The sequence below is a fragment of the Mustela putorius genome, unplaced genomic scaffold, assembly GCF_011764305.1.
Source record: "Mustela putorius furo isolate JIRA1106 unplaced genomic scaffold, ASM1176430v1.1 tig00000508_pilon_pilon_pilon, whole genome shotgun sequence".
Taxonomy (NCBI): Eukaryota; Metazoa; Chordata; class Mammalia; order Carnivora; family Mustelidae; genus Mustela; species Mustela putorius.
The window spans coordinates 9589252-9661340 of NW_025421402.1; the positions used below are offsets into that span (position 1 = coordinate 9589252).

General features: G+C 37.8%; 1 long non-coding RNA gene across 1 annotated transcript; it reads left to right on the top strand.

Annotated features, from left to right (window-relative positions):
* Window positions 1-24357: 24357 nt before the first annotated feature.
* LOC101688933 lies at window positions 24358-54973 on the top strand. Its single transcript, XR_001179174.2, has 3 exons — window positions 24358-24540; window positions 51570-51715; window positions 52345-54973. It is a non-coding gene; the product is annotated as an uncharacterized LOC101688933 (long non-coding RNA).
* Window positions 54974-72089: the final 17116 nt, after the last annotated feature.

Genomic DNA, 72089 nt, shown 5'->3' on the forward strand with positions numbered 1-72089 from the left:
TATGATATATAAGATCGATGGGACAGAATAGAAAATCCAGAAATAAACTCACATGTTTATGGTCGATATTTGACAAAGGTGTCATGGCAGTTCAATGAGAGAAAGGATGGCGTTTTCAACAAACAGTGCTGGGACAACTGGATATTCATATAAAAAAAATAATAAACCTATACTTTAACCTTACACCAGGCATGAAAATCAACTCACGATGGATCACAGACTTAAGCATAAACTAAATCTATAAAATTTCCAGAAGAAAACATTAACAGGAAATCTTTTTGGCCTTGAGTTCAAAAAGATATCTTAGAAATGATACAAAAAGCATAACCCATAAAAGAAAAAGCTGATTTAAACTGAACTTCATCGGGCGCCTGGGTGGCTCAGTGGGTTAAGCCGCTGCCTTCGACTCAGGTCATGATCTTGGAGTCCTGGGATTGAGCCCCGCATCGGGCTCTCTGCTCAGCGGGGAGCCTGCTTCCCTCTCTCTCTCTCTCTCTCTCTCTCTCTCTGCCTGCCTCTCCATCTACTTGTGATTTCTCTCTGTCAAATAAATAAATAAAATCTTTAAAAAATAAAAATAAAAATAAATAAACTGAACTTCATCAAAATTTAAAACTCTTGCACTTCAAAAGATATAATTGAAAAAGAAAAAGAAAGGCATAATTAATAAAATGAAATATCAACACAGAGTGGGAGAATACTTCCAACGGTTGACTACAATTGAATAAAATTGTTTTGAAAAAGTCCTCCAACCAGGGCTTGTGAGCACCCAGAGGGTCAGGATTAAACAGTGCTGCTCTGAAACATTCATTTTACTCACTGATAATTTCATATATTAATGTTCAACATTATGGTCTCATGAAAACAAACATAATGTTCCTATAGAAATTGGTAATAAATGAAAACAATCCAAAGGAGAACAGAGGGTATTTATTCAGAGCTTGCTGTAATAAGGGAATCAGCACCCATCGCTTGGGTTTGGAGGGAACTTAAAGGCAGGCACAGATGTGGGAAAGCTTTGTCAAGAAAAAAGACAAGGCTTCAGGTGTGCTCTGATTGGAGGCTGTTGCTATGGTGAAGGTAGAGGGGACGCACTAAAAGCGGGTCATCATCTGCGACTGGTTTGTAGAGCATCTCTGGCTTTATCTGGTTGGTTGGTTCTGAGTTGGAAGTTGGGGCAAAAAGAGGGAACTTGACATTTCCTGACAAAGTCCTTACCATTCTGGGCTGTTTGTTGCACGGGTTGTGGTTTGGTTTCCAGTACTGGTTGCTAAAGAGATTGTGGTTTGGCATCCAGGTTTCTTACATGGGACAGAGTTCAGTTGTCATCTATGCTTTGGCAACTGTCTGTTTCTATATTCAGTTTCTCAAGAGCAAAAAGACAAACTTGGCATGAGGTCAAATAAACCAACCTTTGTTCCTTTCTTCCTCTTTTGAAAGCCCTGCATGTTTTGTGCAAAGAGACCTCCCACAATCAGCACGACTAGTTTTTCAGATAATCTAATATTGTCTTAAATTCAAGTTGATGTTACCACGTCTCCCAAATTTGACATGTATTTTTGATGGGCAGGACAACGGCTTAATTTTAGGTGAAAGCCCTTCTCATGACTCTCCATTTCCTCCCTCCAGACAACCCACGGAGAATAGTGATGGGGGTCACATTTGTATTTTGTGGCTTCTCACATTTTAGAAGCTTTATATGATTCTGCATAGCATTTTGGTTATTATTCATGATAATGGGTGTAAGAAGAGTTATCGGCAACTCTGCAAGCGGTCGTTTAATCCCATTTTAGGAGAAAATTTCTCATTATGATGCCATTTCAAAAATAGGGAAAGCAAGTCTTGGTAAGGTTAAAGAATTTATCCAAGGTCGCTAGGTGCCTGAGCAATCAGGAATTCAACCCTGGGTGCGTGTCACCGCAGAGCTCCGTCTTTAACCATAATGATGTATCTAATTGGAAGGATTCTTTCTTGATTCAAATCTAGCAAATAGTGTCTCACCTCACACCTTTGGCACATTCTGGGAATGCTCTGAAGTTCCATTGTTGTAACCTGTTTTCTGCCCTTCGAAACACTCCTGGCATCTAGTAAAACACATCTCAGGCAATTTTCCTCACACTCTGAAGCAAGATTCCTACCAAGTCCTGTGATCTCTGTTAGTAATGTTAGCAGCACCCAGTTTCTCAACCATTAATGATTTGTCTGGAACAAGTTTTGATTTATAAAGTTACAGATAAAAATGTTACTGTATCTAATTTTATTGGATTGGTTATTTGGATCTCTGCATGTGCTACTGAAAGTCGCAAAACCCAGAAAGTTTTCAGAAATGCTGGTTATGAAGGAAGGAGGTCTAGAAGCATTTTCTCTCTTGAACATTTTCACCTCTTAACTGGATCCTTTAGGGGCCCCTCCACACCTACCTCCTGCTCACCTCATTTACAACCAACCTGCTATTAAAATATAAGAAAATAAAGCACCTGGGTAGCTCCATGGGTTAAATGTCTGATTGTCTGACTCAGCTCAGCTCAGGTCTTGATCTCAGGGTCATGTGTTCAAGCCTAGCACTGGGCTCCACGAAGGGTGTGGAGTCTACTTAAATAAAAATAAAATAAAATAAAGGAAGTTGGGGTGGGGGGGGCGCCTGGGTGGCTTAATCATTAAGCCTCTGCCTTCGGCTCAGGTCATGATCTCAGGGTCCTGGGATCAAGCCCTGCATCAGGCTCTCCGCTCATCGGGAAGCCTGCTTCTCCCTCTCCCACCTACCCTGCTTGTGTTCCCTCTCTCGCTTTGTCTCTGTCAAATAAATAAATAAAATCTTTTAAAAAATAAATTAATAAAAAAAAGGAAGTTGGGTCAGGTTATTGAAAGTATCCTCTAGGTATTGTTGCTCCCTCCGTGTATTATGTCCCCAAGCCCAGCCTAGACTCGCTGCTGCCACAGCTTACCAGAACAGTTAGTGGGTGACAGTTCTAATTTAAATAAGTCACTTGTAAATCCATGACTTATTCCTGAAGAGAACATGCAAAGCCTTGGCCTATTAATTTCTAGTAATAGTACAGGTTTTTACCCTCTTGATTCTATTTCTAGCATAAATTCCCCTTTTCCTAGAGATCCAAGTCTCCTACAAAACGGTGCTTTGAGGATTGTATTACTGCAAACAAGCTGTTTGGTTTCATTTCAATTAACTTATTAATCAGGTTTCAGTCCCCCACTCTTCCTGGCTACACTGTTTAAGTGAGGTATGCCTTCTCCGTTTCACTCCAGGGCACTAAGAACTGTTTCCTTATGAGCGTCGTTCACAGAGGACCTCATGAGAGTCTCACATCAGTCCTGTGAGGCAGAATCACCATCATCCTCCAAGGATGTTTTCTCTCTTGCCAGGTAGATTATCTTCTAGCTTTTGCACAGCAAAGGAAACAGTTAACAAAATCAAAAGACAACTGACATAATGGGAGAAGATATTTGCAAACAACATATCAGATAAAGGACTAGTGTCCAGAATCTATAAAGAACTTAGCAAACTCAGCACCCAAAGAACAAATAATCCAATCAAGAAATGGGCAGAGGACATGAACAGACATTTCTGCAAAGAAGACATCCAGATGGCCAACAGACACATGAAAAAGTGCTCCTTATCACTCGGCATCAGGGAAATACAAATCAAAACCACAATGAGATATCACCTCACACCAGTCAGAATGGCTAAAATGAACAAGTCAGGAAATGACAGATGCTGGTGAGGATGCGGAGAAAGGGGAACCCTCCTACACTGTTGGTGGGAATGCAAGCTGGTGCAGCCACTCTGGAAAACAGCATTAAGGTTCCTCAAAATGTTAAAAATAGAACTGCCCTATGACCCAGCAATTGCACTATTGGGTATTTACCCTAAAGATACAAACGTAGTGATCCAAAGGGGCACGTGTACTCGAATGTTTATAGCAGCAATGTCCACAATAGCCAAACTATGGAAAGAACCTAGATGTCCATCAACAGATGAATGGATCAAGATGTGGTATATATACACAATGGAATACTATGCAGCCATCAAAAGAAATGAAATCTTGCCATTTGCGACAACATGGATGGAACTAGAGCGTATCATGCTTAGCGAAATAAGTCAAGCAGCGAAAGACAACTATCATATGATCTCCCTGATATGAGGAAGTGGTGATGCAACACGGGGGCTTAAGTGGGTAGAAGAAGAATAAATGAAACAAGATGGGATTGGGAGGGAGACAAACCATAAGTGACTCTTAATCTCACAAAACAAACTGAGGGTTGCTGGGGGGAGGGGGTTTGGGAGAAGGGGGTGGGATTATGGACATTGGGGAGGGTGTGTGCTTTGGTGAGTGCTGTGGAGTGTGTAAACCTGGTGATTCACAGACCTGTACCCCTGGGGATACAAATATATGTTTATAAAAAATAAAAAAATTTAAAAAATAATAAAAAAATAATAATAAATATAGAATAAGGGTTATTGTAACTCAAAAATCTAAGGTGTCCTCAACAGACTGTATCCCTTGCATGCAACAATTCCATATTTTAAGACTTCTTGCTCTCAGCTCCTTACCCTAGAATATCCTCAAACAGTGTGATGTCATTAGTAATGAGGGATGTTGAAATACTTTTAACAGTAATAATTAGGATGTCAATCATACAAATGATTTACTTTCTCTTTTAAATTAGAATAGATTCAAGGTTATCCCCTGAATAGTACCACTCTCTCACTCACTTGCTTTCCTATCTGCTTTCTAAAATTGGAAGAAGTAGTTGAAGTTGCAGGTACAGAGAATTAGACATAACCGGCAATTTATATTTCCTCTGCCACATCCCTTAGTGGGCTATCATTAATGATATGTCATTAATCACTACAGCAATTATGAATCATTATAGTGCTTTTGGTGATGATTTTATATGTGGTTCCATTTTTGTTTTAGTTTTACCCATGGATACATTTTTATTAAGAGAGGAGAGATAGACCATAACAAATCATTTGTAGCATAAGTATTCAAGTATCTTCTTTGTAAGGGAAAACTATTTTCAAAGGAAGACTTTAGTAGAAACCCCAAAATACAAAACAGATAAATATGAAATTGTTCTAATTCAAACCCTGGTTCGGCACAAGGTTGCCCATTTAGCCTTTAGCTTCTGCCCTTAACTGACACTTGAGGCACATCCACAGAACCCCAGGATTCCACTGACCATCGTTTTAAAACCAGTGGTCTCCACTGGCCTGATACTTGAACCACCATGATGCTGTTGACACTGAGTAACAGTCCAAATGATCAAATCAAATGAAGACCGAGTGATGATGCTGGTAATATTAGCCATGATGTTCTCCATGAGATGGGTTAAAAATCCATAAATAGTCTTAGCAAGAAGATATGTTTGATAATAGTACCTTCTTTTTTTTTCTTAAGTAGGTTCCATGCCAAGAGTAGAGCTTAAACTCTAAACCCTGAGATCAAGACCTGAGCTGAGATCAAGAGTTGGGTGCCTAACTAGCTGAGCATTCCCAGCGCCCCAAGAATAGTGCTTTCTTGAAGAAATATCTGCACTCCCACATTCACTATTTTCTCAATGTATGTGTGTAGAGGTGTGTATTGCTGTGTACACACGTACATGCACACAGACACTGGAATATTATTCAGCCTATTATTCCACCTTCAAAAAAAAAGACATTAGACTTATTATACTGTCTTCCCGGGGCAACCATATTGTTGCATATTGCTATGTGCAACAGAACGGATGACCCCAGAAGACAGTATACTAAGTAAAATAAGCCAGACACAAAAAGACAAATACAGCATGATCTCACCTATTGAGATATGAACCACATGATTCCACCATATGTGGAATGTAAAGGAGTCAAACTCATAAAAACAAATAGAAGGGTGGTTTCGGGGAGTGGGGGTTAGGAAGGAAAAAATGGGGAGACATTTGTCAAATGCAATGAATGGTACAATTGTATATAATATTTGTTTCTTTACATCTCCATAACTTTTTCAGAAAGTCAAAAATCCAGATGTGCCTAGTTGAGTGTGTTGTGGCAAGAAAAGAACATGTTGAAATAACTCTTTTCCATTGTTTGAAGTACTTATTCTTAATCTATCCTATCTTTATTATCCTCTCATTCAGGCCTTGATTCAATTGTTACAAAACTGATTCAATGAGTTAGCAAAATAGAAAGAAGTTATATTTTAGGCAATTTATAAAATTAACTACATACCAAAATGTATCAGGAAAGAGAATTTGTCAGAGAAGGATTTGTTCTAAAATAGAATCTTTTGCATTTAGAAGTCTGCAGATTAAAAAGAGAGTGTTGAATTCAGTACAGATCTACCTCAATTTATGATGGGATTACATTCCAATATCCCAATATATCCATCATAAGTCAAACATGCGTTTAATACACCTAACCTACCCATCATCATAGCTTAGCCCAGCCTACCTTAAATGAACTCAGAGCACTTACATTAACCTACACTTGGGCAAAATTGTCTAACACAAAGTCTCTTTTATAATAAAGTGATGAATATCTCATGCAGCGTATTGAATACTGAGAAAAACAGTGGAAGTAGAAAACGGAATCTTGTATGTGTACAGAACGGTCATAGTTCTATCGGTTGTTTACCCTGGTGAGCACATGGCTGACTGGGAGCTGCCCAGCGTCATAAGAGAATATTTTACCACATATGACTAGCCCAAGAAAAGATCACAATTCAAAATTCAAAGTATGGTTTCTACGGATTGTGTGTTGCTTCTGCATCATTGTAAAGTCTAAAATTTTTAAATTGAACCATCGTGAGCCAGGGACCATCTGTATTCTTAATCATTTTTTCTAAGATCATTTTTTTTCTCCAAAGTATGTGGTTAAAAATTGGAAACAGCATCATCATGCTTCTCACTATGCTTTTTTCTTCTGCAGCACATCTTTCCTGTAGCCCTACTTCACACCACTCTCTGGGATGTGGAAGTAATCCCCATAGCAAAAAAGAGATCAGCTATCCTCTATACTTTTCAATTTCAAAATACAACTTCTTCAATACACATAAGATAAAAGAAAAAGGAAAGAAAAATTTTCCCTCTGAGTTTAGACCTTGCTTGGAAAGTGGGCAGGGGTAGCAATCATAAATTATGAATAAAATTTAAAACACAGATGGTAATTCTGTTAAAATATATCAAAATCTTCCTAAAGGTTGTCTCTCTCAAACTGGGAACTTGCTATCTTTTTTCCATATTTATGTTTCAAATGGTGAAAGCAAAAGTTATCCCTAGTGTAAAGGAAAATCTTTGAGAAGTGCCTTGTATCTTAATTTCCAGTTCATCCATGTTAGGGTTTATCTTCCTGATCCCAAAGAAAAATTGCATTTCAGAAGTAAACGATGGTTAGTTAGCAAACATGTAAAAAGTAGATTCTGAATTTTGCTAGCAAAGTGATAACTGAATAGTAAGAGCTCAATATATACATTTGTTCAACTAACTAATTACTATATTAGACTCTTTCCCCCCCCCCCAACTACTGTATTAGACTCTTCAGAATTTCCCTCTCATTGGCCTTATGACAATACATTGGATGGGAAAGAAGACTCAAAACACTCAAACCTAAGTTGTTTTCTTCTTCCTCCTGAGAAGCCAAAAGGTAAAATTTCTTTATCCTTAGAGTTCCTGGAGAGATTCCTTTTTCCAAATTATTCATCTCTCACTCTCTTTGTATATTTTTGCTGGCCCCCATACACATTACCAAACTTTCAGCATGTATAGAGATAAATTTTAGATTAAGATACAAACTATTTGTCTTGCTGTAATATTGGACTCTTAGCCTTTTCAATACTGTTGCCTTAACTTACATATTTATTTATATCCCAATTCATCCCAAAAGAGTTTGAAATTTCTTACTCTCCTAAGTCCTTTGTGTACCTTGTTTAATTAATCATATCCAATACTTACCCAGGAACTGTGGGGTTGAAAGACATGACAAGTAGAGTGTTCCTGCCTTCCAAGAACTAAAAATATAGCAGAATAAAAAGACATAAACATAGGGGCGCCTGGATGGCTCAGTCATTGAGTGTCTGCCTTCAGCTTGGGTCATGATCCCAGGTACTGGGATCGAGCCCCGCATCGGGCACCCCACTTGACGGGAAGCCTGTTTCTTCCTCTCCCACTCCCCTGCCTGTGTTCCCCTCTCTCACTGTGTCTCTCTCTGTCAAATAAATAAAGTCTTAAAAAAAAAAAAGATATAAACATAAACCACTCTAAAAATTGATATACTAAGTCTAAGATAAAATGTGCACTATGAAAATACTTGGAAGAAAAGAGACATTCTACCAAGAAGTCAGCTAAAATGCATGGCCATTCTACTCTAATCCTGATGGCATTTGCCAGTACTAATTCATCTCGATGTCCCACAACTTCTACATCAGCATATATGTGTTTGAGTTTACAAGAATAATTGTGAATCATCGAGATATGGTTAAACTATTTAATTTTATTCTTTATACTAAAGTTAAGAAGTAAATAATAGTTTTCAGGATTTCAACTAAGTTGAGTTCAAATCATTTTTTAGTTGATTTTTTAACTTTACAGATGTACAAAATTGACATTTATCCAGCCTACCTAATTCCCCTAGGACTCCAGATAAACTGAAGGTGACTGTACATTCTTACTATTTTACTTTATGCTTTAATTCTTTTAAGTATCATGTCTTTAAATAAGAATTTTTAATATGATTATATACATTGCTTAATATAATTCTGGCCAAGTACTAGGCATTCAATTTTGCTGATATGTATACGATTTTAAGTATCTCAGTAAGTAGTCATTTCATGCAAAATTTAGTGCAATTCAGATAACACTGAGAAAATGCACTACATCTCATTTGTAAAGAAAACAAAGTGGAACAATCTAAATACCCTTTATAAATTACAGCACAAATACAAAATACAGTGCTTCCTCTGGCTCCTGGGTGGCTCAGTCAGTTAAGCATCTGACTTCAGCTTGGGTCATGATCCCATGGTTCTGGGATCAAGTCCTGAAATAGGCTCCCTGCTCAGGGTGGGGTCTTTACCGTCCCTGCTACTCATGATCTCTCTCTCTCTCACTCTATCTCTCAAATAAATAAGTAAAATAAAATAAAATAAAAATATAGTGCTTCCTTTAATAAAAACTGAAATATATTAATGCATTCTAATATGGAAAGGTATCTTCAAGTTTTAGCTCCTGACCAAGATGGGGTAAGAGAAACCAGATTTATATTATCTTAAACAACACTCAACAAATGGACAAAATGCATGAAACAATGATTTTCAAGACATTGAACATCAGGCAATGAGGGATAATGGTCCCTGAGGGACAGGTAACAAATCTATGACTTTACTGAAGAACATTTTCAGGCCATGGTACAGGTGGAAAGAACCCATAAATCTGATAAGAAGTTAATATCCAAAATATATAAGGAACTCGTACAACTCAATAGCAAAAATAAAAGATTAAAAAAAAAAAACAAATAACCTGTTTTAAGAATGGACAAAAGATGTGAATACACATTTTTCCAAAGAAAACACACAAATGGTGAATGGGTACAGGAAAACATGCTCAACATCACTAATCATCAGGGAAATGCAAATCAGAACCACAGTGAAGTATATCACTTTACTGTTAGGATGACTATTATCAAAAAAGACAAGACATAATAAGTGTTGGCAAGGATATGAAGAAAAACCCTTGTATACTGTTGGTGGAAATGTAAATTGGTACAGGCATTATAGAAAGTCCTCAAAAAAATAAAAACAGAACTACTGCATGATCCAACAACCCCATTTCTGGGAATATATCCAAAGGAAATGAAATCAATAACTCAAAGAGATAGCTGCACTCCGTGTTCATCTGCAACATTGGTCAAAATAGGCAAGACAATGGAAACAACCTATGTGCCCATCTATAGATAAATGGATTTTAAAAATGCTTCTCTCTTTCTCTCTCTCTCTCTCTCTCTCTCTCTCACACACACACACACACACACACACACGGGCACATATGCACACACACACAATGAAATATTATTATATAGTCATAAAAAAGAAGAAAATTCAGCCATTTGTGAGAACATGAATGAACAAAGGACATTATGCTAGTGAAATAAGCCAGATACAGAAAGACAAATACCAAATGATCTCGCTTATATTTGAAGTCTAAAAAAAACAATGGCAGATTCATTGAACCAAAGAGGAAAACTGATTACTAGCAGCTGCAGGGTGAGGGAAATGGGGATGTGTTGATCAAAAGATACAAAGTTTATGCAGTTATGAAAGTTATTAGTTAGACAAAGTTATACAGTTATTCAAAATGGATATGTCTTGGAGATACAACATATAGCATAGTGACTATGGTTTGTAATATTGTATTATATACTTATAGGTCCTAAATGTTCTCAACACACACACAGGTAACTGTGTGAGTGATGGGTATATTAACTAGATTGTAGTAATCATTTCAAAATGTTCATGTATATTAAATCCTCACATTGTACTTCTGTAATATTTTTTTACAACCTTAATATGTACTGTTTTTGTCAATCATACCTCAATAAAGTTGGGGCAAAGAAAGAAAAAATCAATTAATATAATTTATCACAACAACGGGCTAAAGAAGAACAATTACATGATCATATCAATAGATGGAGAAAAAATTGACAAATTCGATACTCATCTGTCATACTATCCCTCATCTAACTATCAATAGAGAGGAACTTCCTCAACCTGTTAAAGAGCATTTACCAAAAACCTATAGCTAACATCAGACTTAATGTTAAGAACCTAGAAACCTTCCCAATAAGATTGGGAATAAAACAAGGATTTTCTCTCTCACTATTCCTTTTCAACATCATACTGGAAGTCCTGGCTAATGCAGTAAGACAAGAAAAAGAAATAAAAAATATACAAATTGGAAAGGAAGAAATAAAACTGTCTTTGTTTATAGATGACATGATTATCTATGTAGAAAATCCACAGAATTCAAAAAAAAAATTTCCTGGAAATAATAAATGATCATAGTAAAGTTTTAGGACACAAAGTTAATACATAAGAGTCAATTAGTTTCTTATATACCAGCAATGAACAAATGAAATCAGAAATTAAGCCATTTACATTGGCACCCCCCAAAGTGAACTGCATAGGTATAAATGTAACAAAATATGAACAAGATCTATACAATGAAAACAGAAATCTCTGATGAAGGAAATCAAAGGAGAACTAAATGGAGAAATATTCCATGTTCATGGGTAGGAGGACTTGATATTGTCAGGTGCTTGTCCTTCCTAACTTGATCCATGGACTTACTGCAACTCCAGTCTAAATCTCAGCAAGATATCATGGGATTTCAGTTTATGGAGAAGTAAAGTTTATGGAGAAGCAGAAGATCCAAAATAACCAACAAAACACTGAAGGGAAGAACAATGTCAGAGAACAGACACCACCTCATTTCAAGACTCACTATAAAACTACAGTAATCAAAACAATGTGGTATTGGCAAAAGAAAAGACAAATAGATCAATGAAACAAAACAGAGTCAGAAATAGACCCACGCAAATACAGTCAAATAATTTTTGACAAGGGAGTAAAGGCCATTCAGTGGGAAAAAGATAGTCTTTGCAACAAATGGTGCTGGAACAATTGGATATCCATTTTCACGAAAGGAACATAGATATAGAACTTCCACCCTTTACAACAGTTAACTCAAAATGATTCATAGATTTAAATGTAAAACACAAAAGTCTAAAACTCCTAGAAGATAAGGTAGGAGAAAATCTAACGGTCCTTGGATTTGGTAATGACTTCTTTAGATAAATCACTAAAGGCATCATCCATGAAAGGAAGAATTAATAAGCTGGATTTTATTATAATTAAAAACTTAGGCTCTGCAAAAGATACTGTCAAGAGAATGAGAAGACCAGACACAGACTGGGAGAGTTGTTTGCAAAAACACATATTTAATAAGGGACTGTTATATAATACATACAAAGAACTCTTAAAACTCAAAAATGGGGGCGCCTGGGTGGCTCAGTGGGTTAAGCTGCTGCCTTCAGCTCAGGTCATGATCTCGGGGTCCTGGGATCGAGTCCCGCATTGGGCTCTCTGCTCAGCGGGGAGCCTGCTTCCTCCTCTCTCTCTGCCTACTTGTGATCTCTGTCAAATAAATAAATAAAATCTTTAAAAAAAAAAAAACTCAAAAATGGAAAGGACACCTGGGTGGTTCAGTGGGTTAAAGCCTCTGCCTTCGGCTCAGTCATGATCCTGGGGTCCTGGGATAGAGCCCCACATCAGGCTCTCTGCTCCGCGGGGAGCCTGCTTCCTCCTCTCTCTCTGCCTGCCTCTCTGCCTACTTGTGATCTTTCTCTCTGTCAAATAAATAAATAAAATCTTTAAAAAAAAAAAAAACCTCAAAAATGGAAAACTAAATACCCAATTGAACAATGGACAAAAGATGTGAATAGACACTTCACCAAAGAAAATATGCAGGAGAAAATTAGCATATGAAAAGAGGGCCCACATGATACATTTTTAGGGAATTGCAAATTAAAACAACAAGATAACATTGCACATCTATTAGAACAGCAAAACACTTTGTGTTTTTTAAGAACACATAAGAACACTGACAACACCAAAAGCTGGAGAACTTCTGGACAAACAGGAGCTCTCATTCACTGCTGTTGGAATACAAAATGGTATGGTCACTTTGGAAAACAGTTTGTAGTTTCTTACAGAGCTAAACATACTCTTACCATATGATCCTATGCTCTATCATACCCTATCATATTTATCCAAAGATCCTGAAAACTTATGTTCACACCAAAACCTTCATCAGGATGTTTATAGCAGCTTTATTTATAATTTTCAAAACTTAGAAGCAACCAAGAAAGACATCCTTCAGTGAGTGAATGGATAAACAAACTGTGGCACATCCAGACAATAAAGTTATTAGTTAACACTAAAGAGAAATGAGCTATCAAGGCATGAAAAGATATGGAGGAACCTTAACTGTGTATTACTAAGGGAACAAAGCCAATCTGGAAAGACTACAGACTATGTGATTCCAATATATATGACATTCTCGAAAAGGCAAAACTTATAAACAGTAAAAAGTTCAATGTTTGCCAGGCATTAATGGGGAAGGAGAAATGAATCACAGGGAATTTGTAGGGTAGTGAAACTTTCTGTATAATGCTATAATGGTGAATAAATGCCATTATATATTTGCTAAAATCCATAGGATGTACAAGATGTTCAACATCATTAATGAACTCCAGTATGAACTATGAACTGTAGGTGATTATGATGTGTCTGTATGGGCTTCTCAGTTATAACAAATGTACCACTTGGTGTGGGGTATTGACAATGAGAAAGACTGTGTATTTGCAAGGATAGGGAGTGTATAGGAACCCCTGTAACTTTCTGCTCAATTTTGCTGTGAACCTAAAATTGTTCATAAAAATAAAAACAAAAAAGAAAAAACTCTTCTGCTTTTTAAAGATGGAATCAAAAAAATATGAAATGCTGAAGGATAAACCAACCTACCAAAACGTGGAAAAGACTGGCATCCTTAAAACTACAAAACACCGTGGAGAGGAATTGAAGATCTAAGTAAACACAGAGCTATACCACGTAATAAGGTGGAACATTCAATATTGTTAATATTTCATTTCTCCCAAATTGATGTATAGCCTATCACAATCAAAAAGAAATCTCAGCATGAGTTTTTGTAGCTCCTGAAAGAGTGTTTCCAGAATTTATATGAAAATGCAAAGGACCTAGAAATTGCCAAAATAACTTCTAAAAAGGCCAAATTGGACCATTAACATGATCTGATATCAAGACCTATTATAAGACTACAGTCATCAAGGTGGTGTGATAATGACATACAGACAAAGTAATGAAAGGAACTGATTGTAAAATCCAGAAATAGATCCACATGTATGTGGACAACTGAGTTTCAACAGATGGGCAAAGGCAATTAAGTCCAGTGTAGGAGTTCTGACAACAGTGACTGCATTCTTGGCCCTCTGTCTTGGAGAGGCTATTGAACCATTGGATGGCTTCTCCTGGGGCTACATGTTCCAGGCCCCTTGGAGAATTAATGTGTACACCTTAAAAATGCTCACCAAGTCTGGAATATAGAGCGGCTTGCTTTGGCCTCCCCTAAATCTGTTAGAGACAACATAGTCTTTCCTCTTCCTAATGCACAATTGGCACCATGTGATCTAATCAAATGCTAGCTGTCAACTAAGAGCACGCAAACCCTTTGAAGTGCATGGGAACCCTCTGATGTCACTACAGTGCCCTCCTCGCATCCCCTTACTCTATAAAATCTGTAGACTACAGTTGGAACTTTGCAGAGCATAGCTGCACAGCTCCGGATTGACGTCCACCCAATCTTCCCCATCAGTGAGTGTCTCTGAATGAAACTCTGTGTAAACTGTATGGAGTTGCCTGTTTTTGCTTTTTCACCTCAAAATGCCTTCTCAGTCTGGGGGATACTTTACAGTCCCTCTCCTCTTGCACCTTCTACCAGCTGTTGAGCCGGGCAAGAGATGGAAAAAGAAAGAAGCATGGGTAAAGGGGTCATGAGGGCAAAGCCCACATTCTGTGGGGGAATCCCGAGCTGCCCAGCACCCTCCCCAAGCCCAGCTCTGTACATGACAACACTCCACAGAAAAGGAATTATGAGTAAAGAGGTGGTGCTTTGAGAGCTATCTCCTGTCTCCCCGCTTGTAACAAGTGATAAAAAAAAGTTCTTTGCTTTCAACACTCCTTTGGGTTATGTTGAATTTGATGTACCCCAAACGATGAACCCTTTACATTTGGTTATAAATCTTGCCCAGCTAGGTGGGGATGTCAGTGGTGTGTGTGCCTGGGTGGTCTGGGAGCAGGAGCAAAGCAGCGGGCGGCAGCAGCACACATGGGGCTCACTTACTCTGGACAACTGGTCACCTTGAGTTTTCCGTAAGCACCATCCCACTTGAGTCCCTGGTGACTGAACTCACCCATCCCATGGCCAGAGAGGTAAAGTGGCCACCTAAACATCCTTTGTTCAGCACCTGAAGGGATTGGCAGATAAGTGAGCTTTGACTCCACCACAACAAAATCTCCATTTTGTTAATTGCAAAGACTAAAGGAATGTATGGCGGGGATATTTTAAAAGAAAGATCCCTTTGGTAAATGCCCTAGGGGATTAAATGCCTGTTCAAGTTGAGCCTTGAAATCCCTGGGTGAAGGATGTCAGAAGAAAGATTTTCAAAGGATTGTGCTATGGATGGTTTTACCTCTCAAATGTCGTACATGAGGATCCTTTAAAATACCTAATTACTGTATTTGCAGACCCAATTTGAGAAAGCTGGCTATTGAACTAAACAATCAGAGTGGAATGCATATTTTGATTGGTATTTCCGAAGTTTCTAAAAACACTGACAGGATACTATCCTTGCAGGAAACTAACAAAATGTACCCAGAGAGGAAGAAGCAAATTGAGGAAAATGGAATCAGATGAGATCAACCCATAATGTCACTTCACCTGCAGCCCAGTTCTTTGAAGTTTTGAAAGCAGCTTTCCTTATCTTACAAAACTTTACAAAGCTAGAAATGCAACTCTAGAGGCAATCCAAAGGTCACCTATTCCTTTACTGATCCCAAATCTTCCCCTATTTATCTTGAAGGCTTGTGAATTATGGACTTCAGGAAACCAAAGTCATTTTTGGGAAAAGTTGTGTTCTTTCTCCACCTCTTCCAAGTTACACAACTTGTCCTGTCCTTGAAATGTAAACCTAGCCTACAATCACCTAACACTTAAGGGGAAAAAAAGGTGGAGTAGAGGCGGGAAGAAGACTTTTTAAAATACAAACTGCTAAGATGGCTCTTAGTAACCTCAAGACTAATTTCAGGGACAAATACAAATCTTGAAGTTTTTCTCCATAAATATCAGTACCTATCAGGTCTTTACATCTGTCTCTGTGTGTGTCCACCTACGTGATTGTAAATGTGAAATACTTTTTGACTTCCAAATCATATTGCTCAAATTATTTTGTAAAAGAGCTCTATTTAATTGGTTTAAAGGCAAGTGCTTGCACGAATTGGGCATTCTAAAGCTCAGAAAGAAGGAAAGCAACCCAGATGTGTTTCCAAGTTCATGTGATCTGGAAAAATACTTAGTATTAAAGCTAATTTAAGGTTGTTGTTTTAAAAAATATGTGTTCAGAGTTATCAACATTAAAATTATTTTTTTAAATGTTTCTGGAAGTTACAAAATATATATTCATAAACTTGCCAATCCAAAGAATTCTGGTGTAACAGACAGTTCACAATTGCCTACTACTCAGTTTTCACTGGAAAGTTTCTAAGCATTAAGAATTCTAATAAATGTAATTAAGACTACTAGAAATAAGTGAAACCATATGATAATTGACTTTCTCTGCTTGACTTATTTCACTCAGTATAATCTCTTCCAGTCCCGTCCATGATGCTACAAAAGTTGGGTATTCATCCTTTCTGAAGGAGAAGGGAGTTGAGGGAAATTGGAAGGGGAGGTGAAGCATGAGAGACTATGGACTCTGAAAAACAATCTGAGGGTTTTGAAGGGGTGAGGGGTGAGAGGTTGGAAGAACCAGGTGGTGGGTATTAGAGAGGGCACAGATTGCATGGAGTACTGCGTGTGGTGCAAAAACAATGAATACGTTTTGCTGAAAAGAAATAAAAAATTTTAAAAAAAAAAGACTACTAGAAATAAGAAGGGAGACAACTGGATGCAAGCAAAGTAAGGCATGTGGGATGCTGACTCTTGATCTCAGCTCAAGTCTTAATATCAGGGTCATGAGTTCAGACCCTATGTTGGGTTCCATGTTGGGCCTGGCACCTACTTTAAAAAAAAGAAGAAGAAGAAGAAGATGAAGAAGTAAGGTATGTATTGTTAGTAAAAAAAGGTATGAAAAGGGGAAATACATTTTTGTTGAGGGAAAAGAAAGTAAGTTTTTCCTAAAATGAGACTGGATGTTTAGAGGGAAATCTTAGGACAAAATCTAAATAAAAAAGAAAGTTGTAGGAAGTTTGTGAAATAGGAATCTTTGAAAAAGAAGTTTGTGCATGGTCAGGACAAAGACTGGAATGAAAGATATTTAAAAGTATGGGTAAGAGATTAGAATTTGTTTTTTCTCTGTTAAGATAAAGTTCTTGCAGATTATTGGTCTACTCTTGATAAGAAATTGTAAATAAACATTTTTTTCTCTTTGCCCAGAAAAAACAAAACAGTTTCTATATTTTAACATTATCAGGTCTTCAATTGCTTGAGAAAATGGAATTTTACCAATATTAAAAGAACTAAGTTTTGCTAACAACTGTGTCACCTTCTATATTTGCCTTAAGAACCTCTTATTGCCACCTTGGTTAATTAGGTAATAAAGTTTTATAATGATCTGTGCTCTATTTAGGCATGTGCTTAAAGCCTTCTGATATTTTTAACAAACTTCCCCAAATTTAAATTCTAAATGAAGCTCTTGATTAATTAGTCTTGGTATGTCAAGTTACATGGAAGTAATGTCAAATAAGTGAGGATAACCTTCTTAGGTTATATTATCTGGAAGAATTCTATAACTATTCTAGAAATCATATAAAGTTCCTAAGATCTTGATATGTCCTGGTATAATGTCATCACTTGGAATTCTAATTATTGAAGTGTATGTCACAGAAAAAAAAAAACAAATTTTCTTGTCAGTTGCATTAGAGTGAACTTTATCAGATCTTTAACTGTGGCTATTTTTGAGTCTTTTGTTGCTTACAGTTATTATTCTGATGCTTTTGCTAAATGTGTTTCATCTTCAAGAAGATTCATGGAGAGAACTTTTGACAAATACAGATTTCTTATACCGTTAGGATCATAAAACCAAGCTGAATAAGAATTTCTGGAACTAATGGAAAAACTGCATTCATACAGAGCAAGAATTATTAACATGAGACTGAATGAACTGAGGAAAATTACAGTTTTTTGACTCTTGTTTAAAACATTGCTGGTTCTCTAATGTTTACTCTTCCAGATTTAAGGAAACAGTTATCTTTTTCTCCCTACCTGGTCTCTCCAAAATTCGGAAACTCTCAGTGAGTATTCTTTTTTATTTTTTAAAAGTTTTTTTTATTTATTTGACAGAGAGAAAGAGACAGCGAGAGAGGGAACCCAAGCAGAGGGAGTGGGAAAGGGAGAAGCAGGCTTCCTGCTGAGCAGGAGCCCTATGTAGGGCTGGATCCCAGGACTCTGGGATCATGATGTGAGCCGAAGGCAGATGCTTAATGACTAAGCCACCCGGATGCCCCCTCAATGAGTATTCTTATTTCCTTTCCTTTTTTTTTTTTTTTTAAGATCTGTTTATTTATTTAAGGAGAGGGAGAGGCTGATGGAGCAAGAGAGGAGTATTCTTACTTTCATGGAAATGATAATTATTTGCTTAAGTTCAATAAGAATCTGTGCTCCTATAACAGGACACCATCAAGGCTTTGACTAGAATGTCATATTTGAGGGAGGCATATATGACCAAATAGCATTAAGGAGCTAAGCTTGACTTTATGGCGCTAATGAAGCCCCTCGGAAAAATTCGCCTGGTACCTAGTTTACAGGATTCCTAGGGGCCGTACCAGATGCGTAAGGAACATCACTTCCTGGCAGACTCAGGAATCTCAGAATATTTGGGGGACCTGGAGAAGAAAAGAAGTAACCCAAATGTACAGTATCATAGGCAAGTCTAATGGCAAGTATTTCACTTTGTTCTTAGCCGCAAAATGCTGTTCTTAGCCGCAAAATGCTGTTAAATGCTTAATCTGAAATTCCTTATGGAAAGTACCAGCAAAGCTGATTTAAAAGAACCTACATGGCCAGCCACTGTTCTTGCTGTACTAATGTAAATAATTAGGTCAAGTTTGTTAAAACTGGACTTGTTTCACAAGCAGATTAGTTTGGCTAGCTTTGAGGGAAATAAGATAACTTTAGAGAGAAAAAAATTGTGTTTCAGTAATGCACTTTTATAGATTTTAGAGTCTGGTTCTGATTAATTGTCCTTGACTGTTTCTTATTTACCTATAAAACTGGGCTGCATCCTGAATCCTGGTTTCCTTGCATATGTGTCTAATTTTCTACCAATAGTAGGACAATGAGTATAAGCACTCACCTATGGAACTGCCTCCTGAAATGAGACAACTGTTCAGCTGAAGTGACCTCAGATCACAAAATGTGAAATGAGGTTCCACCTAAGTCTATGCATGAGAGTTCTGAAACAATGGCTCTGTGAAGGATGGGGGCTCAGCCTCGTGCTAGGGAAAAACTAGATGCAAGGCCCTTTCATTCCTTAAATCCTAATCTATGCCCCTTTCTAACAGGAAGTACCTAGAATGGCTGTCAGCCTGTCCCTCAAGAACGAGTAATGGTGAGAAGCTAGAGATGGTAGTGGTTCATGGGGACCAAACAGCTACTTTAGTTGTTACTAAATGAAGATTTACCACATTTATTTCCTTTAAAACATTTGTCATGGGGCACCTGGATGGCTCAGTGGGTTACGCCTCTGCCTTTGGCTCAGGTCATGATCTCAGGGTCCTGGGTTCGAGCCCCGCATTGGGCTCTCTGCTCAGCAAGGAGACTGCTTCCCACTATTTCTCTGTCTGCCTCTCTGCTTACTTGTGATCTCTCTCCCTCTCTGTCAAATAAATAAATAAAATCTTAAGAAAAATTAAAACATTTGTCTTGATGTCCCCCCCTGTTGCCTCAGGTAACATCTCCGTGTCATGGGCCACCATTATGTTGAAATTCACAAAATCATTCTGACTGCTGGATCTACAGAATGCTGGACTTAGTGTCCCATACACAAAAGTTATTGATCGTGTAAAGATCTCTTTTGCTAATGCTTTCACCAGATGGCTCATCTCTTTACAAGGTCAATGGGAAAGCCTAATTCCAAGTATTTTGACAGACAGGTATATTAATCTCACATTGCTATCTATATTATTCCTGTGACATAGGGATGCAAGTCACCTCCTGACATCTGGCTGTATGGTCATTGCAGAAGAATGGCATGTAAAAGATTGCACCGGCCATAAGACATCAGGGGTGGAGGTAGGAATGCTGACAATACCAACTCCGTCCTTAGTCTTCCATCTTGTTCTCGTCCACTAGATGACCTCTCTTGAGGCTGTATGTTCCAGGCCCCTTGGAGACTAATAGACATACCTTAAAAATAACCACCAGGTCTAGAATGTAGAGAGACTTGCTTTGGCCTCCCATGAATTTGTTAGAGATAACCCAGTCTTTCCCTTTCCTGATGCACACGTGGGACACCACAACATCTAACTAAATGTTAGCTGTCAGTTAGATGCATACAAACACTCTGATCTCACTACAGTGCCCTCCCGGGCATCTCTTCACTCTATAAATTCTGTAGACTAAGGTCTGGACTATGTGGAGAATAGCTGCAGAGTTCTGGATTGTCATCGGCCTGAGCCTCGCTGTCAGTAAGTTACCCTGAATAAAACTCTGTGTAAGCTGTAGGAAGTTGCCTCCTTCCTTTTCAGTCTCCAAGCGCCTTCTCAGTTTGGAGGATACTTTACAGTCTGTCCCCTCCTTTACCTTCTGTCATGGAGAAAGGATGGTCTTTTCCAATAAATAGGGCTAAAAACAATTGGATATCTAATGGGAAAAAAAATCTAATGCATACCTTGACAAATACAAAATTTAATTCAAAATGAATCACAAACCTAAATTTAAAACCTAAGCCTATACAACTTTTAGAAGACAATGGAAGAGAAAACTCCTGTGATCTTGGCTTAGGTAAAGCTTTTTTACATACACAAAAAGCATAATCCCTAAAAAAACAAATTTGCAGCAGCTATGGAAAATAGTTTGACGATTCCTCCAAAACTTCTTTATCCAGCAATTCCACTTCTGGGTATACATCCAATATAAGTGAAATCAGTATCTTTAAAAAAAAAAAAAATATTTTGTTTATTTGTCAAGGAGAGAGAGAGCACACATGCAGAGAGAGTGGCAGGCAGAGAGAAGCAGGCTTCCTGCTGAGCAAGGAGCCCGATGTGGGACTTGATCCCAAGACCCCAGGGCCATGACCTGAGCTGAAGGCAGATGCTTAACCAACTGAGCCACCCAGGTGTCCCTGAAATCAGCATCTTGAAAAGATACATGCATTCCCATGTTCACTGAAACATTATTCACTACAGCTTCCAGATATGGAAGTGACCTAAATGTTCATTGATGGATGAAAGGATAGAAAAATATAACCTATACATATAACGGTATATTATTCAGCCTTAAGAATGAAGGAAATCCTACCATTTGTGAAAACAAGGATAAACATGAAGGACGTAGATTAGTGAAATAAGCCAGTCACAGAAGATATCTGCATAATACCATCTAAAACTGTCAAGCTCTTGGAAGCAGAGAATATAATTGTGGTTACCAGGGCACCAAAAGAGGGCAAATGGGGAGCTCTTATTCAATGGGTATAAAGTTTCAATTCTGCTACATGAATAAGTTATGGAGATCTGCTGTACAACACAGTGCTTATACTCAATAATACAGCATTTTAAGCTTCAAAATTTTGGAATAGGATAGATCTCATACCAAGTGTTCTTAACACAAACACACACACACACACCCATAAAGCAAAGGGACCCACAGAAACTTCAGGAGTATTAAATATGTCTACCACCTAGATTTTGGGAATGGTATCACAGACTTTTTCATGTGTCCAAACTCATTAAATTGTACTATTAAATATGGGCAACTTTTTATGTCATTTATAGATGAATAAAGCTGTTTCAAAAAAGAACAAACTGATAAATTCAACTTGATTAAAATTTAAAACTTCTGCTCTTTGAAAGACATTGTTAAGACAATTAAAAGTCATTACCCAAGAAAAACTATTTGCAAATCATATGTCTGATAAAAGACCCAGAAAATATAAAGACCTCTTAAAGCCCAATAATAAAAAATAGTCTAATATTCTTAATGGGCAAATGATCTGAACAGACACATCAACAAAGAAGATATATGAATGGCTATAAGTAATGAAAAGATGTTCAATATCACTAGTCATTAGGAAAATGCAAAATAGAACCACAATGAGATACCACTACATATCTATTAGAATAGATGAAACTTTTAATAAGACAAACTAGAACAAGTTTTGGCAAGGATACAGAGGAACTAAACGTCTCATACAATGCTAGTGGGAATATAAAAAGGTACAACCACTTAGGAACACCTGGGTGGCTCAGTTGTGAAACGTCTGCCTTTGGCTCAGGTCATGATCCCAGGGTCCTAGAACTGAGCCCCTGCATCAGGCTCCCTGCTCAGTGGGAAGTCTGCTTCTCCCGTTCCCACTGCCCCTGCTTGTGTTCCCTCTCTTGTTGTCTTTCTCTCTGTGTGTCAAATAAATAAATAAAATATTTTTTAAAAAATTGAGCCTATAGGGGCACCTTGGTAGCTCAGTGGGTTAAGCCTCTGCCTTCTGATCAGGTCATGATCTCAGGGTCCTGGAATCGAGCCCCGTATTGGGCTCTTTGCTCAGCCTCTCTCTCTGCCTGCCTCTCTGCCTACTTGTGATCTCTCTCTCTGTGTCTAATAAATAAATAAAATCTCTTTAAAAAAAATAATTGAGCCTATATAGGGGTGACTCGTGGCTCAGTTATTAAGTCTCTGTCTTCGGCTCAGGTCATGATCTCAGGGTCCTGGGATGGAACCCCACATTGGGCTCTCTGCTCAGCAGGGAGCCTGCTTCTCCCTCTCCCTCTGCCTGCCTCTCTGCCTACTTGTGCTCTCCATCTCTCTCTGTCAAGTAAATAAATAAAATCTTTAAAAAAAATTAAGCCTATATATACCTTTGATCTTGTCAATTCCTCCCAGGCATTTACCCAAGAGACATGAGAGTGTATGCCCTTATAAAGCTTGTATAGGAATACTCACAACTTCAGATTCAGTAGCCAAAGACTGGAAACCACCCACATGTCTGTCAACAGGTAAATGGAAAAGCAAAAGCAGGCATATCCACACAGTGAAACACTACTAAGCAAAAAAAGAAAAAAAGAAAAAGAAAGTAAAGAAATGATATATTGATACACATAATGACATGGGTGAATATCTCAATAATTATGGTGAGTGAAAGAAGCCAGATGAAAAATGAGCACGCCGTGTACGGTTCTCTCTGTATGAACCTTCAGAAAATGCAAACTAATCCCAAGTGACAGAAAGCAGATCGGTGGTTCCTTGAGAAGGGGAGAGAAAAGGGACAGAAGGGAAGGCTTACCGAGGGACCCAAGGAAGCATGTGGGGTAGTGGGCACGTTCGTTATCTTAATCCTGGTGGTTATTTGACAAGTACAGAAATATGTCAAAATGTAGCTAGATATGTACAGTTTATTATATGTCACTCTTGCTTCAATCAAGCTGCAAAGAAAAATAAATAAAAGATTAAATTCCCAAAACAAAATAAAAAGTCGTTCTGGTCGCACCGCCCTTCTGGGTTCCCCCCACTTAGGTTGTTTGCAGTAGCTGTCAGCTTGTTAAAAACCTCTGGTCTGGCAAGCAGCCTGCGACACGCCACCATTTATTCTCACAGCTGACCTCTGGCCCCCTCTGCTCCCCTGCAAGGCTTCTTCTGCAACTACTAGATTGTATACACAATCCATCATAACGTTCGCCATTCTGCATTACAATTATTTTCCTATATGCCAAAGTTCATTTAAAACGATGAAATGCTGGGCGCCTGGGTGGCTCTGTCGGTCAAGCATCTGTTTGCCTTTGGCTCAGGTCCTGATCTCTGGGATGCAGCCCCATATCGGGCTCCCTGCTCAATGGAGAGTCTGCTTCTCTGTCTCTCTCTGCCCCTCCCCCAGCACAGTCTCTCTCTTTTTAAATCTTTAAAAAAATAATAAATAAATGAAAAAGAACAATATACTGCCTTGTTCATCTTTATCTCCCCATGTCTAGAACGATACCTGCTTGAGGAATAAATCTTTAAATCAGAAAATAAACTGTTAAAAATCTTTGTGAAGTTTTTCCTTCTAAGGTGTTTCGATTCTTGTTGAGGATCCACAATTCTTGGAAAATGTCTTTTTTCCTTGGCCCCACATAGCCTATGCTGTGCCAAAAATAAATTAAAGAGCTGAAGAATAAACTCAATCAGACTTTAAGGGGTTGTATTTAAAGTTCAGACTCCAGAAGATCTTTCACAGTCTGCATACTCAAAATAAAAAAAAAAAAAAAATCTAACTTTTGACTCTGTTGATACTACAGTGTTCCAAACACAACACGATTTGAAAAAGCCGTATTTGACACTAGGTTTCTAAACAGTCTTTTTTTTTTCTCCTTGTATAAATGGGCCTTAAGTGGTTACCGTTTTACCTCGATGAAAACAAAGAGCAGGCAATTTTTCCAGACAGAAAATTGCTGTGAGATCCGGTGAAAGTGTGTGAGATGAAGAACACAGACCTGACAGGCCGCACAGCAGTTGGTAAGTAATGAAAACAAGAACCGAGGCCGAATGTCCAGAGAGCCGGGGAAGGGCTCTCAGCCTGTAAACGGGAGGACTGATTTGCCTTGTAATCTAAAAGTGTATTTGCCCTGTTAGAGCAGTTCAGTTCCATAAACACTTCTCTACGAGTGCCCTTTATAAGCAGCCAAAGGACATTGTCATTGCACCCCCTATAAAGGTAAGCACCTTGGACACAGAGAGACCATCTTCTGAAAAGATTTATACTTATTTTATAGGATAGCATACCTTATAGCTTTTAAGGTGTTTTTACTGGCTTTGCCTCACCCCAGTGTCATGGAGAGGGGAGAAGGAGGGTATTATTAGCATCTCCTTTTCACAGGGACTCGGAGGGGCTAAGGGTGGTGCTCAACACTGAGTGAGTGAGAAAGCCTGATTTGGAAACGCACCCGATTCTTTTATCCATACTCCTTCTACTCTTCCTCTTTATTCTTGCTGATATCAAGAAATTTAAGGATGTCATCTCCTCCCAATGTGGGGGGGTGGGGGGGGGGAATCCCTTGCCTAAACCCTTCAGGCTTCTACCCTATTTCCTTCTCTTCTTCTCCGCCAGGCTTCTAGATCGAATTCCTTGTTGATACTCACAGCCCTGAAATCTGGCCTCCAACCTCACCACTCACGAAATTGCTCTTAAAAATCATCAATTGCTAAATCCTCTTTCTACCCTCCTTCAGCATCTGGCCCTCATAACGACAGTTTGCTTTTTCTAAAAATGCCAAACCTGTTGGATCACCAGCCTAAAGAGGTTTTGGAAAATTAAATGATTCCAAGGCATTTTAGACTTCAAATAACAATAGTAAATTATTTTTGAAGAACCCTTATTACAGGCTCCTGTTTTGTAAGTGAGTATTAGATGATTTCATGTATCGGGTCTCGTTTGATTTCATGATAATCCTGGGAAGCCGACTGCCCCATCTTTATTTTACATCTGAGAAAAGCTGGATTCGGGGAAATTTAAAAGTTGGATCCAATATAACAAAGTTGCACAAGTAGTCCCAGTTTCCTGATCATAGAGTTTTTTCCTTCAGATCATAGTTAATCTCCCTTCCATGGTCTGGCGCTGTTAGAGAATGAGATGCTTTGTATAAATTAATTTTCCAGATAACAGGAGTTTACCAACAAAACAAAAATTTTTAACAAATGGTTTTTTAAATCATTTTTTACAGATACCTTGCCAAAAATGTGTTCGTCTACAAAGATCATAAACATGATTTAACTTTTCCTTAATGCCACAGTTATACTATGAACATCTGTTACATTCTATGCAAAATTAAGTTCTATAAAATTAAGTTCTATATCCATTCATGTATTTCTGCTTTCTCATTCAGCATTAGTCTTATTAAGATCTGCTGATATTTTGGTTTTTTATAATTATTTCCAATTATATTCTACATTGCTCTTTTAAAAACTATTAACTAGGTAATAAAATAGCCAATGTACTATGAACTACATAAGTCAAATTCTTTCTGTGTGAGATCAACAGTCCAGTGTTTGCCTTGGTTTAAGGGCTATTTTGAAACATGTTTTTTTTGGTGGGGGGGGTTACCTGTTTGCTTGTTTGTTAGGATTTTTTTTTCTTTTTTTTGCTGTTTAGTGTTTCCTGTGGCATTAAAGAGTATTTCACTAAGAAAGATTTGCATGGGTAAATATATTTGGAAAATGCTGCAAATTCCTTAACCTTGGATACTGTAAAGATATTCTAGCTTCTTTTTTCTTTGACTGTGGAAAGCACTCCAGTATTTCCCAAGTATACTTGACTACAGGACCCTTTCATCTCTCACAAGAACCACGTAAAAAATGCTCTTCTAGGGGCACCTGGGTGGCTCAGTGGGTTAAGCTTCTGCCTTCCGCTCACATCATGATCTCAGGGTCTTGGTATCAAGCCCAGCATTGGGCTCTCGGCTCAGCAGGGAGCCTGTTTCCCCCTTGCTCTCTCTGCTTGCCTCTCTGCCTACTTGTGATCTCTGTCAAATAAATAAATAAAAATCTTAAAAAAAAAAAAAAAAAGAAAGAAAGAAAGAGAAACTCATTACCCAAAAAAATGCTCTCCTACAAGTATGAAGTTTTACAAGAACAACCTCTGGATATAAAGGCTATAAAATTTTCAAGTAGTAATTAAATGGTTTTTTTAAGATTTACTTGAGAGAGAGAGAGATTGAGACCATGAGCAGGGGAAGGGGCAGAGGAAAAGGGAGAGACAGAATCCTCAAACAGACTCCCCATTGAGTAAGGAGTCCAACATGGGGCTTGATCCCAGGACCCTGAGACCATGACCCAAGCCGAAGGCAAAGACTTAACCCACTGAGCCACCCAGGTGCCCACGAATATTTTAATGTGATGTTCTTTCTGAAAGAAAAATACAAACAGAGAGGAAGGCAAACTATAAGAGACTCAACTACAGGCAACAAACTGAGGGTTGCTGGAGGGTTGGTGGGGGGCAGTGGGGTAATTGGGAGATGAGCATTAAGAAGGGCACTTGATGTAATGAGCACTGGAGAGCATATGTACCTGATGAATCTCCAAATTCTACTCCTGAAAGTAATAATATACTAAATGTTAACTACATTGAATTTAACTTTAAAAATTTAAAAAAAATAAAGAATATAAAACTGTTTCACTCAAGTAACGTCTTTTCATTATTATCATCAAAGAGTTTTATATGATTTTTTTAATACTTTCTTCATCCTATTGGTCTTTCTATATATAGTTGTTTATAACCAGCTAGCTATTGATAGCTAAATAGATGATAGATACAGATATAAATATAGATCTAGTTATAGATATTAGCTTTCTGTCTTACCCTATCTTGGGAATAGACGTTTACATGTATCTTACTGTCAATAAATGCTAGCTATAAATTTATATTGTCATCACTGAACAACAAATATTTAGACAAGCCATTGAAAAAAAAAAAAACACCATGAAATAGGATAAAAACATGTTCTACCATCAAATTTTCCCAGCACATGGCATTTTCACTATCTCACTTAACATTTACCATTATAATGATGTTGTGATTCCTAATACTTGCAGGCATCAGTGACCTGAATAATCATAACACTAACAATACTATGAGTAATAACATCAAATGAATCAGAATATTGACTTTCCCACCAGACAACATTTCAGATCTGATCTAAATGAAATTTATTTTTTTTTTAATTCCTTAGAAAAACATGGTGGACAGGAGGCCAAAGGGAGGAGTATAGAGATAAGAAAAAAAATGTGTTTTTCATCCAAGAAATATTTTGGTGCCAAATGATCCCTAAGCAAGGATATCAATGCCAGATTAAAAAAAAAAAAAAACCGAGGTTCAAGGAGGTTAGGAATTTCCTAAAGTCAAACAACTAATTGAAAACAAAGCTAGGACTAGAATCCAAATTTTCTGGCAGCCTATCTGTTGGTGTAGGTTTCATGCCACATACTTCCCAACATAGTTTATTGGCATAAAATTATAGTTCATTATGCTTTCTAGATTTTATAAAAGGACCTAAAAGAAAAACACAAAGAATACAACAAAAGTCCTTTTGTCTGATGCTATTATACCCAAAAATTTGTTCTAAAAGATATCAATATTCAGTAAATAGATGAATTTTGGTTTGGCATCTTCAAAGTGGAGTGAGAATGTATTATTTCCTTAGCAAACATTGATGCAGTGCTTTCTATGTGTCTGCACTGTTCTAAGTGCTTTTCAGACACTAACAAAATCTTTTAGCCACTGTATAATAGTGCGTTCAGCTTGACTTTGTCCCTGGTTAATGGCAAATAGCCTCCAAACCCTTGGAATATCCCAAGTGAGAAGAGTGTCCTTAATACTTATGGAGGTCCCTCATAGTTTATGGTAATAAGATGATTCATGATCCACCCCAGAGTAGTTTCTGCTAAGGAAATGACTCAGAAAGGGGCTGGCCATGTCATGAAGACCAAACATGTGATTAGAGGGTTGGGGCATTAAGCCAGCTTATATCAGCCTAAACTCTGAGTAGCAGAGAGAGGCTGGGACACTTGAGTTCAACTGTGAGGCCAGTTACTTAATCAACCATACCTCTGTCACGAAACCCCAATTAAAACTGCAGACAACAAAGAAACTCAGGTGACCCTCCTTGTTTGGCCATATTTTTGAGCGCCTGGCGGAGGTAACAATGCCTGGAACTCCACAGGGAGATGACTGGAGTCTGTCTTGTATTTGGGTTCCTTCCATACCTCACCCTATGCATCTCTCCAAATAAGCTGGTTCTGATTTGTATCCTTTTGCTCTAGTAAAAGTGTAGTCATAAGTATGGCACTTCCTGGAGTTCTGTGAATCATTCTAGCCCATGATCAAACTTGAGAGGAACGTGAGTAGAAATCCTCAATTCGTAGCAAGCTGCTCGGAAGTGAGGATGGCCTGGAACCCCTAACTGGCAGCTGGTGTCTGAAGTGAGAGGAGGGGTCTTATGAGAAACTGTGACATTAACCTGTGATGTTTGGCCTGACTCCTGTAGTTAGTAGAAAAAATCATTGCAGCCACACTGATTGAAATTGGGGCCATTTATTATCCCTACTTTACAGATGTGGAAACAGGCATTGAGAGTCACCCAGCTGCCTAGTGGGTGAAGCAGATTTCAACTCAGACAGGTCTGGCTCCCTTATATACTCGCCATGATATTGCCTCATGCAAAAACAAACCAAACAAAACAAACCCAAGTGCAGAATGTTCATATATATATATATATATATATATATATATATATATATATTTAGTCCTTTATGTTTCTCTCACCCATCTCTACTTGGGAGAGCCATCTTTTTTGGCAATTAAATTTTATTGCATCTCTCCACATCATTCAACTTAAATTTTCATGGAAATAATATTCCCAACTTTTTGCATTTATATTTCATCAGTTTATGTCATATTTGAATAATATACATAATTTCAGGTGCAACTGTCATAAAGAGAATTGGGGAAAAACAATACTTTCTGTAAGCAGTTAGTTCAAAGGGGGAAGCAAATGTGTCACGGCTTGCTGGAGAACAGTTTTCTAACATTGAGCGTGCATCATGGCCAGGCATCAAATTTATGTACAAGAAGAATTACGGAGAGCATGAAAAGCATTTGTGAAAAAGAGGAGCTAGGTTACAAGAGTTCTAATGTGTAAAAGAAAAAGTCTGATAGGACCATAGGTTCTATTGATCCTTTCCATTAGCTCACTTCTGGGAACCTTGTTCTCACTCATAATGGCATTTGCTCCTTTGGCCTTCCCTTATTATTCCACTCTATTACCCCATTCCAGATTCCCAGCGTTGAGTCAGAGCCAATTTATTAATTTAGGCACTATTCCATCAGGAAGCACGGCAAACTGACCAGCATGCTGGCCAGGTGCTTTCACACCCCTCCCCTTCATTAGACCCGTCTGACCAATGAGGCCGGGCTGAGAGGAAATTTGCATCTTCTCGTTTCCCATCCGCCACTTCCCCTCACATCCGGTACCTCTCTACCCACTGTGGATCTCAACCATTTTGGTGATATCCTCACTAGCGCTCTGGAATTTTCAAGGCTCTCACTTCACTTTATTGACTTTATCCAAACTTTGGGAATACTGTAGGTTTAATAGGGTCGGGCTGTTCAACGATTTTAGCTATGGAATATTGCTGGAGAAAGGTTCTACGTACCCAAGATGTCTGAATCACTCTCAGATTTCTCCAACTAAAAGACATTACTTCTTCTGGGGAATTATCACAAAGTTGTATAATGATCTTTTAGCATTTAGCATTTATTTTTACACATATTTTCTTTGCCTTTTTTAGACAATAGTTTTCTTAAAACTCTTATCCGCTCATTCAATGAATATTTAACTCATGCAGTTCCTTGTCTATTAGTATATGTGACCTTGATTAAATTACCTGCAGCTACAGATGGGAGATCCCCTGCGTGCCACTTCTTTACTTTATCAATACACTCTAAGAATCACTAAGGTAATGTTTTCTGAGAATTGTACAAATACCCTACTTACAAAATGGGCAATAAATTCTTCAAAGAAGGAGTCAGTTTCCCATTAGAATTTGAGGCATATTTGCATTATTTTATCAATAAAGGGATAAAAACAGGTATGAATTTCTGTAAAATAATTTGAAGTTAAAGCAGATTTAGTTGCAGCTCTGCTTTTAAGAATCAATACAAGCAGAGCCACTGGAGGGTTAGTGATTTAGTTAAGCTTACTATCCCCCCTAGATAGCCCATTTTAAATTTCCCTTCTTTTTGATTTATTCCTCAGGTGGTAAAATCAAACTGTTCTCAAATATAACTAGCACTTAAGTCCTCTGACAGAATAAAAAGCTACAATAAGACCATAACCAAGATTTCTTTCTAAATTTCAAGAGTAATCCTTCATCTTTAGCAACATAAAGGCGAGCAATGACCTCAGAAAACATCCCCCCATACTCTCATGTTAATTAACTCCCTTCTCTGTATCTAGAAGGATGGAATCCACCCTGTTGGAAATGCCCATAGTTCATGGCAATGACTCCCATATTTACAGAATGCAGCCCAACAGAGCTGCAGGAAGTAGCTGTTAGAGAGTCTAGAATGAGGTCTAACACTGACCTATACCACATTCTATTTTGAGTTTCCCCTATGTACTTCATGTCTTTATTAACCATTCGTGGGACATTCGAAAGACATCTTGTTAAGTTCATGGCTTACATTAATTCTAAGTTTACAATTTGGCCCAACTTGTCTTAGAATTGAATGTTTGAATAAGGAATGGGATTTTTGGAAGCCCTCAAACAGAAGGAAGGGAAATGAAAGACTTTTTAAAGGATCATGAAACTCTGTGTACGTAAATACTTTTCACAAACTAGCCTTTTATAGGTTGGATGGATTAGGGAGAGATGGAGTAATTATTTTCCGTGAAACAAAGGCTTAATCCTCGTGGGGAGAAAATCTTGACTAAAAGCAACTGATACCTTGCCAAATTCAATCTACTAAAAACATATCCATTAACTATTCTGCTGAACCCCACCTTTACCTGATCCTCCTATCCATTAAAGCTGACTCCAGTGAGACCTAAGGCTCCCAGTGTAGAGGTCACTATGTTAAAAATGGAAGTAAAAACACATAGATATCATTCCTCTTTATAGCTAACGTGATGTTATTGACAATAGCTTTATTTCAAGACCTGTGTCTCAGTCTTAATTAGTAACTGAGTAGATCTTTGACATACCTTAAAAGCAGTATGCTAGAGTGATAGATGTTATGCAAATTTAGTGTGGTAATCATTTCACAATATGTGCGTTTTTCAAATCATTATGTTTATGCCTTAAATTTATAAAATGTTATTTGGCAATTATATCTCAATAAAATGGGGGGATAAAGCAGCATGCTTGGTTATGGTAGCGGTGGTGATGATTGTTTTAACAGAATTCATAATCTCCAGGAGAACACTTACTTAAAAAACAATAGTTTTCATTACTGTGATAGCCAGCCTCCAGGAGAGCTCCCAACAACCTCTTCTTCCTGGTATTCATATGCTGGTATAGTCTCCCACATTGCATAATACAAACATTGGTAACCAATAGGATGTTTCAGAAATGACAGTGTAACCTCCAAACTAGGTCATAAAAGACTTTAAGACTTCCATCTTGCTTTCGCTGATCCCTCAGTTTGGAGGAAACTAGCTGCTGTGCCATGAAGACACTCAAGAAATCCTACAGAGAAATTCACATGACAAGAAACTAAAGCCTCCTGCCAACAGCATACAAATCAACCATCTTGGAATCAGATCTTTAGGTCACATGAAGCCTTCAGATGACTGCAGCCCCAAAATCCATCTTCATTTTATTTTATTTCTTTTCAGTGTTCCAGAATTCATTGTTTATGCACCACACCCAACCTCCATCTTAACTGCAACTTCACAAGAAATCTCAAGCCAGAATCACCCAGCTAAGCCACTCCTGACTCAAAGAAACCATGAGATAACTGCTTGTTTTAAAACACTGGGTTTGGGGCTAGTTTGTTATACAGCAGTAGAAAACTAATACAGTTACCAACACAAAGATGATTGACCAGGATAGAAATACAATATTTGACCAATGAGTAAATACTCCAGTCAGAAACTTGTTAGTGGTAGAGAGCCCTGTGCCTTCTCTTTCCTGATTACTGGTATCATCTATTCTTTAGCACTCTGTAACAAAGTTCCTGCCCTAAACCTATAAAGATAAGTAGCAAATTGAGTTGTGGGGACAATATTAAAGTGTCACTAGTATTAAGTGGTAATTTAAAAGAAAACAAAAAAGACAGGTACAGGATCAAGGTTGAATTGTTCTTAGTCCAATTGGTGTGAAAACTTTTCAAAATATAATGTATTTGCAAGGAACATGAATGAAAAATGAATATTCTATTTGTACTTCAAAAGACATTTAATCATTTATCTTAATTTTACCAGGTAAAACCAATGCTGGACGCTGCTTTCATCTTATCCCATATAGCCTGATGAATAAAAAGCAATTACATATCCCATGGACAACTCTTTATCCTAAAGAGATTATATTTATTAATTTTCTTTACTGAAGGTATAATTGGACATTTCTAGGTTTCAGGAAAGTCTAAGAATCGTGTCTCTGAAAACCCATAGGCCTGAAGTCCAACTGAATGCTTATTAGTCCTTTCCCCTTTAATTTGTTATTTCTACCCCCCAAAACTTATCAGTGTCTGTGGCCCAGCCTTCCAGATGCCAGACCTTTCTTTTGCTAGAATCTATACCAGGAAAAATGTGGCAAAATAAATAAGCAGTTGAAGCTTCAAGGCCTCAGAACACCTGATGAAGTTTCCCTTGTATTGGCATTTCCCCAGGATTCTGTTCTGAGACTTTAACTCTTCTCTTTCACGTAGCTTTTTGTTGGCGTCTCAGGCTCTACCCTGATCTCTCTTCACATTCCACCCTAATGGCTCTTAAACTTTTCAGGGTAAAATTTCATAAAACCTCAGGATCACTGTCCCCAGAAAAATGGACATAAATGCTAATTATGTAAAAATGTACATAAATGTTAAAATTTATGTTAATTTTATGTTAATTTTATTAACATAAAATTAACATAAATGTTAATAATTTGCTTCCCTTCCTCTTCCATCAGCGAAAGCAAGATGGAAGTCTTAAAGTCTTTTATGACCTAGGGAGAGACAACCAAGAAACAGACCCTTCACTGTAGAGAACAAACTGATGGTTACCAGAGGGGAGGTGGGTGGGGGGACGGGGGAAGGGGATCGGGGCGCCTGGGTGGCCTGCCTTCGGTTCAGCCTGATCCCAGGGTCCTGGGATCGAGCCCCACATCGGGCTCTCTGCTCAGCGGAGAGCCTGCTTCCCTTCCTTTCTCTCTGCCTGTCTCTCTGCCTACTTGTGATCTCTGCCTATCAAATAAATAAATAAAACCTTTAAAAAAATAAGTGAAGGGCACTTATCATGATAAGCACTGAGAAATGTATAGAATTGTTGCATCACTGTATTGTACACCTGCAACTAATATAACACAGTATGTTAACTATGCTGAAATTTAAAATAATAATTCAATAAAAATTGCTAAGTTAATTTTTTCATATAATCTATGAAGGTTCAAGACTCACTGAAGCCCATATGTGTGCTCTCCAGCTAAAAAGCTTCATCAATATATATTTTCCTTAGATGAGCTTAACCAGAGTCATAGCTTTGATCACCATCCAAGCTTGTATTTCCAACCCAGTCACCTCTCCTAAGTCCTACAACTCTATCTCCAACAACCCATTAGACATTTTAACTTAGAGGTGCCATTCTCATTTCAAATCCCCAAATCTCCTCCTCTTGTCTTCTCAAGTCAATGAATAGGATGACCACCCATTCAGCTGCCCACACCAAAAATCAAGCAGTCATCGCTGACTTTCCCTTTTCTTCATACAACCTATTACTGATTCTTAAAATCCACCCTTCTTAAAATCTCAACCTTCCTAGTTTATAACCTTCTAACTGCTCTACCTGCCTCCAGACTTACCACCTGCTCATCAGTCTGAATCCTAAACTATTACTTTAAGCCCAAATATAATCACGTCTCCCCTCCCTGCAGAAAGAACCTTTAACATATCTACATTTGTTTTCAGATAAACTTAAAAGGCACAGAGTGACTTTCTATGACCTCCCTTGCATGCTTTCATAGTAACGCTATTCCCTTAACATGTAGTGTGTTGTTTCTCTTCCCTACAATGCTAACTACTCAAAATTAATTTTTTCAATTTTAAATTACCAAAAAAATACTGTAAATTTTGACACAATGCAATTAAGAATAAAAAGAATAACAGACGCACTCTTTCTGCACTATTCCCACGACGGAAGTGCACATGTAGAATCCATACAGATTGTACTTTTTCATACATACACGTGTATCTTCTGAGTCATGCATGGCATCTACGTTATAGGCACTGAACAATAATTTTTTAATAAATGGGTTAAGTCATTTAGCATTATGAGAGGAAGGCATTCTAAATCAGATGGAGGCTGGCCATTCACTCTACATCGCTGCTATTCAGAGTGTGGTCTGCGAATCGGAACCCAAGCATGGCCAGCAACCGCACGGAGAAATGCAGAATGTCAGCCTAGTTCAGACATAGAAATTCACGAGATCCCAAGCAGACCAGAAAGCACACTGACATTTGAGGAGCACTGCACTAAAGCACACTTCTGAGCACTGACTGACTCACTCACAGTGACTCTACCTAAAAAACACCAGTTGAAGCCATCTCCTAGGGATACAGGCAGTAAAAGAACATCAAAATATCAAAAATCACGTTGATCAGATTAGCATATCCTAGTAGGGGCTAAATACAATGGTTTTGGTTTGTATGCTGAGTCAAAACACCACATTCTCTGAAAACTGTACTTCAGTTTGGGGATTTTCAGTGAAAGCTGGCCTTGACTATCTCATAAGACTATGTGGATCTAGTAGAAAGCAGAGCCACTTCAATCAAAGATCGTCACCTTTTATTTTCCTCAAGGAACGTGGTTTCTGGGTGAGGTGCATAAACCATGAATCTTAGAACACTGAAAAAATAAAATAAAATTTAAAAATAAAATAAAATAAAATGATGACCCATTAAAAAAATAGAAAGTGGTTTCTTTCCTTTACAATAATTGGAAGTTAACTATTAAATCATCAACACATTAGGTAGAACATGCTTCAGAGCAAAGCAACTGTTGGTTCATGTGTTTTCTAATACACAGACAGCAAGGCAAAATGGAAAACATGGCAATCAATTTTGGTTTTGGTTCCATCACTGTGCTAACCTAGATGATTTTTCCAGCCCTCCGACCCTAAATGTCCTCACCTATAAAATGGGAATAAGACTCTTTACTTCATAAGGTTTTTGTGAAGATTAACATGACATCTATAGTGCCTGGCACATAAGAGACACCTCATAAAGGGTAGCTGCTCAGCATGCTGGGCCCATAAAGGGTAGCTGCTCATAAATATGATTGTTTTATATAATATTCTCAGAATCTTCACTAGCTGCTTCAAAATATGTGCCCAACCTTAGAGAACTGATCAATCTAATAAAACACAAGGACTGTAACGTGGGCGCCAACACTGTAAAGACTTTGATACCCATACCCTATCCCCTGCATTCCATGCCTATCTCCTTGGTCTGTGTACTACACCCTATAAACATTTCTATTATGATAGCACTTAGTTGTTACTGAAATTTCTCTCTTTATAGCATATCTTTCTCCTCTCTCTATACAGCCCACTCTCTAAAGTCAGCGGCTTAACACTTTTTCTCTGGAGAAACCTCCACATCTAACACAAGTCCTTACACACACTGAGTAGTCAATAAATGATTGAGGAATGAGTTAATGAATAAACATCAGACCCTCCAGAAACTTTCTTTGCCAATGATCAATAACTCCCTATTGCTCTGTCTTTGGTAGAAAATCATTACTGTATTCTCAGCTTTTCTCCTGTGACAATCTCTTTGGAAAGTCTCTGCCTTCCTCACCTATACTCCCCACCCCCTTTCCCAACTCCCTACAGTTATACCTTCCCCCACCTTTTTCTTTGTTTAACTGAGGTATGATTGACATGCACCATTATATTAATTTCAGGTATAAAACATAATGATTTGGTATTTGTATATATTGTGAGATGATCACCACAGCAAGTGTAATTAACATCAGTCACTGTACATACTTAACATGCTTTTTTTCTTGTAATGAGAACTTTCAAGATTTATTCTCTTCGCAACTTTCAAATATACAACACATTATTAACTATAGTTGCCTTGCTGTATACTATATCCTGTTGACTTAAGTAGTTTTTATTTATTTATTTTTAAGTAATCTCTATACCCAACATGGGGCTCAAACTCATGACCCAGAGATCAAGAGTTACATGCTTTTATGACTGAGCCAGTCAGTGCCCCGTGACTTATTTATTTTATAACTGAAAGTCTGTAACTTTAGACTCCTGTTACCCATTTCACTTAGCCTAATGCAATATTTCTTTTCTTCATGGCGGAATGATATTCCATTGTAAATATATACCATATTTTCTTTATCCATTTATCTGTTGATGGACACTTAGATTGTTTCCATATCTTGGCTACTGTAAATAATGCTGCAGTGAACATGGGAGGGGGGCAGGCACATTTTCAAGGTAATGTTTTTGTTTTCAGATAAATACGATAAATCATATGGCAGCTCCTTTTTTCATTTTTTTTGAAGAATCTCTGTACCGATTTCCATAGTCATTACATCAGTGTACATTAACCCAGAAGGGCACAATGTTTCTCTTTTCTCTACAGCCTTGCCAACACTTGTAATTTCTTGTCCTTTTTTTTTTTTTTTTAAGATTTTACTTATTTGAGAGAGAGAAAGTGAGAAAGAGAGAGCATGAGTAGAGGGAGGAACAAAGGGAGAGGGAGAACCAGACTCCCCGCTGAGCAGGGAGCATGACTCAAGGGATCATGAGCCACCCAGGTGTCACTCTGTCCTTTTGATGATGGTTATTCTAACAGATGTGAAGTGGTATCTCATTGTGCTTTTGACTTGCATTTCCTTGATGACTGGTGATGTTGAGCATCTTTTCATATACCTTTGGCCATCTGTTTGTCTTCTTCGGAAAAAACTCTATTCAGATCTTCCGCTCATGTTTTAACTGAATTTTTTTTGTTTGCTTTCTATTGAGCTGTGTAAGTTCTTTACACATTCTGGATATTAACCCCTTATCATATAAGTGATTTACAAATATTTTCTTCCATTCAGTACATTGGTTTTTTATTTTGTTGATTATTTCCCTTGCTCCTCGGAAGCTTTTTAGTTTGATGTAGTCTTATTTATTTATTTATTTTTGCTTTTATTGCCTTTGCTTTTGGTGTCAAATTTAAAAAATCACCATCAAGGGGGCGCCTGGATGGCTCAGTGGGTTAAGCCGCTGCCTTCGGCTCAGGTCATGATCTCAGGGTCCTGGGATCGAGTCCCGCGTTGGGCTCTCTGCTCGGCAGGGGGCCTGCTTCCCTCTCTCTCTCTCTCTCTGCCTGCCTCTCTGTCTACTTGTGATTTCTCTCTGTCAAATAAATAAATAAAATCTTAAAAAAAAAAATCACCATCAAGACAAATGTCAAAGAGCTTACCACCTATGTCTCCTAGGTGTTTTACAGTTTGGTTTTACATTCAAGTCTTTAATCTATTTTGAGGTAATTTTGTGTGTGTGTTGTACAATAGTGCCCAGTTTCATTCTTTTGTGTGTTGCTGTCCAATTTTCCCAACAACATTTATTTAAGAGATTATCTTTTCCCCATTGTATATTCTTGGCTCCTCTGTCATAAATTAGTTAACTTTGGGGCACCTGGGTGGCTCAGTCAATTAAGCATCCAACTCTTGATTTCAGTTCAGGTCATGATCTCGGGGTGGAGGGACTGAGGCCTACTTTCGGTTCCACACTGGGCACGGAGCCTGCTTTAGATGCTCTCTCTCCTTCTCCCTCTGCCCCTATCCATCCCTCTGTATGGGCTCTTTCTCTAGAAATTAATTAACTAACTAACTAACTAACTAACTAACGTGTATGTGGGTTTATTTCTGGGCTGCCTATTCTATTCCATTTATCTGCGTGTCTGTTTTTAGTCCATTACCATACTGTTTTAAATCTTATAGTTTTGTAATGTAGTTTGAAATCAGGGAATATGGGTTCTCTCCACAGAGACTGGTGTGGGTCCATAGAAATGGTTGGTGGATTCTTGATAGGAAGACTTGGTGAGCACATGTCTTTCCAGAGCTCAGGGGTAAGAATGCTGTAGGTCTTGGATATGACATTAAAGGTGTCCTTGGTGAAGTCAAGGGTAGTGGTACAGCCCCTGGCCAAGGTGTGGCAGTCATTGATGCTGGCCATCTCAGGCAAAGTGGCCTAGATGATGACAGAGCCTTGGGTTGGGGAGGAGATGGTGGTGCAGGGCACCGGCACAGAGCCACAGGGGCAGGTCTCCTTGCAAGTGATGGTGTGGGGCTTGCTGATCTTGTTCACCCAGTAGCCTTACTGCACAGGATGATGGAGAGTGTAGCTAGATGTTGGCACCACGGATGGCAATGACTACCTCCTGGGAACACTTTACCCCCAGAACAACATGTCCATTGCAATCCTTAATGGTGGCAAATGTCCTAATCCTGGCCCACTGGCCAGCACAGGTCTGCTTTTACACTGGCATAATCTTCAACACCTGTGGAGTTATTCTTAGAAAATGTATTATAAACCCTCAGGGGTGACTAAGGAAGCAGCTGAAACAGCATCAGCGTTCCTGTTCTCCAGGTGTTGAATGCAATGGTCTGGAAGGAATAGGATCTCATCATCTCCTGGGGGCAAGGCAGAGATGAGGAGCTATGAAAGAAACTAACCCTTGGGCAGAAGCTAACATACATCCTGTTCCTCCTTTATCCCATAACCCCCTCCTTCATTGTCCCCGGATAGGGGAGGGTGCAGGCCTGCTTTCGGGCTTCAAGATAATTGTTATCTCTTTGTATTCCTTCCCCATACTTTGATACATCCGTCCTTGCTTTGCTGATTAAAAAACAAACAAACAAACCAAAAACCTAAAGAAAAGCTATGCACAAAATTCAGGGGCATCTACTCTCCCTTGTAGAGGCAGCCCTGCACCACCCCTCAGATGGGTGTCCGAGAGCATTATTTCTATGCATAAACGTCGTCCTTGAGGGATACCTGGGGAAAAAGGCAAAGATCTCAAAATCCTTGATGGGCAAGAAGAAGAGCTAAATCCCCTCCACAGACTTGATCTTCCTGTCCTTGACGGAGTAGCCAGTTTGGGAATAGGGATCCACTCCTTGTCCTCAGCCTTGACTCTGAGAGCTCCGTGGCCTCAGCCCTCGCTCCAGATGCCACTGCTGAAGCCCCTCTAAGCCACCACAGCCTCAAGGCCCTCTAGAGACTCTGGGACCCTCTGCAGCACTAACATCCACCATTTGGCATTTTCTATTTTCCTTCCCTCCTTCTCTATTGCTCTTTCCTTCCTAAAGAGTCTTAATTCTTCAGTTTTAACAGGGGAGGTGAGGTTGTCTTTTGCTTAAGTATATCACTCAGTACACTCTAGTCAGAAATAAAGCTTGTAGAAGAAAATCTCTATATAAGGATCTTTTTACCTCGTTTGCCCACCACAGGCACATGATTCTTATTTGTAAGAGACATGAAATCCATCCAATTCACTTCGTCTTTCGTTAAATAAAACAGAGATTTGGGTAATTTCAGTGCTCTGTCTTCATTTTCTTCCTCTCTCCCCCCATTGCCGCCCCTCCCCCATTTGCCTATTCAACTGATCCTGAAATGGGTTTGATTACTTATTTAATAGCTTTCATGATATTTGTGCCTAAAAACTCACAAGGGGGGAAAAAAAAGAAAGTGATTATAAACATTAGGAATACAAAACTTAAACAGAGTAAGCCAGAATTTTGCCTCATGGGTGGTTTTATTGCTCCTGAGGCAGGTGAAGAAAATATAGGCTCATAGAGGTTCCTCACTCTTTGCTAAGGAATCCCTGGAGGCCCTTAGGGAAGACCACCTCTCCTTGCGCTTCACTGAATGCTACTTTCAGTCTAATTTTTTTTTTAATTCCTATGTTTTAATCTACCTTTTTTCAAGCTGAATCTAATAAACTGTTGGTAGTAGAAATAAGAGGCAGTCCTTAATTCAATCTTAATTCCCCAGAGATGTAAAAAGAAATTAAGGCAGGATCAGATGGGATTTAGTTCTTACTTTTTACAGTTACAAGAAACAAATGAGCCACTCCTGAGATAGTTTTAGATCAGATTTAGAACACCAAAGACCTTTTAGATTTCCAAGAATTTTGCTTAGTTACTTTTCTGGGCAAAATTTCAGGATCTTGTAGCATATTTAAAACTCCCATGCCACCAATTTCATTTTCTTTTAGTTACTTAATAGACTTTTTAAAAAAAAACGTGATGCCAATTCTTACTTGGCAGAATCTACATATCATTCCCAGCCAATTCTTCATTTTCACATATTCTTGGGATTAGAGTAAAATTGCCAGATTTAGCAAATAAAAATGCAGAATGCCCAGTTAAATTAGAATTTCAGATAAATAACAAATAGTGTTTTGGTATAAGTATGTTCCATGCAATATTTGGGCCATACTTATACTGAAAAATAACTCAGGTGACTTGAAGATTTCTTCAATTCTTCTCTCTTAGTTCTGGAGGACAGAAGTCTGAATCAAGTCCCAGCTGGGCCCCAGTCACTGCTAAGCCTCTAGGAGAGAATGCTTCCTGCCTCTTTCAGTTTCCAGGGGCTCAGGCATTCCTTGGCTTACAGCAGCATAATGCCAATTTCTACTTCTCTTTCCATATCACATTCTCTAGTTCTTCAGATCTCTCTCTACCTTTACCAGGACATCAGTCATTGGATGTAGAGCTCATCCAGTTAATCTAAGATAATCTCATCTCAAGATCCTTAATTACATCGCAAAGACCCTTTTTCAAATAAGGTAGCATTCACAGGATCCAGATATTAAGACACGAATGTAACTTCTGGAGGTCTGCCATTCAACCTGCCACAGAAGAGTATGGCTAAAACTCCACAAACACAATCTGAGGTTGATAAATTTATGGGTCAAGTGTAAAATGTAATACACCAAAACCAAAAATGAAACTAATAAAGGTAAACCTGTATAAAGCTTTATTTACCTGATGTTTCCATCATGGACACCAGATTTTTATTTGTAAGAAGTATATGAAATCTACCAATTTATTAAGTTGCTTCTTCAATGAACTATTTGATAAGCTCTTTTTACACGTCAGTGTCCAAGAATCAGAGGTAAATTAAGCAATCTTAAGGAATACGTTCTACCGAGGAGACAATGGATCAATCAATAAGCAAACAAATAGGATTGTTACATAATTTAATAAGTGCTATGAAGGAAACAAACAAGGTGGCTGATAAAGCATAACCGGAAACAAGCCATGCTGCTTAGAGAGAGCATCATCAAAGGTTCTCAGAAGAGATGACGTTTGTGCTGAGTATCAAGAGATGAGCGTAAGCCAGCCACACAATGATCCCAACAAAAACTTCTTGGACAAGGAATAGTGGGTTGAAAGGTCTGAAGTTGGGAAGGGATCCCTGAGCTCTAGAAAAAGGTGAATGCTACAGTGGCCAGAAAGTAGTGACCAGGCAAAAGTATAGTACAAGAATGGGGGTGGACAGACTAGAGCTTAGTCATTGCTATGTTTCTTTTCTTTTTTTTTTTTTTTTAAGATTTATTTATTTATTAGGGAGAAAGAGTGAGCATGTGCACAAGTGGGGGCAGGTACAGAGGGAGAGAGTATCCCAAGCAGACTCCCTGCTGAGTGGGGAGCCCCATGTGGTATTCAATCCCAGGACTCATGAGATCATGACCTGGGGTGAAATCAAGAGTCAGATGCCTAATCAAATGAGCCACCCAAGTGCCCCATTACTGGGTCTTATGGCTCATGATGGGAAGTTTGGGCTTTACTCTCTAGAAATGAGAAGACACCAATGGCTTAAGAAGAAGGATGATGAGATTTGGTTTATATATTTAAAATTCAGTGAGTGCTATGTGAGAAATGATAGTGAGGCAAGCAGACCAGTGAGGTTACTATAGTAGGCCAGGCAAGGAATGTAGAGTATTGTTAGGCCTATGGAAAATAATGGAAATCATTTGGAAGTCAAAATACCAGAACTCACTTATAGATTACATATTGGTGGTAGAAGACTTGAGAGGAAAAGATGACACCACCAATTATAGGGCATAAATTTTCCCAGTTAGAAAGTATATCACCCAGGTTTTCTTGCAGTTCAATATGACCATGTAAGTTCTAGACAAGAGGATGTGAATGCAAGAGATATGAGCAATCTCTGGGTCACATCTGCAAAAAGAGAAGTTGAGCTTTCCTCCTCTTTCACTCTTCTAGATGGCTGGGAAGAGGGACACTTAAAGGAGCTGCTTTAGAACTAGAGAAAAAAGTCACATGATGATGGCAAAGCCATCCCACTATCCAGAATTCTTGGTTGGTCTCTGCCCTGGACTGTCTGCCTTCTTTATTTTCTGATATGTGAGAGAGAAGTTAAGATTCTACCTCGCTTAAACCCCCATACTTCAGAGGTTTGGTTACAGTAGCTCTCTTTATAACCTAATACTCTCCAAAATGGCTACAAGAATCCCAAACTCTCTCTCTCTCTAAACCTGAATGTTCTGTACATGTGTTCTTGCCTCCTGCCAAAACATGGGTTCTATTCTCTGTGATAATGAGGGCTGGAACATGTTGAAGGAAAGCCATGTTGGTGGAAAGAATTCTTTTCTCCATAGAGTCCAAAGTGAAAAGGATTTCCTGTTGCACAATGTCATGATAGGTCTTGTACAATGCATTAAATATCACCTCAGGTACAGAAAATCATGGGTGTTAACTGTTCATATATTTTTTATTAAATAATGTGTTGATTATACAGGGGTATAACATTCAAGTTAAAATTTGTCATTTAAGGATAGATGTTTAACATCTGCCTAGGAATTAAGAGCCTGCATGTCAGAACTTACAATATTAACTATAAAAAATTAACACCTAGTCAAAAAAATTACATAATTTTTTTTGCACTTATATGCTACATTTATTTTTTCTTTATTCCTGGCTTAAAGTCTAACATGAAATGAATCTTTTTGGTTAACTTTAGCTGCATTCAGAGTATATACAATTTATAGTTACTCTTCTATGGCTAGGATTTTATTATATTAGAAGTAAGCAAATTAGGGGCACCTGGGTGGCTCAGTCAGTTAAGCATCCAACTCTTGGTTTCTGCTCAGGTCATGATTTCAGGATCGTGGGATGCAACCCCATGTCAGTCTCCCCACTTAATAAGGAGTTGGCTTCTCTCTTTCTCCCTCTGCCCCTCCCACTGCTTTCGCTCTCCTTCTCTCTAAGGTAAATAAATAAAATAAATCTGTTAAAAAAGAAGAAGAAGAAGAAGAGGTACCTGGGTGGCTCAGTTGGCTAAGTGACTCCTTTCAACCCAGGTTATGATCTTGGAGGCCCAGGATTAAGTGCCACATGAGACTCCCTTTTTCAGCAGGGAGTCTGCTTCTCCCCCTGTCCCTCCCCCTCTCATGCTCTCTCTCCCAATAAATAAATAAAATCTTTTAAAAATTTTTAAAAATTAAAAAAATCAAAAGCTAAAAAAAAGAAGAAGAAGAAGAAAATAAGTAAATTAAGCACATACATGCAAATCTACTCGATCCCTGCTGTTAGGAGGGCGAACCATAAGAATAAGAATTATCCCTTTGAATACAAGGGAAATCACAACATTTAAGGTATATTCTGAGACTTTTTAAATCTGTTTTTTGGTTTTGGTTTACATTAGATTAAACTATACATAATGCTCTCTTGAATACTTGTAATTATTAAATATAATAAAATTCATAAACATAATTAAGATGTTTTAATTTAATTATGCCAGCATCAGACTAAAAGTGAACCTTTAAGTATCTTTTTCAAGGAAAATGTTCCTCGAAGGAAAGTATCATGTTTAATTAATATTTGTTAAATATTACCTCATATTTACACTTCATAGTTGAATAGGGCCTCTGTATTTTTATCAAATCTTTACAATAATCCGAACTATCATCATTCATTTTTTGTAAGACAAAAGCTTAATGAGGTTACATGGATTGCCCACATTCATCCATCTAGCAAATAGAAAAGCCTGCCCTTATTCCAAGGTCTTCTAATTCAAATTCAGTGCTCTTAAGACTCAGCACCCTCACTGGAGTCTAGAAAGAACCAGCACCTTGCCACTCTAGATAATTTTTCATAAGCTAAAGTAGATAATGCTATGCAATTACTGACTATATTTTCTATTTGTCGAGACCTTCTTAAATTATATACTGAGGAATTAAGATACATATAAATAGCAAGAATGAAAATACTAATTGTGTACTATGGACTTACAGTATGTATAAATAGCTAAGTAACCGTATATTCTTTGACTATACCAATCTTTATCTAACCCGTACTTTGGCCACTTGAAACTTTCTTACCACCATGGTCCTGAAACTTATGAAGCTTATAAACAAATGCTTCCTTTCTTTTCATCTCTCTACACTACTTCTCCCATTACACATCCCCCCTGCCTTCGTTAAATCATTAATTCCCTTGGCTCTTTCCAGTTCTCTCAGACCAATGATCCCTATCTGTCTTCTTTCACTTTTTGACCCTGCCCAGGTCTCACTGTGTCATTTTCATGGTACATAGTTCATTTACTGCCATACTGGTTGTCTTTGATCTCTTGACCTTCAAGAATTCTCTGTGTGCTGATTCCCATGGCTCACTGATTCTGATCCAACATCTGGAGGACCAACGTTATTGCAAAAAGTTACACAGCTGTAACAATTTATTGAAGGTGAGTTTGTAGTATCCAGTCTTAACTGGGGCCTTCATAGTCTTTTTGTTCGCTTATTTGACAGAAAACAAGCATTTGTTGAGTACTTCCATGATGTCAACTGTCATGCTATGATTTTAGGACACACAATGAGTAAGATAAACTTCCTGTTCTGGAAGAATTCATCGTTTCATGGATCCACCTAAAAATTCTTTGAAAACTTTTCTACTTTCTAGCCTCATCCTCACTTCCATGACATATCTTAGTCCCCATTATACCAAAAAGATTGATATTACCAACCTGAACATCTTCGAAACACTTCCACTTCATTCTGAATCTATGTATTTGTTGGGGTTCTTCAGAGAAACAGAACCAGTCAGATGTATATACATTGTGAGAGGAGGTCACCGAGAGGACATGACTACTGGTTGATCCTCAAGCTGCACCTGAGCAATCTGAGGCTCCTTATCTAACCCCCTCATTCTTGGACTGTACCTTCCACTCACTATCCCTGTACTAGCAGCCTCTTCAAGGACGCAGCCTTGAGAGAGCAATGTGTTATTGAGACCATCTGGACTTAATACACGACTGAAACTGATAAGGCCTTCTGTATAAATTCTTAAGTTTCTGGCAGAAATTCGTGAGATGTACTTGTTTTATGGCCTCCCAAGACAAGCCTCATATGTAAGTCCCCCTGCCTAATAAAACTGCCAGTCTGGAGTGGTCTCTTTCTTAGGTCTCTCCTTGCACAGGGGCTAGTTTCAGATTTCACCCAGAAGACTACTGAGATTAAAAACCAACGTATATTTGGGGGCCTGGGTGGTTCAGTGGGTTAAAGCCTCTGCCTTTGCCTAAGGTTGTGATGGAGCCCTGCATCAGGCTCTCTGCTCAACAGGGAGCCTGCCTCTTCCCCTCTCTGCCTACTTGTGATCTGTCTGTCAAATAAATAAAACCTTTAAAAACCAATGTATATAAAGAAAAAGAAATCTATCTTATGGAATTAGTTCACATAATTATGGGACTGGGAAATTCAATAGGGTGAAGACTGGGAGAAGAGTTGATGTTGCAGCCCAAGTCCAAAAGCCATCTGTAGGCAGAATTCTTTTTTCCTCAAGAACCTCAGACTTTGCTCTTAGAACCCACAACTGATTGGATGAGGCCCACCCACTTTTTGGAAAATAATATTTTACCCTGAGTCTGCTAATTTAAACGTTCATCTCATCTAAAAGAATATCTTCACAGTAAAACCTAGACTGGTATTTGACCAAACAATTGTGTATCATAGCCTAACCAAGTTGACACATAAAATTAACCATCACATTCTGTATCTTCATAATTCTTTCTCACCTCATTTTAGCCTCTCAAGAGGTATTCTGCTATTGCTAATCCCTCCACACAAGCTCTTGATCTTTCTCCTTCTATCTTCTTCCAAAAGTTTTTAACAATTATTCCTGCTCTTTTCTATCATCAGTCTCTCCATCTTCATTGGCTCTTCTTCTAGGTAAATATGCTGAAATCTCTCTAGCTTTAAGGAAACTTTCCTTATTCTAATTCATTCTTCAGTCTCCTTAACGTCATGATCAAATTTCTTGTAAAACTAGTCAATCTGTGTTTGTTGCTTTTACTTATCACTCATTAAGTCCTTCCTACTTGAAGCTCTCTGGGGCTTCCATTCCCATGACTTTTGGAATCTGCTACCTCTTCCCATTAGGCTGCTTTCAAGCCACGGAAATGTAATTCCCTGTCCTGATTCTCCATCCCAACCTGTCTCCAGGTCTCACCACAAGGTCAATCCAGGGACTTTTTTGCAGGTAAGGACAAAGACAGGAAAAGGATAAATGACTCAGAACTTGAAACCCAACAAAGCTTGATAATATTGCACTAAACAGCACCATTTTTACTAAATAATACTTGTTTTCAGGAAGAGAAGCAATCTTTCAGTCACTGAGTTAATCTTTCAAAGAGATTACAGAACATAAATTTTGTAGAATTACTTACAAATTGTAGCTATGACAAGTTGAGTATCTCTGCATATGAGGTTTTTCCAAAGCATAATTTTAGATGATTGATTACCAGCTGAGCATCTGTATCCAATAATGGAGAGGGCTGATTCAGACTAACAGAAATCTATTCAGAAAATACCTTACTTAGAAATATTCTAAGTCAGTGAAGCATGTGACTCTTGATCTCAGGACTGTGAGTTTGAGCCCCATGTTCGGTGTAAAGATTACTTAATAAAATCTTAAAAAAAAAAAAAAGAAAAGAAAAGAAAAGAAAGAAAGAACTATTCCTAATCAATCTACTGTCATCCTAACTGTAACAAAAATACACAAACAAGAGAATCAAAGAAGATAAGCATATTACTATCAAAATCTGTATAAATAGGAAAACACATAAAGAAAACAATTCTTGTTTTTCCTATATGACACAAGATCACCAATGTTAAGGAAAAGGCTGGCTTGCCTAGAAAGATTCAAGAACTGCTAAAATTCCCAGAGATGCAGTTAATCTTTCCCTCAGTTTAGAAGGTAATCATAACGAGAAAATCTCATCCTCAGGTTGTACTAGAAAAAGGAACTATTAGATGAGATAACCTGATACTGGGAAATAAGCGTCCCTTGAGCTAACAGACATCCAAATTAGTTTCAAAGTAAGGCAAAGGGAAATTTATGAATGCTTTGGCAAAATGAAACCATCTTACTCAACCCATTCTGTTTCAGGGGATGTGGCTAGAAATAGCTATATCTTTGCAAATGAATAATTTATGAAAGCTCCAGTAGCCTTTGAATAACATATTTTAAACTAAAGTTGTTACTGAATAAAAGGTAAAAGAGGAACTCACTTCCAATTCCTCTAATTTCAACCTGGATTATCACACAGTTTTGATTTAAGATCATCTAATAACCATTTGAGTTTATTGCACCCGTCTCAGATAAATCCTTGTGTATGCAGCAGCCGATGTCCTGCAAAGAAGTTAGAATTCTTGGAGCTTAGCTTGAACAGACTAATAATCTAAGCCAAGTCCTGGTTTAAGTCCATTTATAAAATGAGTTTTATAATACATTGATGTATTTCTTCTCAATTTTTTTTTACTTTTTAAAGATTTTCATTTATTTATTTTGAGAGAGAGAGAGCATGCAAGTGGGGGGAGGGCCATCGGCAGAGGGAGAGGGAGAATAGCAAGCAGAGTGCTGATATGGCGCCCGGTGAGGAGCTCAACCCCACAACCCTGAGGTCACAACCCAAGCTGCAACCAAGAGTCGGACACACAACCAACTGAGCCACTCAGGTGCCTGGTACATTTTCTTTTAAAACATTTTCTGATTCTAGATTAAAAAAAAAAAAAAAAAGGACTTAAGTACAAACAAGAATAACCTGATAGGGATACCTGGGTGGCTCAGTTGGTTAAGCCTCTGTCTTTGGCTCAGGTCATGATCCCACGGTCCTGGGATTAAGTCCTGCATAGGGCTCCTTGCTGGGCAGGGAGCCTGCCTCTCTCTCCATCTCTGCCTGCTGCTCTGCCTGCTTATGGACTCTCTCTCTCTGACAAATAAAGAAAAATCTTAAAAAAAAAAAAATTAACCTGACAAATCATGCAAAAAACCCAGTAGACTATCATTTTTATTTCTTGTGTCAAAAAGAACCTGTTTTATGTTACTGACACTCTTATTTAAAAGGTTATGTTCTAGGGGCACCTGGGTGGCTCTGTCAGTTAAGCATGTGCCTTTGGATCAGGTCATGATCCCAGAGTCCTCTGCTCAGCGGAGAGCTGCTTCTCCCTCTGCCTCTGCCTGCCGTTTCCCCTGCTTGTGCTCACATGCACTCTTTCTTTGTCAAATAAATAAAAAAAAAAACCTTTTTTTAAAAGTTAATGTCCTAATTAATTATACTGGAGTTACATAAATACAACATTATTATTGATTTCAAATTTTCTATTAACAGGCCTATGTTGTAGAAATGAATGAAGCAGAGCTAACCTAAAATAGCCTTTCTACCCTCTGATTAAAAAAAAAAAAAAAATCATGCCCAAAATAACACAGTAATCAGTCAGCTGGTTAGCACTTCCATAATCCCCTTGCTAAATGCACTTAAATATCTCATTCTAGCACTTCACACACCTCACATGGGTTGAAGCATTTTTTTTTTTTGCATCAGTGCTCTTTGTACCCCTTGAAGATATTCATCATACATAAAATACTATATAAAATTAAATGTGTGTACATGTATGTTTACCTTCCTATTTAAATACCTTGAAGTATAGCTTATTTTATTCACTGCTTTGTCCCTGGTACATAGCAAATTGCAGACTCAAAATCATTGGTTAATTGAAGAGCTTTTCCTATATTTGGAAGAGGAGAGGGAAAGAGGCATGAAGGAAGCAAGCATCGGAATAAAGTTCCTGAGGAGGACAGAGGTAGCCAATGGATATGCGAATAATAAAAAAACCATTTCTAGACCTCTACTTGTTTATTAGTGGGTTTTTGTCTCTGTACTCTTTATACTTTATTTTTTTTAATCACGTTCTCTTCCCATATTAAGGTTGCTAATGCTGGGTTTCTTTCTTTCTTTTTTTTTTTTTTAAATTGGTTCCCATCCCAGATTTATTTAGGTATAAATGAGAAATAAAAAGTATGTATGTTGAAGGTAGACAACTTGATTTTTAATGTATTTATAAATTGTGAAATGGCCACAACTGACTATTAACAAAAGCTAGTATTCCAAAAGCTAATGCATGGTGTCTATATATATGTATACAGATATATGCCATTGTCTTTATCCATTTATTTGTTGACAGACATTTAGGTTGTTTCCATATCTTGGCTACTGTGACTAATGCTAAAATGAACACGGGAATATGGTTACCACTTCAAGATCCCGGTTTCATTCTCTTTGAATATATATATTTAGGGGGGGATCAAAAATAGTATGGTACTGGCATAAAAACAAACATATAGACCAATAAGACAGAATAAGAAAACCAAAAATAAATTCAACCATTTATGGTCAACCAAACTTTGAGAACCCTGCCAAGAGCAAACAATACAAAAAGGAAAGTCCTATCAACCAACAGTGTTGGGAAGACTGGATAACCACATGCAGAAGAATGAAACTGGACCCTTATACATACACAAAAATCAACTCAAAATGGATTGAAAACTTAAATGTAAAACCAAACCAAATAAAAACCCCTTAAATGTAAGACCCTAAACCATAAAACTATTAGAAGAAAATAGAGAAAAACCTTCTTGACATTGGAGGTGACAACAATTTTTTGGATATGACACCAAAAGCATAGGCAACAAAAGCAAAAACAGACACGTAGGATTACACCAAACCACATGCTTCTACTCAGAAAAAGAAAACAATCAACAGAGGGAAAAAGTAACCTACGGAATGGGAGAACATATTTGCACAGCATATATCTAATAAGGGTTTAATATCAAAATATACAAGGAACTCCAACAACTCAGTAACAGGAAAACAAGTAACCTGATTTAAAAAATGAACAAAAGATCCAAATAGACATTTCTCAAAAGAAGACATACAAATGACCAACGGACACATGAAAAGATACTCACCATCACTCACCATCAGGGAAATGCAAATCAAAACCACAGTGCGATATCACCTCACACCTGTCAGAGTCACTTTTATCAAAAGACAAAAGTGTTGGCAAGGGTGTGGAAAACAGCACCTCCAAACACCATTGATGAGAATATAAAGTGGTATCATTACTATAGAAAACAGTATCAAGGTTCCTCAAAAAATTAAAAATAGAACAATTCTATGTTAGTACCGGATTTAAGACTAGGCTTCCATCTCTCCTTCAAAACTTGTAAACTCAGATTCCATCTTCCGATCTCTGCTGGGAATGCCACCAGGCTTTGTCCCGGCCCCATGCTATCTGATTGGACCACCTCCCTGTGCACGGCTCCATGTCAACGTTGATTAACGATGCACAATTCATAACTTGTCACCCAGTTAATTTAGCAGAGGTTTCCCGCAGGGATCCCAAATAAAAACAAACAGTGGCTCCGATGAGCCTCCATGAAACTTTCTTCTCTTCATTATTCTGTTTTTCTTTTTAGTGAAAAGCCAACCTGATAGAACAGGAACTACATCCTGGGAAAGAAGGAGAACAAAGCCCATTGTGAAGCGGGGCTTTTTGTCCAGGTCTTTGCTACAAACGTCTATTCAGACCCCTGCAAACATGGAACTCTACCCTTTTTTGGTGGTAGGTAGGAACTACAAAGGTGAGGTCCTTAAAATAGTGGGAAGAAAAGCCTGGACAGGCTTCCATTCCACTAGAATGCAGACACAGAATCTCTTTAAGTGAAAGAATCTGGAAATTAAAACCTTGGCCTATTATGCACCCTAAGAATGTAATCTCCCCAATCCCACACTGCCTCTCTAAGGGCTTGATTTAGTCGGCTTTCCACGTCCACACCTTCTCATTGTGGAATTTCCTTTCATTTTAATTCTCCTCAGGGCCAAACTCAGATGAAATGAACACATATGGTTTCTAGGATTTTGGAAACTGAGCTCCCTCGGCAAGAAGCTACTTAGAGGGTAAACCAGCCAGCCCGCTCCAGTTTTCCCGGCCCGAAATAGATAGGGCAGTACCTCAGCAGGCAATTAATTGATTCCCTGCTCCCTTGCATTTTCTCTCCTGTGCAAAGAAACAAGACAAAAAATTCGCTGGCAGCTGCAGGCTGGATATCCATTTACCTCAGCTCAGCACATTCCAAGTTAATGTACTTAGCTTTTTAGAGATGAGTACAATGTTAACATATTATTTACATCTCAGAGATAACCTTCCTTTCAAAAACCTAATTGAAACTTTCACTTTTTTTTTTTTTAAAGAAAAAGCACTGATTGCTGCTCAAGGAAGATTTACGGGAAGTATCCTTTCCAGTGGACACCCGAACTCAGAGAAATGGCAGCTGGCGGGAAGGCCCCATAATATGGAGACTTGCACGTTCCTACTAATAACAGAGCCATTCACACAGGCACTTGACTTCTTCCCTAGGCACTTGAACACACAGGCTTTTCCCTACCTCTGCCTTTCTCCGTAAGCTCAGAGCTCACAAAACTATTTATCTTTTCTTCCTACCTTATCTTTGTGTCAGTTGGTAGTTTTAGCAAGTCTGAAACGCTTCCATAGCTAAGGAAAGAGAGATAAGGATATTTTAGTTGTCTTTTTTAACTCCTATGAAGATACATCTCTGCATGTTCATCTGCATAGCCACTCATTATATTTTATTGAGCACTTGCACACGACATGTCAGACACTGTTCTAGGTCCTGGGATATAATATGGAAGAAGAAAGGGGAAGTCCTAAAAAAAAAAAAAAAGAAAGAAAGAAAGTCCTTGTTCTCTGCTCTTGAGGAGTTTCTGTTCCAGAAGGAAAGCTCACCATCCCTTTCTATCGTTTAAGTTCTACAAAGAAAATAAATCAGGAATGTGGTAGAACGATTGGGGGCCACTTTTGTAGATTCAAGTTGATATCTGAACGGCAACATGAGCTAGAAATGGCAAAACTGGGAGCAAAACATACACAGAGGGTATGGCAAGTTCAACAGGCCCTAAGTTCAGGAGTGACCACGGCCTAGTTGATGAACAGGAAGAGCATCGCTGTGGCCGGAGGTTGGCGAGAAGCGTAGAACAAGGTCAGGTGGAAGAGGACAAGTCCTCAGAACCACACTAAAGAGTTCAGATTTCATTCGAACGGTAAAAGGAAGGCATTCGAAAGGGGCTTGGGATTTTAAAATAGCACTTTGGTTGCTGTGTGGAGACCGGATGATGGAGGGCAAGAATGGAAGCAGAGAAACCATCAATTTAGAGGTGATTGCAGATGTCCCCGTGAGAGACAGTGGTAGCTTGTCCAGGTGAAAAATGGAAAGGTGAAGAAGAGTAGACAGATTTGAAAAGTTTTTTTGGAAGTAGAGCCGTCTGAACGGACTGATAGATTGTACACAGAGGGGGAAAGGGGAAAAAAAAAAGAAATCAAGTAGCCATTTACTTGAGATGATTAAAACATGGATCCAACTTAGATCAGATTTGGTTTGAGAAATTAGAAGGTATATTGTGGACACTGTTAAACATGGGATTCCTGTCAGACAGTCAAGTGGAAGAGTTAAGAAGCCAGTTGGACATTCAGGTGTGGGTCTCCAAACAGTGGTTAGAATTTTCTGCAAAGTCAAGATAGGGTACTATTTCACTGTGGAAGTGGTCTGCCTTGGGTGATTCATTCATCCATTTATTCAACCAACATTTAACATCTGCTGTGTGCCTGACACTTTCTAGGTTTATAAGACGAATATTCCCTCTCATAAAAATTACCATCTCGTGGCCTCGAGGACACAAACAAACAAATAAATAAAATATACCAGAGTGATAAATGTCATAATAAAAATAAATCCAGCAGTAACACACATGATGATGACTTCGTGAGCATGTTCCTTTTATGTAAATATACCTTAATTGTTGGCATATATATTTGGAGGGGGGTATGGAAGAAAGATTAATGTATTGGCAGTAAAAGAATCAGCAATCCGTTCAGTTATCTGGCATGGGCTTTCAGGTGAAATACGGATGCTCAAAATTCAGAAAGAACTTAAAAATGTAGTTACAAGTAGAAGAGGTAAAAAGAAAAAAGACATTTGGTAACAATCTAAATTCAGCCTAACAAGATTATCAGAGTTCTTTTTCAAGCAAGACTTTATGGCTTTCCATCTCTTCAGCTCTTTTTATGCTTCTAGACAAAGAAACTAAAACAATAAAACATTTTTATCTGCTTCTATAACCTGATTCTATGTGAAAATACCCAGAGGGTATTGCCATTCTTTTTTGCCTTAAAATTCACTGATATTGCTTCTCTATAGTTTACTTCTCTCGATCCTTGATGTTCAATTTCCTTCTCTGTGACTCGTGGTATCAAGTTATCTCTACCCCTGAGAGAAGGGACGAAGGTCAACACTAAAATAGTCAAATCTGTGAGTGAGAGAAGTCATAAAAGGTCTCAAACCAACCTTGGCAGCTGTTTTTCCAAAGTCAAAGAGGAAAGTGAGAGGAAAACTAGTATATGAAAGCTGATACAAATCTGTTCCTAGTATTTTATCTACTACAGGAAGAACTATGTAGCCAGGTATTGGAATTTTGGGACTCTGAAATCAAATTTTTAGTATAAACCTAAAAGAGAAGAGTAATATTCTGGAGACTACAACAAAGGAAGCTATACTATGAGATTTCTTATTTGACTTGTGGCAATAATGTTGTTACAACAAACAGAAAATTTTCATATCAAAAGATGCTGAATAAATGACCATTCTCTTCCAAAGTGCAGTTGCAAATCAGCTTTTATCTCAGCACTACGTAGTCTATGCAATGAATTAAAAAATAAAATTCCTGTGACCTTACTAATCCTCTACAAATCTCCCTCCTGGTAAAAACACCAGCAACAGGGGCGCCTGGGTGGCTCAGTGGGTTGGGCCTCTGCCTTCGGCTCAGGTCATGATCTTGGGGTCCTGGGATCGAGCCCCACATCGGGCTCTCTGCTCAACAGGGAGCCTTCTTCCTCCTCTCTCTCTCTCTCTCTGCCTGCTTCTCTGTCTGCTTGTGATCCTGTCTGTCAAATAAATAAATAAAATCTTAAAAAAAAAACAAACACAGCAACAAATCACCAGTCTACCTAAAAATACAAAATACAGTTTAACTCTCAAAACAAAGTTACTGGAAATGATCTTTCTGGACAAAAATTAAAGTGCAGTGACACAGCTTCTCTTCCAATTTCCAGCCCTAAATCTTCCCTTACAAAACTATAATGCAGTATATCCCCTCATGGGAACAGGTTTCCCAGAGATAATCCAAATTAGAGACATGGATTTTTTAAAAACAAGATTTTGAACATTATAATAGAAACTGTTCTCATAACTTCATGGAAATGGAGTGATAACAAAAGAGTTTGTAAAACTCTAATAATATCCCACTTAACTAAGAACATATATCTTTGTAAAGTAAAGCTTAATTTACACTTAGAGGATATATCAGTATTTTCATTTTCAAGATTATACTTCCATTAAAAGTCAGCTAGACACACTCTCTACAAGATCTCTCACAAATTTCCTCCATTTTCCTAATACTCCCAGACTCAATGCAAAAGTAAGAAATGTTCTTTCTACTAAATATTTGTCTTTTGGCAAGCATCTCTGTATTTCTCATTTTTCAGCTGTTTCTCCTAAAATGGCAATGTTCTTTTATTTATTTCTAGGCTAAGTATACCAGCCTCAAAATAACACGAAAGTATTGCTCTTAGAAGATATTTTATCAATCAAATGTGCCTGTAGGAATATGAAGTAGAATAGAGGCCTAATTGATTAAAAAAAAAAAAAAAAGTAGGGAGGGGGTTTGGGAGAAGGGGTGGGATTATGGACATTGGGGAGGGTATGTGTTTTGGTGAGTGCTGTGAAGTGTGTAAACCTGGTGATTCACAGACCTGTACCCCTGGGGATAAAAATATATGTTTATTAAAAAAAAAAAAAAGAAGGGAATCTTTCTGCCCTTCAACAGACAAATGGATAAGGAAAATCTGGTCCATATACACTATGGAGTATTATGCCTCCATCAGAAAGGATGAATATCCAACTTTTGTAGCAACATGGGTGGGACTGGAAAAGATTATGCTGAGTGAAATAAGTCAAGCAGAGAGAGTCAATTATCATATGGTTTCACTTACTTGTGGAGCATAACAAATAGCATGGAGGACATGGGGAATTGGAGAGGAGAAGGGAGTTGGGGGAAATTGGAAGGGGAGGTGAACCATGAGAGACTATGGACTCTGAAAACAATCTGAGGGGAATGAAGTGGTGGGGGGGGTGGGAGGTTGGGGTACCAGGTGGTGGGTATTATAGAGGGCACAGATTGCATGGAGCACTGGGTGTGGTGCAAAAATAATGAATACTGTTATGCTGAAAATAAATAAATTTAATTAAAAAAATTTTTTAAATTAAAAAAAAACAAATAAATAAATAAACAAAAAAAAAAGTAAAGAGAAATGACAATAAGTTTCAAGGACCATTAATCCATCACTTCATAAAATTAACATACTTAAAAAACAAGATGCTCAATAACCAACCAAAACTAAGTAGATTAGAAAATTATGGCTCAGTCAGTTAAGCATCTGCCTTCAGCTCAGGTCATGATCCCGGAGTCCTAGGATCGAGCCCTGTGACAGGTTCCCTGCTCAGTGGAGAATCTGCTTCTCCCCTCTCTCTGCCCATCCCCTCCGCCCCACTCATGCTCTCTGGCACGCACTCTCTCAAATAAATAAATAAAATGCTTAAAGAAAAGAAAATCATGTTTCTGTATTTCCTTTCCTTTCCTTGAAAAGATGTGAAATCTTGCAAAGTGAAGACAGGCTTTTCAATCTACCTACAATGACTTCAAATAAATTATCTGCCTATTAATACCATTCCCAAATTTCTGCTTTTTTATTTACCTTAATTTTATTTCAGATAATGTTACTTCAAAACTGAACCTAGTTTTTCCTTAAAAGCTCATAAAATTGATGAGAATTAGAAAAATTATCTTCTAGAATCCTATAGTTTATAGCTAAAACTTACAGACAATAAAAAATTTACCACGGAGATATGTGCAGAAGTGGATTCTAGGCAATGGGAATTGCCCAATCCAAAGTTCCTTGGAGAGAGCCCATCATAGTATATGTGGAGCCAGTAGAAGCTTTTGGGCAAAGAACTGGTCCCAGTTCTGACTGACCTTTAGCGGGATCATTGTGCTTACTCAATAGAGGAACAAGACTACTCTTAGAATACATCGTAATTTTTGTGAATACTTGTCCTATATTGTCAGATCATAACAAAATCTAAAAAATCTTACATGGCCATTATGAAATAATTTTTATTATCTTTTAAAATATATTAATATAAGCAAAAATAATCTTTTTAATAATAGAAACTTAGTTACATTCACTTACAATTTATAATTATCTAAAAGTTATCTTGTTAGCACTGCTTTCACTAACAGTAGGGCCAATGTTCATTAAAAAGTCAACATGTTTACATTTTGTTCACTCAACAAGTATTTATTGAATACACTACTATGTGTCATGCAGAATATGAGGTGTGGGAAACACGAACGTGAGCATAAAAAACAAAACAGAACATTGTCCCTCTTTTCACAAAATGTCTCATGGTAGTAGTTACAGTAAAGCATTTCGGAGAGAAAAGAGGTTTTACTCACTTTTAATGAGAGAGTTCCCAGTTACAACCTGCTGGTTGGAAAATACATTGTCAGAGACTTTTCAGGCATTGACCAATATCGTGCTGATAGTCACGCCACCATTTCTTCTCCAGCTGTATAGATGAGCAGAGAATATAGTTGAGAAGAGGAAGATCTGAGGCAGCCAGCTTGATCTACAAAACAAGACAAAACGAAGACCTCATTGTTTATCCTCATATTCAACTTTATTTCCTTCTGCAAGATTATACCTACAATCACCCGCCACTTTACCAGAGTTCACACCAAATAACTCTTGACTATTTCAAAAATCAAACTTACCCAGAAATGATTTTAAAAAAAAAAAATTGTCACTATTGAGAATATGCAAAAGAATTTGTTAAAACCTCTAAAGGCGATTTCTATAAAAATAGATTTTAAAACATTCTAAGTAAAGGCAGCAACATCAGAATTTTTTTCAGTGAATTCAATATTTATTTGAATGTAAAATTCATGTTATATTTACTAAAAAAAAAAAGTCTAATGAGAAACACATTTTATGCAGTTTAATGGCCACACTTAGAATGGCAGATGTGGTAGAGAAGAATACTAACAAATACTGTTCATCAATTTTCAGAATAACAATGTATTTAGCTACTGGTTGTCTCCTGAATACACACAATGGGTATACACAAACACCCACATTAACATATCAGTGGTTGGAAGTCACCAGCAGCCTCTGAGCAACAAATGATTCTTTTAGGAGCTAAGAGCTTCAGTGATTGCCTCAGTGAAACACTTCCCTTCGATTGCTTTGGTGGTAATTTCATAGGATTGATCCAGACCTTTGTGCCAGCATATGGGCACTCTCACATTGGCTTACCAAGCACTACCAACTGGACTACAGCAATAACAACACAATAAGGGCAACTGTGCCAGACACTGATATATTTCTTGGTGAACTTGGGCAAAAGCTGAACTTTGTATTATCCCATGAATACTTGCTATAGTATGATTAAGAACCACCGTGAGATGGAAATAAGTAAAATCCTATCCTCTCTCCTATTCTATGAACAAATCTTAGAAAGCTTCAAAAGTAGGTGTGGCTAATCAGCTGAACCTAAGAGGCTCCATCATTAATGGACGGAAGTAGCAATTATCAATTGGGCTGCCAATCTATTGTGTAAGAGTTTCTCATCTGTCAAAACAGAGCGAATGATCCCAAGTTTATAAGGAAAGGGACTTAATGATTTAAAAGGAAGTCTTTTGCAGTAGTCTAGATCCCAAGCAGATGGGTCATTAGAAAAGCTCTTGGGAGTCACTACAGCAAAGCAATTGGTCGTCAGCAGGTGCCTACCCTACAAGGGCAGAGACAGGTGTCTAGTAAAGGTGTAGATTGAGGAGGGGAGCCAAGCAAGGCACCAGGAGGTCCGTAGGAGGCGACAGTGTAGCTCCTGAGAATCAGGAGCTATGCTGAATAATGTTAAGTCTTCCCTGTTTAAGTTTTATATATACATTAATCTTTCTTAATATGTAAGAGAGTTACTTGCTACTACTTCTTTGTGTCCCTGGTGTGCTGAAGAACACAAGGGGGTTCCACCTAAATATGGGGGTGAGAGTTTTTTGGAGTGAGAATCACAGCCCTGGGAGCTGAGCTAGGTTTTCACTGCAAGAGATAAAAGGACAGGGATTAAGGGAGTGGTTCAGTTCTGGGAAAAGCACTGGGGTCTGTTGCATTCACCCTCATTGCCCCTCTGGAGATTCTGTCCTAAGATCTCCTTTACTCCGATCTCAGGGGGCTTTTTGTTCTGCTTCTATCAAGGATAACACTTCCCTTAAAATAACTCTGTTGAATTATTGTTGTTTTATTATCACTGTTCTTCCTTCCTACAAGCATGACAGTGTGCAACAAAATAATTATTTCTGCCAGCTTCAGTAACTACATTCCTGAAGTCACTGCTGAGGCATGTGTCCAAGCTAATTTCTAGGCTCTTGTAATTTAAACTCTTCTGGCTGGATAATTGGACTAATGTCCAATAATCCAACCATTAAAACCAACACTGTTTATTCTACTGCCCAAAGTAACAGAATTTCCTCAGATTCAAAGAATAACACAAAACAGCACAACGTCTGAAATCAATGTCAATCCAACTGTTTACTCACACTGTGTCTTACGTTGGAAAGATTTCTTAAACGATCATAAAACCAGACTCTGGATTAAGCACTGCATGCTAAAATACCTTTAGGGATCAGCAAGAAAACCTAAGTGTGTGAAGTACCATACCTAGAGCAACAAAGACATGTGGAAGTTGTTGCAAACTGATAAGCACATTAAAAATAAAAAATTGTTTAAATGATTGCGCTGGCCAAATAAAACGTGTCCGCAGAGCAAATTCTTTAAATTTGTAGCTGTACCCTCAAATATAGCTGCATAGCATAAGTTGGCTAATACTAATCTTTAGGCCACTGGTAATAAGAAAAGAGCACTACCGTAAGATGATACACAATTGCCCAAAGCCATATGTTGCACTAGACACTATTAATCACCAAACTGCACAGGTTGATTCGTATTTCCATTGGCCTTCAGACCACTTTATCTTCTAAGGCATTAGCTCTCTCTATGCTTTTCCTTCTACTGTTCTCTCCTTCCTTTTCTTCTTTACATCTGCAACTTTGCTGATTTTAAAAAAAAAAAATCCTTGACTTTGTTTTCAAGTTCTAATTTATCAGGCACTTTCTCCCGGGTACACTCCCTCTTTCTTTTCAAGCAAAGTTAAACATTCTTCCCTGAGATTCCTGTAGTTTAAGTCAATATTTATATATAATGAAGTACATTATAGAGTTTCCCATGAGGCCTAATGGGGAGGGACAGTGTCTTAACCATTTATACGTAACCAAGGCCTAGCACCACCTATAGCCTGAAGTATGCATATAAAAAATGATTGTGCGTAAAGGAATAAATGAAAGAATAAGTAGGCTTATTAGTTAATGTTACAGGAAAATTTGAGAATGCAAAACAATTAAATTCAATCCTTTCATAAGGTCCAAACCGCATCCTAAAATTTCTTTTCACTATCTCAGCCATCTTTATTTCAAAAAGAAAAAGCAGACCATTTATCAATGTTAGCCTGTTATGTTATTATACTAGAATTTTCTGTATAAATTGGCCCAGGTTCTCTTACCTGGCAAAATGGAGTTTCACTGTACATTAAAATTTAACCTATGTGACATAAAGTGACATAAAACCACTGTCACCCACTCTTCTGGAATGCATTAGTGCATTCATATCTTTCCAGATTTCCAGAGTCCTGTCCTGAATCACAGCTTAAGAGAAATTAGAGCAGATCGCTTGAGAATTTAATCTTTTTCTTTCCTGTTAACCTGCCTCCCACCTTCCAGCTGCGAGCTGCAGAGACCTCGAGACTTCCTCTGCCTTTCAATTGTATAAACGTGTATATATTTTTCAACATAAATATTTTATTAGTGTTAAAATGACTCAACTCAAATACTGATAACGTATGACAAAATTCAGTCCAGGAAAACCACTACTTTAAGACCTTTGTAAAAACAGACATTTCATGAAAATCTCAGTTTCAAATTTCCATTTCAAATATTTCTATTTTGTTTAATTCTTCCATTTACTTATTCATTTATCAGTATATTTGTATGTTCAGTGACAAATACTGAGCTAGACAAAACAAGGTAAAGCCCTCATGCCCCCATAGTTGAAGGGGTATATAAATAAGTAAATAGATTATCACAATTTAGTGTAAAGAGTATTGTGATCAGCGAAAATACTAAGCAAAGGTTGGGAATGTGAGAGGGAAAAATGCTAGAGGCTCAAACTGCTGAGGCATGCAGAAAAGATCAGGCTACAGAGAAAGGAAAACATATCTGTAAATATTTATCTAATCACTACCCAAATTTCATAGTTCATTAAGTGCACAATACAAAATATTCAGTTTGAAACTCATTTTGAAGTCCATTTGAAGACCAAACAACACTCATGGAAGGAAGATCATGGAGTTTAGAGTCTCTATAATGCATTACATAAAATGTGTATATAATAAAAAAAAATTACAATTTTAAAAATGGGTTATGAAGACCCATAATCAAGGAAAAAAAGCAAAAAAAAAAAAAAAGAATCAATAGAAGCAGTCCCTGAGGTAGCTCACATGTTAAAATTAGCATAGTCATACTTTAGAGAAGTTATGATAATGTTTAGAAAGTTAAAGTAAAAACTAAATGATAATAATCTCAATAATCTAGAAACCATGAAAAAAGGCCAAATGAAAATTCTAAAACTGAAAATTATAATACCAGAAACAAAAATTTTACCAGATGAATGTAAGAGCAGACTAGAGAATAAAAATTAGTGAACTTGAAGAAATATCAATAGAAATCTATTCCAATGAAAATTAGGAAAAGTGAGCAAAACTTTATAAAGACATAAATGACAATATTAAACAGTCTAACCACAGAGTCAGAGTCCCAAAAAGAGAGGAGAGAGGATGAAAAAAAAAGGGGGGGGAATACTCAAAAGAAATAATGGCTAAAATTTCCCATTTTTGGTGAAAACAACTTAAGGAGAAGTACTGATCCATGTAACAATGAGGACAAACCTCAAAAATATTATGGTAGGTGAAAAAAAAGCCAGGCATAGAAGATACATATAGATGAGTTTATTCATATGCTATTCTAGAACAGGTAAAACTAACCAATGGTGACAAAAAACAATATTTGCCTGAAGAGGATCAAGAGAATAGAAGTAAAAATAAAGGAAGTTTCTGGGGTGATGGAAATAATCTGTATCTTGATTTAAAGATGGTTAAACAGGAATGAATATTAGAATTCGTTGAATTTTACATATGCTTAAAATCTGCACATTTAACTCTAGGAAAAATTTATGTCAATAAAAAAAGGAACATAAAAAAAGAAACTTATTTTTATCAAATTCAGCTCTAAGCTAAAATTGTGAGTATTGACCATTCTGAGTGTTAAAACCAGTGACTGAGATAACAGGAGAAAGTGTTGCTTTTGCTGTAAATTATCCCTTGCTGAGAGGTTGTTACACTTTGGACCTAGTATCTTTCATTAGAATACACAACAGTCTCTATCAAACAAGTTCCTAGAATAATAAAGAATATCATTCCAAACATCTCTGAAATAACTCACAAGAATTCCTTAACAATATGAAAACAACAACAACAAAAACCCAACACTGTACTGTGGGATGGCAGCTGCTGTCTAGCAGAACATGGTAGCATCTCAAGTTGAAACGAAGTTGTCTTCCCTTGAAAGGACAGCATTCATAATGCTTTAGAATCACGGCATCTCCCTCTCTCAACTGAGCTTGCCCTGTAAGTAACCTCTGATGAATTGAGTGTCTCTTAGTAATGCTGACCAACTGGAAACTGAATAAAATGCCTTCTCAAAATAGAGAACCAAAGCCATATTCTAAAAATGACAGACAGCTGGCATAGCACATGCAAGATTCTTAATAGCTGCTTTTTCCAAATGGTCAAACTCGCATCATGCTGTAGTGGCAGCAGAATCAAACACAGTGAGGCTTAAGAAGTTCGTGGTGCTTTCAGGCAATGACTACACTTACAGGGAATTCTTCCCATCGATTGTCTGTCTCTTCATTTTCCACAATCAAAAACATGCCTTATCTGAAGTTGTGGAAGAGATTATTCATGTGCTATCAGAACCTACTAAGATTCAAATGGGATCCTGGCCACTTTCCCAAATTGATTGATAAAAACTGAGAATCAGTTGAACACCCATGGGGATCCAAGTTAGGTATTCTGGAACGTTACCTGCTCTATACAATTAGTATAGAATTATTTTGATTTCAGTGTAAGTGGTTTCTCTTAGAATTCTATATCAGCAAGTGCAAAGGTACTGAGGCATAAATGGAGGAGGGGCACATCCACATATACTGTCATAGTAGAGTCTTTGCCCCACTTCCAACATCTGAAACTGAGCTTCACTTACTAGGGTTGGATCCCTATTCTGCCTCCAAATTTCAGCCTGTGATCTTAGGCTGATTACATACCAAACACAGGCATCTATGAAAGGGAGACAAGCATTCATAATCAGCAGCCCAAACATGCATTTTGGGTGGAAGATCTTCCTTATCCTTCTAATTTCTAAATGAAGATATGAAACACCCACCTAAAAAGGCATGGCAACATGAGAAATCCTTCAATTTCTGTCTATTCTCTCTCCTATTACAGCATTTTTCATTTTGTACTTTGACATATCAGTATAAACTCATGTAAGGGAATGTCAAGTGAGGTTATCTATTCTGGAAAGAGGCTAATACCCAAAGCACATACTAACTACCTCACATTCTATTTAGACTCCAGCCCCAGTACATGGGCTACTCACATTCCCACAGGAATTACTGAGAAGCATCAGGTCAGAAAAACCCCAAATAAGAAACAAACACTTAATTCCCAGCAATAGAAAAGGAACCCTGGGGAGAAATAAGTCATCAGCCTTGTAGGGCATGCAGTTCCTGTTGAGAAAAGCTACTATTTCTTCTCTTCTCTAACAGGGAGGGAAGGGAGATGCATTCTCTTACCCAAGCTGAGACAGCTCCAAGAGAACCCAATCAGGGCACCTGTAAGAAATGAAAACTAGCCTCCCCTCATCAACTAGAAGCCTGCTGAACTGCAGAAACCCCTCCCCACCAAACCCTTTGGTGTTTTATATATAAATTTCTTTCTTTTACATGGCAAAATACACATTATATAGAACTTCCATTACTCGTAAGTACAGTTCTGTGGCATTAAGTGCATTCACATTGTTTTGCAACCACTACCATCCTCAATCTCCAGTCCTAGTCAAACGTACTCATTGATATCTGGATCACCCAGGTAACATCACTCACATTGTGAGACAGATCTTGGGAGAGGATCTTAAAATCCTAAGTACTGATGTCCTAACCAGCCCCGGTACCCCACTGAAAGGAAGAAAGTAATGCTTGCCATTAAGTTCTCTCAAATTTGGCAGAGCACCTGCAGAACACATCAAAAAAATGAATGCTGAATTCTGGTTTAGATTTTTCTGGAGGCAGTAGGTCTGCTGGAGTAGGCCATGTTGGGAGAGCCTGAAAGAACTAAACTACAGAATGTCTCTGAGGATTTGGGGAGCAAAACTTTACAAAATTGAGAGGGTATGAAAGAGGACCTTGGCAGTATGGTAGCTCCACATGAAGAAATGAAGAGATTAATGGAGTGACAGAGTCATAAAACCACTCAGACAGCCTTAAGACCAAGCAATACTATTCCCAACCTAGAGAAAGCAATGTTGGGAGTATCAGAATAAGTAAGACATGTCAGCTCCTCTAGGTAAATTCCTCAGAGACAGAAGGGCCAGGTAAAATCTGCATGGAAACCATACCAGCAAAGGCCACCAAAAGTAAATCAGATTAACTCTGCTTCTCCAACCTTCTTCCCTACTCCAAACATTTGAGCAACTGGTGCTTAAAAAAGATATAGAAAGGAGATATCTCAGAGCCGGATCACACCTTTCTCCAACTGACTTTAAGTGAGAGTCTGAAGCAAACTCTGAACCGATTTTGAGGTGAAAAGATTTTAAATAGGCCAGACTGATTCTTGGGCACTGAAATTGGACTATTCTAATAAAGATTATTAGAAAGTTATGGAATCATAATAAAACTTTCAAAGAATGATTATCCAATAGAAAAAGGTAACTTGACAGGGTGTGTTTTAAGAAAAAAATCCAAGAATTCATATATGTACTTCAACAAGATATAATTCCTCAATAAACCTGTTTCCTACACAATGGGGAATGTGCTAGAAAAGTGAGAGATAAACTGGAGGAAGATAACAGTAACTAAGAAATGAATGAAAATTGTGTACCAATCCAAGGCAACAGTAAGACTCTGAAGGGCTTGAAATAAGTCATAACATTAGAATTACAGTATGTAAAGCATTGCAAAGGAGGGGTGAGAAAAAAAGGGAAACCACTTAGGAAGTTCTGTTTTCATTCTAGTAAGAACTAAGGACATGAACCACAACAATGACATCGTGAATGGGGAAGGGGGAATCAAGAAGAGGTAGAAATGACAGGACTTCAAAACAAGTTAGAATTAGGAGTTTACAGAGAGTGTATGTCCAAGGAAATGTCTAGGTTTGCCTTGGTTGAGCAGAGAGATAATAGTGATTTGTCTCTCTGACAAAAGAAATACAGAATAAAGAGAACAATTCTTTGTGTAATATATTGATGACCATAAGCTTCATGAATGTAGGAATAAGTGCATCTCAGGCACATAGTGGATACTATTTACTGGACAAATAAATTTAGTTTGGGGTAAGTTTGGAAAGAGATACTCATAGAATAACTGAATGGGTATGGCTGGCAGAGTTGGATATATTGGTCTGAGTTTAGGAAAAGAAGATAGTATGACAAAATAGATTTAGAATCATCAGCATATAAATGTGTGTTGATGAAAGAGCACCAAAGTCATGAACTTGGGGAAAACCAATATTTCAAGGGGTGGGCAAAAGAAAAGAAGCTGTCAAGTAGAAGAGATCAGAGAAAATCTAGGAAAACCATTGGAAAATGGTATCTCAAAATCCAAGAGAAGCCCAAGCTTCCAGGAAGGAATGATCAGCAGTGGTAAGTGCTACAGAAAGATCAAGTGAGGTAAAAACTGGAAAATTTCTGACTCTAGGAGCTAAAATGCCCTTGGTAACCCTAGTGAAGAGAGTTAGGAACAGAAGCCAAACTGCCATTAGTTAAGAAGTAAATGGGAGGTGGAAAAGTGAAGCCTGTCAGTGTTGACTGTTTCTAGGAAGTTTAAATTCAAAAGGAGACCTGAAGACAGAGTGATCCGAAGTGGTTAAGGAAACTATTGTTCAGAAGAGTGGGAAGAGGGTGTGGTACAGAAGGACAAGTCAAGGGAGATGTGTTACCTGGTTTTCTGGTATTGAGAGTTGCTGAGAATGCTCACAAACCGAGCAGAAGGAGCCACCAGTAGGGAAGGAATTGAAGACACCGAAGAGAAAATATAACAGTAGAAAAAAGTAAAGAGACTCAAGGTTATGAAATCAATAATAAAAGGATTGGAGTTAACCTTCAATAAGAAGAATTAAGGGGCACCTGGGTGGCTCAGTGGGTTAAACCCTCTGCCTTCAGCTCAGTTCGTGGTCCCAGGGTCCTGGAATAGAGCCCCACATTGGGCTCTCTGCTCGGGGGAGCCTATTTCCCTTCCTCTCTCTCTACCTGCCTCTCTGCCTTCTTGTGATCTCTGTCAAATAAATAAATAAAATCTTAAAAAAAAAAAAAAAAAGAAGAAGAAGAAGAAAAAAAAAATTAAGAGGTGGGGCACCTGGGTGGCTCAGTCAGTTGTACATCTAACTCTTGATTTTGACTCAGGTCATGATCTCAGGACTGTGGGATTGAGCCCTACATTGGGCTCTGCACTGGACATGGAGGCTACTTGGGATTTTCTCTCTTCCTCTCTGCCCCTCCTCTCCCTCTTTTCTCCTGTCTCTCTCTCCTTCTTTAAAATAAAAAATAAAAAGGAGTTTAGAGTAGATATCAGAAAATGCCACCCTTTCAGTAGGAAGGACAGTATCTATATTTCAGTCAAGTAAAGAGTAAGTGAGATCTACTTTTATCCTAGGCTTTTTGGAAAACCCTCCACTGAAGAGTAACTAAACCTGGGAAAGGACACACAGTTTTGAGACATCGCTGGGAAGTGTGTCAAGGGATGTTATTTTACAAAAACAAAAACCTGCACTGCAGTCCAGAGGAAGTCCAGAGGAGGAAGTAGAAGAGGCTGAGTCACAGCCCAAGCTGCAAGGTTGCCTGATGTTGATGCCCCTTTCACCACTGTTATTGAAAACTTAAGTCTTGGGTCAGGGGTAGAATGGTAAATTTTAAGATTCACGTACTGAGCAGACCTTCAAGAGAGAATGAAGTAGTTCCAGGTCAGTGGCATCTCCTGAGCTTCCAGCATGAATAATGAGGAATTTCTCTCTGAAGCACAGCATATTCAGTCACCAACTTAAACCCACAGGACCACATATTTTCAGACCCCCCAAAATACAAAAATTCTGAACAAAGCTCAGCAAATTAAATCCATAAGTGCTTATAAAAGATATTACACAACTGAATAAGAGACCGATAAGGAAGTTGAAGACATGAACAACACTACAAACCAACAAAATCAAACAGATACTATATAATACCACCCAATAGAATACACATTCTTCTTAACTAAACATAAATCATTCTCCAAGGTAGATCATATTAGGTCATAAGACAACCCTCAATAAATCTTTGGGGACTGAAATCATACAAGTATGTTCTCTGACCACAGTGAAAAAAGTCAGGACTCAATAAGAAAAGGGCATTTGGAAAATTCACAATTATGTAGAAATTAAACACACCTCTTTAAAAAATGAGCCAAAGAAGAAATTAGAAAAAAAAATTAGAAAATACTTTGAGACAGATGCGAATGAAAATATAATATCCTAAAACATATAGGAAGGAGCTTAAAGCAGTGTTGGAAGGATTTTATAGTTATAAAGTCTTGTATGAAATAAGATCAGAAAATAACCTAAACTTCCACCATCTAAAACTAGAGAAAGAAGAACAAACCAGAGGCACCTGGGTGGCTCAGTTGTTAAGTATCTGCCATTGGCTCAGGTCATGATCCCAGGGTCCTGGGATCAGATCCCATATCGGGATCCCTGCCCAGCAGAAAGCCTGCTTCTCCCTCTGCCACTTCTCTGCTTGTGTTCCCTCTCTCGCTCTCGCTCTCTCTCTCTCTCTGTGTCAAGTAAATAAATAAAATCTTAAAAAAAAAAAAAGAACAAACTAAACCCTAAGCAAGCACAAAAATGGAGATAAAGATGATTAGAGCAGGAATAAATAAAATGGAGAATGGGAAACGATAAATGAAAGTTAATGAAAGCAAAATTTGTTTATTTGAAAAGATAAAAAAAAATTGACAAATACTTAGCTAGAATGACCAAGAAAAAAAAGAGAAGATTCAAATTACTGAAATCAAGAATGAAAGAGGAGACATTACTATTGATTTTACAGAAATAAAAGAATTGTAAGGAAATACTATGAGCAGTTTTAGATCAACAAATTAGATAGTAACTGAGATGAAGATATAGAAAATCTGAATGGATCAAAAAAAAGTAAAAAGATTGAATTAATAAACAAAAACTTCCCACAAAGGAAAGTCAAGGATGAGATGATTTTGCTGGTAAATTCTATCAAACATTTAAAGAAGAATTAATATCACTCCTTCATAAACTCTTCCAAAAGAGTAGAAGATAAGGGAGCACTTCCTCATTCATCCTATGAAGCCAGTATTCTGACACCAAACTCAGACAAAAATATTTTAAGAAAAATAAAAAACACTACAGACCAATATCCCCCATACATATAGATGCCAAATTCAACAAAGTACTATAAAAAATGGAACTACATATGAGAAGTTTGTATACCATATCCAAATGAGATTGATCTCAGAAAAATTATATTACATCATACTAATAGAATAAAGAACAAAAATCACATGATGATCTCAACAGATGCAGAAGCTTTAACAAAATCCAACACCCCAGCATGTGTTGGACAAATGTTCAACAAACTAGCAATAGAAGGAAACCATCTCAATCTATTGTAAAGTATCTAAATAAATCGAGCTAATATCACACTTAATAGTGAAAAACTTAAAATTTCCACCAAAGTTCAGGAACGAGAATATCCATTCACAAACTTCTTATAACATTGTACTAGAGGTTCTAGTCAGGACAGTTGGGCAAAAAAGTGAAATAAAAGACATCCAGATTGGAAAAGTAGAAATAAAATTATCTTTATCTGGATATAATATGATCTTGTATATAGAAAATCCTAGGAAATTCATCCAAAAGTTGTATTTATAGATTCTTTTTCCAAGATGAAAAAGAGGCTAGTAAAAGACTTCATCAAGATTGCAAAATGCAAAGATCAATACTTAAAAATCAAGTATTATAAAAAAACAATTTAATTTACAATATCACCACCAAGAAGAAATTACTCATTAATAAATTTAAGTGCAATATCTATACTCTGAACACTAAACAATATTATTGAAAGAAAAAAAAAGATTGAAATAAAAGCTAAGACATCCACATTTATGGATAGGAATACTTAATAGTATTAAAATGGCAATGTTCCCCAAACTGACCTACAAATTTAAAAGAATTCTTATCAGAATCCCAGAATTTAAAAGAATTCTATCAATTTCTTTGTAGAAATTGATAAACTGATCCTAAAATTCATATGAAAACTGAAAGGACCCAGATTAGCCAAAACAATCTTGAAAAGGAACGAAATAGGAAGATTCACCCTTCCTGACTTCATATTTTACTATAAAGCTGCAGTAATCTATTGTATGGCACTGAAATAAGGATGAACATATAGATCAGTGGAATAGAACTGAGTGTCCAGAAATAAACCCATGTATCTATGGCCAGTTGATTTTTGAAAAAGGTGCCAAGTCCATGGGGCGCCTGGGCGGCTCAGTGGGTTAAGCCTCTGCCTTCAGCTCAGGTCATGATCTCAGGGTCCTGGGATCAAGCCCTGCATCAGACTCTCTGCTCAGCAGGGAGCCTGCTTCCCCCTCTCTCTCTGCCTGCCTCTCTGCCTACTTGTGATCTCTGTCTGTCAAATAAATAAATAAATAATATCTTTAAAAAAAGAAAAGGTGCAGAGTCCATTAAATGAGGAAAGATAAGTCTTTCCAACAAATGAGGTTAGAATAACTAGATAGCTATATGTAAAAGAATGAAATATCTAGAACAACTACATATCTATATGCAAAGAATGAAATATATAAAAGAATGGGACTAAAAAATTAGATATCTATATGCAAAACCCCTAACTCACACCATGTACAAAAAGCAACTCAAAATAGATCAAAGGCCTAACTATAGAACACTTTTAAAATATATAGGTGTAAATCTTCATAATCTTAGATTTGGCAATGAATTTATGACAGCAAAAGCACTAGAAACAAAAGGAAAAGATTAATTGCACTTTATCAAAACTAAAGACGTTCGTGCTTCAAAGAAAGTGAAAGGACAACCCAAAGAATGAAAGAAACTATTTGCAAATCACATATCTGATAATATTTTAGTATCCAGAGTATATAAAGAACCATTCAACAAAAAATATATATACTAATTTGGAAATGAGCAAAGGATCTCATTAGATAGTTTTTCTTTTCTTTCTTTCTTTCTTTTTTTTTTTAAGTTGGTTTCATGCCCAGCCTGGAGCCCAACACAGGGCTTGAACTCACGACACTGAGATCAAGACCTGAGCTGAGATCAAGAGTCATACACTTAAACCACTAAGCCATCCAGGCACCCATCATTAGACATTTCTAATAAATAATATTTAAAATTATATAGATGGGGTGCCTAGGTGGCTCAGGCAGTTAACTATTGCCTTTGGCCCAGGTCATGATCCCAGGGTCCTGAGATTGACTTGGGATTGAGCCCACATCAGCCTCCCTGCTTAGCAGGGAGTGTGCATCTCCCTCTCTTACTGCCCCTACCACTGTGCACTCTCTCTTTCTACCTCTCTCTCTCTCTCTCAAAATATTTAAAAACATAAAAAGTAAATAAAATAAATTAATAAGATATAAAAGGGGCCACCCCCCCAAACAAACAAACAAACAAACAAACCAAAAAAGGCCACATGAAAAGTTGCTCATTATTATTAGGCACCAGGGAAATACAAGTGAAAACCACAATGAAGTACCACCTCCCTCCGAGTAGGTTAGCAATAACCAAAAAGACAGACAATAACAAGTGTTGGTAACAATATGCAGAGAGAGGAGCCCTCATACATTGCCAATGAGAATGGGAAATGGGACAACAGCTTTGGAAAACAGTTTGCCAGTTCCTCAAATGATTAAAGATAGAGGTACCATATGACCCAGCAATTGCACTCCTAGGTATTCGTCCAAGAGAACCGCAAACCTATGCCCACACACGAACTTACACAAAATGTTCCTAGCTGCATTATTAATAGAGCAAAAAGTAAGGAAACAACCCAAATATTCATCAGTTGATGAGTCAATAAGCCAAATGCATACAATGGAATATTATGCGCTCATAAAAGGAATGAGGTACTAATTCATGTTACAGCATGGATGAATTTGGACAATATTATGCTGAGTAAAAGAAGCTTGACACAAAAGGCCACATATTCTGTCTTTCCATTCATATGAAATATCTAAAACATGCAAATCTATCAAGACAGAAAATAGATCCATGGTTGCCAAGAGTCGGAGCAGGAAGGGACTAGGGTGTGACTTCTAATTAGTATAA